General features: G+C 43.4%; 1 protein-coding gene across 1 annotated transcript; it reads right to left on the bottom strand.

The window, feature by feature from the left end:
* Positions 1-18,064: 18,064 nt before the first annotated feature.
* LOC142293599 (MOB kinase activator 3A) lies at positions 18,065-63,052 on the bottom strand. Its single transcript, XM_075337831.1, has 4 exons — positions 62,928-63,052; positions 47,103-47,577; positions 22,902-23,104; positions 18,065-18,548 (listed from the first exon to the last, which is right to left on the bottom strand). The coding sequence occupies exons 2-4, from the start codon at positions 47,518-47,520 to the stop codon at positions 18,519-18,521; spliced, it is 651 nt and encodes a 216-aa protein (XP_075193946.1). The 5' UTR covers positions 47,521-47,577; positions 62,928-63,052; the 3' UTR covers positions 18,065-18,518.
* Between the last annotated feature and the right edge of the window lie 9,037 nt (positions 63,053-72,089).

Raw genomic sequence — 72,089 nt, 5'->3', positions numbered from 1 at the left:
CTGTATTTTTGAGATATATATATCTTCTGACTTTTTAATGTCATCATTAAAAGTTAAATTTTAATGGGTTTTTTCCCTTCTCTGGTTTTTGTTTTCATTTTACCCCTTTACGGCTGCGGTATGGTTGCTTATCAATTTCACTTGCCGTGTTTGGAGGAAAAAGAAGGACCCGTACCAAACCCATCAAGTGGAGAAAAGGTGGCTACTCGTGTCCAATTCACTTTCTATTTGCTGCTATGGTAGGTACAGAAGAGACTGAACCACTGGTACATACATTGCCACCTATCCATCAGACATAATTACCGCCTTTGTATTCTGGTTTGATTTATTACACCAGCCATAAGTCCTAAAATTGAGATTGAAAATACCTAAGTGTTATATATAATAAAGAAATGAGGATTCATTTTTGAACACTTTATGAAATACAGTCTCCACCTATACATAAAGTCATTGATCCAAAAGAAGGCAAAAAACCTGGACACATTCAGCCAATTTGTACCACAGGGGAAAAATTCCTTCTTGACCCGAGAAAAGGCAATTAGTTCAAGAACCCTGGACCAAGGCTATACTAGAATTAACTAACTGAAATATAGGACAGTTATATCATATCAAATACTTTATATGACATTCATAAACTGGCCAACAGAAGAACTAATTACAGCCAGTGGCAGTATAGGACTTGTTTAGGCCTGTTGTTTGAAGACCAGAAATAACATTCGCCATTGCCCCAGACTAGGCTAGATTTTGTACCCCATCACCTTTCCGAACATGTCATCTAGTTTTAAGGGCACATAGAAACCATCAACTTGTATGTAGACCAATCAAGGTCCAGGTTCTATCGGCGCAACGCCCGGATGCCAGAATTCAACATACTGAACATGCAGATGGATAAGGATTCCTTATACATGTGACGTATATCATATGTCAACTTTCCGTATAGGAAAACAGAGAAATGGCAGTAAGATAATGTCATAAAACAGATTCCAGATTTTGATTTGTATAGTCAATGTGTGATGACACATAAGGCATCTAATATAATATACAGATAGTCCTATAATCTAACACTAATCAATATCAAGGCCCTTTCTAGATTCTTCAGTCTTCCTTTCTGGATCCAGGTATACTCCCTAGAAAGAAAGAAAATAAAAAGTGTCAGGCAAAGGAATAGAAATCTGAAGACTAATGAAAAAATGGAAGATAGACTTCAATTAGTTATGTTTATATGTGATCTGAGCACATATGTAAGAACAAATAATGTATAACAAGGTATTATCAGTTCTCAGTGCCCCGGGGGATTGGTTTCCAAGTTGTACTCCTCCCTCATTCGGGCCAAGGCTCATAGCAATCCTCTCCCGGTCTTAGATAAGTGTAAATCAAAGGTTCCTGCTATAGATGATATTATCGGTTGTGATATTCTTGAGTCACATACTCTAGTGTAATCAGCGATAAATAATAAGCTGATTCAGTTATATATTGTCCACCAAAGCTATATTGTGTATCTTTAGGATTCTGGATGCTCAGGAATGGTCGTGGTACAACAATATTTTTTTGAAGACCTTATTCTTAGCACGAAAAGGGATAGTACTAAGATGGATGGATAGGTGCCCCCCTAATAGATCACAATGGATCCGACTAGTCAATACTACTTCGTCCTTGGAACATTTGAATCATAAAAACAGGGGCTGCCCGCAAAACTTTGACAGGGTATGGGGAGGGTGTCTGAACTCTTCGTTGACTGGGGGATCTATACCAGAATTTAAATCACTGCTAACAGACCTGACGGGCTCTTGATTTTTTTTTTTCCACTCGCGTTTACGCTACTGAATTTTCATAGTCCCCCGCGGAAAGTGTGTTTTGTCAGCTTGTTTTTCTCAAAGTTGAAGAAAACTCGAAGTCATGCTTAATTACTTTATAGAAAACTTGTGTACATCCTGTTAGAGTATTAAGATAAATGTGATTTGCAATATGATTTACTTATTGTCAATGTACTATGCTTTAGATTCTGTTCATATTTTTTTGAATCCAAGAACTCTTGTTGTATGTACATCCTTCAATAAATCGAGTTTAAAAAAAAAATAAAAAAAATGATGTATAACAATCCCCCACCTACCAATTTTTCAGATTATAATGACATATTGTAGGGGGGTGGCAAGAGCCCCACAAACCTCCCCAACAACCAGGGCTTTAAACTGGGAGAGATATGCAGGTTACCGGTTATTTAAACAGTATGTTATGTCTGGGGTTGGGGTATAGTTCTGTAGTTCACCACAAGATGGTACAGCACCCCCATAGTTGGTTCTAGAGAAGGGGAAAAAGCCTGAACCCCTGAGGAAGAAAAGGAGAAGTAGTTTAGGAGGGGAGTAGTGAAGAAGACAAGGTAGAAAGTGAATGGATCCTGGGCCAGAGAGGGCGCTTCTGCGGCTAGTGGGCTGGCAAGAAAGACACGGACGCAAAACGTGGGGCCAAGTCATACGGACCATCGCCGTTTAACTAGTGCTAAGGGACTCCTGAAGTGGGGATCAGCCTGGCCAGTACGCCTGAACCTGTAGCGGGAAATACCGGAACCCATGGAAGCCATTTGTACTCTGTCACAGCCGGGTTAAGGAACGTGATGCGAAGATGTGTATTCTGTCTTTTGAAGATTGTGTGCCTCACTTTTGGAGATGAAAGTTCTTAAGAGATGTTGATCTACAATAAAGATGGTGTGTTGGAAGAAAAAACGGTGTCTGACTTTCATTTAGCGGAACTAAAGCCTAACACAGAGGTAAATTAGAATAATTACCACAAAACACCTACAAAGGCTTTCTACGCATTTAAAATGGTTCCTTAGTCTGGGTCAGTAGGCTACATAATCATGGGAAAAACTGCTGACTTGACAGATGTCCAGAAGGCAGTCACTGACACGCTCCACAAGGAGGGTACACCACAAAAGGTCATTGTTAGAGAAGCTGGCTATTCACATAGTGCTGTTTCCAAGCATATTAATGGAAAGCTGAGTAGAAGGAAAAAGTGTGATAGAAACAGGTGCACAAGCAACTGTGTTAACTGCAGCCTTGATAGGACTGTTGAGAAAAGGCCATTCAAAATTTGGGGGAGATTCACAAGGAGTGGACTGCTGTTGGAATCAGTGTTTCAAGAACCACCAAACACACACATATCCAAGACATGGGCTACAATTCCTTAGGACAAGCCACATGTCCAATAGACAAAACCAGAAGAGTCTTACCTGGACCAAGGAGAAAAAGAACTGTTCTGTTGATCAGTGGTCCAAGGTGTTGTTTTCGGATAAAAGTATATTTTGCATTTCATTTGGAAATCAAGGTTCCAGAGTCTGGAGGAAGAGTGGAGAGGCCACAATTCAAGCTGCTTGAGATCTAGTGTGAATTTTCCACAATCAGTGATGGTTTGGGGAGCCATGTCATCTGCTGCTGTAGGTCCCCTGTGTTTTATCAAGACCAAAGTCAGTGCAGCCGTCTACCAGGACATTTTAGAGCACTTCATGCTTCCCCTCTGCTTGACAACCTTTTTGGAGATAGAAATTTCATTTTCCAGCAGGATTCGACACCTGTCCACACTGCCAAAAGTACCAATACTTGGTTTAATAATCACAATATCACTGTGCTTGATTGGCCAGCAAACTCGCATGACCTAAACCCCATAGAAAATCTATATTGTCAAGAGTTAGATGAGAGACACCAGACCCAACAATGCAGACTAGCTGAAGGCTGCTATCAAATAAACCTGGGCTTCCGTAACACCTCAGCAGTAACACAGGCTGATCGCCTCCATGCCACACTGCATTGATGCAGTAATTCATGTAAAAGGACCCCCGACCAAGTATGGAGTGCATTTACTGTACATACTTTTCAGTAGGCCAACATTTCTGAGTTTAGAGAGAAGGGACCGATAAAGCGAGAACCCAACTTGTAAGAAGGCAACTTGAGACAGACGTATCTGGAAGAGAGCCATATCTTGTTTCAGGGCCGGGATGAAGGAGAGTCTAGGTGTCTCTTGTCTGCATGCCTCTTCATACGAATTGAAGACTGCTCCAAGGAGGACATGGTCTCCACCCAGATGTTGGAGAATGTCATAACAAGGGAATCGGAATGTTTAACTATTTGACTCTGTCACCTCAGAAGTTGCTGTTTCACCAGCATCTGTATCAAGCACTGTTTATTAGTGATTAGTGAGACTTGGATCCTATTTTATATATTTTATATATCTCTGTTATTTCAGAGTATACACTTTTATCATTGTGCTTATCCAGTGCTGGTTTTTACCATCTGTCTATGTGTAACAATTGTCAAAATTTTACACCATGCTCTTTATGTGCAGGATGCCTTGTTCATGTTTTTGACCCAGTCTGTTATTTATTCATTTTACTTGTGCCCTATATGTAATTGTCATCTAGTACATCTATATTTTATCTGCCGGCCTGTTTTTGCCGCTGATTCCTTTGTGCCAGTTGCTATTTATTAAACATATTTGCACTTTACTCCTTGTCCTCCAGTCTTTGTTTGATGTTCAGAGTGTGCTCAGACAGGTGCCATGCAGTGGCTTTCCTGCTTCTTTTTCATTGTTTGTTCCTCTTGCATATTAATATATTTAAACAGTAACAGCAGCAGTAGTGAGGACCTGAGAACTAGCAACTAATGTAATGCGATGCCCAGGCACCTCCCATAGGGCAGAGGTGCCTTAAGTACCTTCAACCTCCCAGCTGACCTTGGAGGCACTTCCGGGTTAAGACGCTGGGTCTTTAAGAAAAGGCATGGCTGCGGGCATGCCCTACGGGCAGAGATTGGCATCTGCAAGGAGCACAGATGCTTCGGGAGACAGCAGCATGGGACAGAGACGGGACTGCCACCGCAGGACGCCCGGACAAGTGAGAATACCGACGTGCTCGCCAGGAGAGAGGGGCAGGTCAGTGCAAGGACACCAGTGTGGGCTTCTTCTCTTCTCCTCCAGACTCTGGGACCTTGGTTTCCAAATGAAATGCAAAATTTACTTTCATCTGAAAACATCTTGGACCACTGAGCAAGTCTAGTTCTATTTCTCCTTGACCCAGGTAAGATGCTTCCGGCGTTGTCTATTGGTCGTGAGTGGTTTGATATAAAGAATATGACAGTTGTAGCCCATGTCCTGGATACATCTGTGTGTGGTGGCTCTTGAAGCACTAACTCCAGCCACAGCCCACTCCTTGTGAATCTCCCCCAAATTTTTGAATGGCTTTTTCTTAACAATCCTATCAAAGCTGCAGTTATCCCGATTGCTTGTGCACCTTTTTCTACCACACTTTTTCCTTCCACTCAACTTTCCATTAATATGCTTGGATACAGCACTTTGAATAGCCAGCTCCTCTAGCAATGACCTTTCGTTGCTTAACCTCCTTGTGGAATGTGTCAATGACTGCCTTCTGGACATCTGTCAAGTCTTCCCCTTGATTATGTTGCCTACTGAACCAGACTAAGACTATTTTAAAATACTTAGGAAGACTTTGCAAGTGTTTTCTGTTAATTATTTTAATTTTCTGAGATAATGACTTTTAGGTTTTCATTAGCTGTAAGCCATAATCAATCAGCAACATTAAGAGAAATAGAAATAGATCACTGTTTGTAATGACTCTATACATGTTTCACTTTTTGTATTAACGACTGCGGGCAGTAAAATTATGTCCTAAATGTCAATGTTACTGCCCGCAGTCCTCCGGCGGCAGCATGCCGCGATCGGCGCACATCTCAGCTGATTTTCACAGCTGAGATGTGTGCCTGCTAGGCACGAGCAGAATAGTTATCTGCTCGTGCCGATTAATCTCTTAAATGGCGCTGTCAATACGTGACAGCGCCATTATAAGCGCGATCGCGGTAAACTTTTACTTACCGCCCGATGCCGGAAGTCACGTGACGCGATCACATGACTTCCGATAGTTGTCATGGTAGCACAGGGTCATGTGATGACTCCTGTACTACACATGACTTGCTTTCACTTTCGCTGTGCCAGCGGCACAGCAAAAGAGAAAGAGAGCGTATCTGCTGTTTACAGCTGTGTAGCTGTGATCAGCAGATACTGCAGAGCGATCGGATTGCTGATCGCAATAGCCCCCTAGGGGGGCTAGTAAAATAAAAAAAAAAGTTAAAAAAAAGTTTTAAATTTTTTTAAAAAAAAACCAAAAAAAACCTAAAAGTTCAAATCACCCCCCATTCGCCCCATTGAAAATTAAAGGGTTAAAAAAATAAAAAATATTCACACTTTTGGTATCGCCGCGTTCAGAAACGCCCGATCTATCAAAATATAAAATCAATTAATCTGGTCAGCATACGGCGTAGCAGGAAAAAAATTACAAACGCCAAAACGACGATTTTTTGTCGCCACAACTTTTGCGCAAAATGCAATAAGAGGCGATCAAAACGTAGCATCTGCGCAAAAATAGTACAGTTAAAAACGTCAGCTCGAGACGCAAAAAATAAGCCATCACTGAGCCATAGATCCCGAAAAATGAGAACGCTACGGGTCATGGAATATGACTTAAAACGTGCGCCACTTTTTTCGGACAAACTTCCGATTTTTTTTTAACCCCTTATATAAAAGTAAACCTTTATATGATTGGTGTCTCTGAACTCGCACTGACCTGAGGCATCACACCCACACATCGGTTTTACCATATAGTGAACACAGTGAATAAAATATCTCAAAAACCATAGTGCTATTGCACTTTTTTTGCAATTTTTCTGCATTTGGATTTTTTTGCCGCTTTCCAGTACACTATATGGTAAAACTGATGGTTTTGTTTAAAAGTACAGCTCGTTCCGCAAAAAATGAGCCCTCACATGACCATATTGACTGAAAAATAAAAAAGTTACGTCTCTCAGAAAAAGAATGGCGAAAAAAAAAATGGAAAGCGAAAAATCGGCCGGTCGTGAAGGGATTGAATAACTGAAATAAATTAACTTTTTCTTGATATTCTAATTTATTGAGAAGCACTTGTAAAATAACAACTTTATGATGAGGAAGACTTTAAAATGTTTGAAAAGCTTAGAAGAGAATTCAGTATTCCTAACAACAGGTTCTTTCAATATCTACAACTGAGGCATGGATGAGAATCACAGTGTAAAAATACAACTCTTTCGCCGGTTGAGCATACTCCTTTGCATGATACAGTGGTAGCGGCGGGAGATAGAAGATGCGCGATCTCAATTTATTATATACAGTATATCTACAGGAAGCCAAATATCGAACACAACCCTGCACGGTAAAAGAAAAAATGCAGAGGGACATAGGTCCTATTCCCTTGGAAATATGAGATGATATAGTGCAAAATATTCCATTGCTCTCAGTTAGTGAAGCGAATAGAAACACCCAGCTGTATCTGGCACACAGGTTGTATAGGAATCTGGCATTTTTATATACAATAGTGGTGAAGTCAGACTCTGCATGCTGGAAATGTGGCACTGAAGACACAGACTTGATTCATCTTACATGAAACTGCCCAAGTCTCAGGAGGTATTGGGCGGAAGTAATTGACTTGATCAATTGAACTTATGACTGTCAGATTGACTCAGCACCACTGTCATGTATTCTCGGCTATACATCAGAAATCCCAATTCAAGAAGGTCATAAGCTAGCCATTGCCCATATCCTATACCAGGCGCAGAAAATGATAGCGTCATACTAGAAAAATACCAAAGCTCTTGTCATTGGAGAACAGATCAACAACATGAACAATACGCTTAGATTAGAGATATGTTTACCAGACAGGAAAGGCCTATAAAAAATTTGAGGACTTGTGGGCCCCCTGGCTTGATACACTAAACTTAGCTCCACTGACTCTGACTTGGGCTAGATCATTGTTGGTGGGTCTGACCTGAGGGGATTGTAATCAGGCAGCATACAAGGACAGGGGTGGGGGTAAAAACCCCTTTGGAGGGAGATAGGACAGTACAGGTAGACCGAATCCAGCCCAGGTACTGAGCCTCAGGTGAGCACAGTAACAGTAGTTATTTGTTATAGTCCTGGCATATATATATTGTTGTTGTTACTAGCCATCATGAGGTTCCGTACATTCAGGAACCACAGTACTGATCAAATGTAGTCAGTATCACAAATAAACATTTACATCCAGATATCTTACAGACATGTTCTCTGATTGAAGGTGTGCTCATTCCTTCTGTCTCCATGTAGTGCAGATACCATTATGAAATTTCACGCAGGCAGCTCACCTCTGCACACTTCTCTCATCTCCGTCTTCAGGGGTAACTTTAGGGGGATTTCTGCTGTTCTGGCACTTTGGGTTCTGCAAATGGAGTCTGCAAACTATTCTAGGAATATCTGCGCTCCAAAAATCAACGAATGCTCCTTCCCTCCAGAGTGGCCACGTGGCCAAATAGTGCTATACAGGCACATACTTGTAGTGCTTTTACCAATTTTCCCTTTATGAAAATGTAAAATCTGGGGGTAAAACATTTTAGTGATAGAAATGTAATATATTTTATATATATATATATATATATATATATATATATATATATATATATATATACATACACATACACAGTATATATATATATATATAAAAATATATTTTTTTATATATCAAAATATATATGGAAAAAAAGAATGAAACCAGGGATTCCCAGCTGGTCTCCCATGCCGGTACTTGCCTATCTTCAAACTGGACTGGCAGCACCTCCCAAAGTGAATAGGTGCGTATCTGTTACAATATATGAAAGAAAAAAAAAAAACAGTCGCATTCTGTAATAACACAATAATACACTACCTAATAAATAAATTGGAGGTATTTAGAATATTAGAATGCATTATAATACTAGCCCAGCGCCACTTCACGGCATCCTCCTTTGCTGGGTCCTACTCTACACTGCATCTTTTTTTGGACTTCTTAAAAACCTACACAAGATCAGCAGGTGACCACAAGAGGCTAATGAATATGGCGGGGGTTGGAGTGCAGCGCCAATCAGACAGGGCATCATCACTCCCCATTAAATATAATGTGTGTCTGTTCATGATATATTGCATCATGAAGAGATACCCACCTATTCACATTGGAAGGTGCTGCCAGTCCAGTTTGAAGTCATGCACGTACCGGCATGTGAGACCGGCTGGGAATCCCTGATTTCATTATTTTTTCCTTATATTTAATGTGGAGTGATGCCCTGTCTGACAGGCTCTGCACTCCATACCCCGCCATGTTCATTAGCCTCTTATGGTCACCTGCTGATCTTGTGTAGGATTTTAAGAAGCCCAAAAAAAGATGCAGTGTAGAGCAGGACCCACCTAGTGTATTATTGTGTTATTGCAGAGCGTGAATGTTTTTTCTATTTTTTATAAATGTATATACTGCATATAATTATATATATATATATATATATATATATATATATATATATATACATACACACATACACAGTGCCTTGCGAAAGTATTTAGCCCCCTTGAGTTTTTCAACCGTTTCCCACATTTCAGGCTTCAAACATAAAGATAGAAATTTTAATGTTATGGTTAAGCATCAACAACAGGACAAAATTGTGAAGTTGAACGAAATGTATTGCTTATTTGAAATATACTGAAAATTGGGGTGTGCAATATTCCTCCCCTTTAAGTTAATACTTTGTAGCGCCACCTTTTGCTGCGATTGGGGTATGTGTCTATCAGTTTTGCACATCGAGAGACTGAAGTTCTTGCCCATTCTTCCTTTGCAAACAGCTCAAGCTGAGTGAGGTTGGATGGAGAGCGTTTGTGAACAGCAGTTTTCCAGGACGCCCCATGACAGCACATCAGGAGTTGCACCTTTGACCTCTACAGGGACAGGAACGCAAGAGGTTAAAAGCTCCTCCCCTCCCAATCTCCTCAGTGACTTTTTCAAGTACCACACGAGGATGGGAACAACAGCATGTTTATTTAGACAGCAAGGCATACAAAAATAGTGGAACAACAAGCAAGGAAGGGAGGGAAATAATAGTGCTGTCATGATGGCTCCTGGAAACATCATTGCCGGTAAGTAGTAATTCCTATTTTCAGCTCTTTCCACAGATTCTTGATTGGATTCAGGTCTGGATTGTGACTTGGCCATTCTAACACCTGGATACATTTATTTGTGAACCATTCCATTGTAGATTTTGCTTTATGCTTGGGATCATTGTCTTGTTGGAAGACAAATCTCAGTCACAGTCTCAGGTCTTTTGCAGACTCAAACAGGTTTTCCTCAAGAGTGGTCCTGTATTCGGCTCCATCCATCTTCCCATTAATTTTAACTATCTTCCCTGTTCCTGCTGAAGAAAAGCATGCCAAAACCATGATGCTGCTACCACCATGTTTGACAGTGGGGATGGTACGTTCAGGGTGATAAGCTGTGTTGCTTTTACGCCAAACATATCGTTTGGCATTGTGCCCAAATAGTTCAATTTTGGTTTCATCTGCCCAGAGCACCTTCTTCCACATGTTTGGTGTGTCTCCCAGGTTGTGGCAAACTTTAAACAACACTTTTTATGGATATTTTTGAGAAATGGCTTTCTCCTTGCCACTCTTCCATAAAGACCAGATTTGTGCAGTGTACAACTGATTGTTGTCCTATGGACAGACTCTCCCACTTCAGCTGTAGATCTCTGAAGTTCATCCAGAGTGATCATGGCCTCTTGGCTGCATCTCTGATCAGTCTTCTCCTTGTTTGAGATGAAAGTTTGGATGGATGGCTGGGTCTTGTTAGATTTTCAGTGGTATGATACTCCTTCCATTTCAATATGATCGCTTGCACAGTGCTTCTTGGGATGTTTAAAGTTTTGGAAATCTTTTTGTAACCAAATCTAGCTTTAAACTTCTCCACAACAGTATCACGGACCTGCTTGTTGTGTTCCTTGGTCTTCATGATGCTATCTGCGCTTTACACAGAACACTGAGACTATCACAGAGCAGGTGCATTTATACGGAGACTTGATTACACACAGGTGGCTTATATTTATCTTCATCAGTCATTCAGGGCAACATTGGATCATTCAGAGATCCTCAATGAACTTCTGGAGTGAGTTTACTGCACTGAAACAAAAAAGGGACATTGCACGCCCCACTTTTGAGTTATTTATTTTTTTAAAAAAAGTTTAAAATAAGCAATACATTTCGTTCAGCTTCACAATTGTGTCGCACTTGTTGATTCTTCACCATAACATTAAAATTTGTATCTTTGTTTGTAGCCTGAAATGTGGGAAAAGGTTGAAAAATTCAACGTGGCCGAATACTTTCGCAAGGCACTGTGTGTGTGTGTATCTATAGCTATATACAGTACAGACCAAAAGTTTGGACACATCTTCTCTCTAGAACAACTGTTAAGAGGAGACTTTGTGCAGCAGGCCTTCGTGACAAAATAGCTGCTAGGAAACCACTGCTAAGGACAGACAACAAGCAGAAGAGACTTGTTTGGGCTAAAGAACACAAGGAATGGACATTAGACCAGTGGAAATCTGTGCTTTGGTCTGATGAGTCCAAATTTGAGATCTTTGGATCCAACCACCGTGTCTTTGTAGAAAAGGTGAACGGATGGACTCTACATGGCTGGTTCCCACCGTGAAGCATGGAGGAGGTGCTTTGCTGGTGACACTGTTGGGGATTTATTCAAAATTGAAGGCATGCAGAACCAGCATGCCTACCACAGCATTCCATACGGTTTGCGTTTAGTTGAACCATCATTTATTTTCAACAGGACAATGACCCCAAAACACACCTCCAGGCTGTGTAAGGGCTATTTGACTAAGAAGGAGAGTGATGGGGTGCTACGCCAGATGACCTGGTCTCCATAGTCACCAGACCTGAACCCAATCGAGATGGTTTGGGGGTGAGCTGGACCGCAGAGTGAAGGCAAAAGGGCCAACAAGTGCTAAGCATCTCTGGGAACTCCTTCAAGACTGTTGGAAAACCATTTCCGGTGACTACCTCTTGAAGCTCATGAAGAGAATTCCAAGAGTGTTCAAAGTAGGTAATGAAAGCAAAAGGTGGCTACTTTGAAGAACCTTGACTATAAGACATATTTTCAGTTGTTTCACATTTTTTTTTTAAATATTTCATTCCACATGTTTTAATTCATAGTTTTGATGCCTTCAATGTGAATCTACAATTTTCAGAGTCCTGAAAATAAAGAAAACTCTTTGAATGAGGTGTGTCCAAACTTTTGGTCGGTACTGTATATCTATCTATTTCTCTCTCTATCTATCTATATCATGTGTAAAAAAATCTGTGACTGCTGTTTTGTTAATATGCTCACTGCAATCCTAAATGAATTCATTGAGGTGTGCAATTTGAAAAAAAGGGGTCCTTTATAGGTGTTCTGCTGTTCTGGCACCTCCGTTGCTCTTCAAATGTGTCACGGTGCCCACAATCTACTGTAGTCAAAATTTATATAGCGCGCTTTCACTTTCATAACCTTGCATTTTGCCCAAACAGTAGTTTCCATCCACCAATGGGGTATCATCGCACTCAGGAATAATAGCAAAAATTATTGTAAGGTCCAGTTGATCCTGAAAAAGATATATTTGGGGCTAAAGCAATACTTTCATGAAGAAAAAAAAAAAATCTTCCATTTTCACTGCCCAATATTTTAAAATTCTGTGAAGTAACAGAGTTCAAGATGTTCACCACCCCACTAGATGAATTGGTTGAGTGTTATGACTTAAAAAATGAGGTAATTTGAGTTTTTCTGTTTTTGTCATTCGAGAGCTCTACAAATGTGACATGCCGTCTCATATTTATTTCGTCTAAATTTGCACTCCAAAAATCAAATTGCGCTCCTTCCTTACTGAGCTCTGACGTGCACATAAACAGTAGATTCTGACCCCACTTGGGCGATCACCGTACTCCGGAGATGTTGCACAACAAATTATGTGGTCCAGATTATCCTGTTACCCTTGTGAACATGAGAAATGTTGGGTTAAAGCAATATTTTTGTGGAAACATGTAATCTTTCATTTTCACAGTCCAATGTTAAAACCCCACCCCCAGAAAACTCCACACCCATAAATCAATTCCGTGAAAGGTGCAGTTTCCAAAATGGGGTCACTTATGGGGGTTTCTGCTGTTTTGGCATCTCAGGGCTCTCCAAACGCGACGAGGGATCAACAATTTTTTTCACAATTGCGCTCCAAAAATCAAATACCGGTCCTTCCCTTCTGAGCCTTGCTTTGTGCCCAAATATTAGTTTACAACCACATATAGGGTATCTTTCTACTCAGGAGACATTGGTCAGCAAATTGTACAGTTAATTTTCTCTTCTTAGTCTCATAAAAATGAAAAATATCTTTAAGGGTGCAGTTTTTATAATGAGGTCACTGTAAATTATGTTGGAAAAATTAAAAATGGCTGCTAAAATTTTAACCCTTTTAAAAATTTCTAAAAAAAATTTGTTTAAAAAAAATAAAAAATGATGCTGCTGTATGGTAGACATTTGGCAAATGTTAATCTCATAGATTGTAAACTTACGAGCAGGACCCTCACTCCTCTTGGTATCTGTTAAATTATAGGTTTACTCTTATGTCTATATTGCCTGTACAAGTTCCCTCTGAAATGTAAAGTGCTGTGGAATATGTCGGCACTATGAAAATAAAATGTATTATTATTTTAGTGGTATGACTATTTCTTTTAAGGGCATACAAATTTAAAGTTAAAAAATTGAGAATTTTTCTAAGGCTGGACTCAGACGAGCATATGGCATCCGATGCGACAGCATCGGATGCGATATGCTAATGACTCCCGGCTCAGGCTCTGCTGCAAGCATGAGCCGAGTGTCATGCGACTGTGACCTGATTTTGCAATCAGGTCACAGCTGTGAAGCTGAGGACGGGCGCTGCGGAGGAGAGGAAGGGGTTAATCCCCCCATTTTCCTCCATTGTCAGCCTGTGCGTATATTGCACTGTACTGGGATAACATCAGAGTGCAGTCCGATGTATCTCTCGCACCCCTTCACTTGAATGGGTGCGAGGGATACGGCTCTAGCAGGAAATCGCAGCATGCTGCTGCTTTTCTCGCATCCAGAATCTGACTAACTGCTCTCCCTCATTCACTAACATAGGTCCGATTGCAATGCAAGATTCTCTCGCATTGCACTCGTCCAATTTTCACGCTCGTGTGTGAGTGCACCCTAAATTTGACAAACTTTCAATATTTTCATAATGAAATGCAAATCATGTTGACTTAAATATAACAGAACATTCAGTAAGATGTGTAAAAAAAAAAAAAAACACCTCAGAATTGCCTGGACAAGTTGCAACATTCGGAATTATTAACACAAAGTGACACTGGTCAGATATGTAAAATTTGGCCTGGTCAGGAAGGTGAAAGAAGGCTTCTGCCTTAAGGGGTTAAGATATACAGTACATTTTTAAAAACACTTTGTACAAAACATATTGGTTTGGGGCATTTTGGAGGGTTTTCTTTTTTGATTCAGCCTTTTGGGAAATTTGGTTTCCAAAACACAGCTCATGCTAGGTATGGTGTTTTTTTCAGCTACTTTACAAATATGGGACTTGAAAACCACTAGGGAAAAAAAACCCAAAACATTCTTTTGACAACGCTCGAACGAGTTTTGATGTTGCAGAATTTCTGCCACTATTAGGTAAATTAGTTTACTTTTTTTTTTACGTGTCTGTGTGTTTTTTTTTTCTCTTTCTGATAGGTCATGTTTTAAACAAAGCTGCTTTGTTTTTAAAACTTCCTGGTGTCTGGTTTTAACAAAATAAACACAATATACTGTATTTTTTGGATTATAAGATTTCACTTACTACTTATTGCACTTTTCCTCACAAAAATTTGGGAAGAAAATGAGGGGTGTGTCTTAAAATCCGAATGTAGCTTACTGGGAGGTGGAAAATGGGCACTGTGCGGGGCAAAGTGGTGCAGCGTGTGAGATGCTCTGTCGGCGATGTCATCTTCAAATAATGCCGCCAGGAGTCGTCGCATGCATAGATGGAGCGCTCAGATTTTCATTGAGCCAAGAACTCCATCAGCGCAGGCGCCGATTCCGGGCAGCATTATTTGAAGATCGCACCGCCGACAGAGCATCTGGGACACCGGCTGCACCACCCAGCTCCACACAACCTAGGCAGACAGGTCGGCAACCGCTGCAGCCAGCACAGAGCTGCCAACATTGCCCTACTCCAGCACCCCCTCTGCCTGCTGTGACTCCTGCTCCACCACTGCTGTTGCCCACCTACGGTAAGACACCACCGGAGTATAAGACGGACTACATTTTTTTTGTTTACCTCTAAATTTGGGGTGCGTCTTATAATTTGGTGTGTCTTATAAAACAAAAAATATGGTATACATAACAAAACAAAGCACAGTGGACAGGAGTTTTCTATGAATCCCATACACTTTGCTGGAACTCTAAGGCTATGTTCACAGTAGAAAAATGATTTTTCTTAAGAAATTTCTTGAGAGTGAAGGATTAGCGCACCTGCGTTAAAAAACGCACTAATAACGCAGGTGCGTTTTTGGTGCGTTTTCTTTCATGTTGGTCCCTGCGTTTTTTAATGCCTTTACAGCAATAAAGCACTTTGAAAATGAAAAAAAATAAATAAATAGATAATACAGAGATAGATATATGATAGATAGAGGGATAGATAGATAGATATAGATAATAGATATTTAGGGGAATAGATAGATTATAGAGGGATAGATAGATATAGCTAATAGATAGAGGGATATAGATAGATAATAGATATTTAGGGGTATAGATAGATAATAGATAGCTAGATAATAGATAGATAGACAGATAGATGATAGATCGACAGAAGGATAGATAATATAGAAAGATAGATAATAGATAGATAATATAGAAAGATAATATAGAAAGATAGATAATAGATAGATAATATAATATAGAAAGATAGATAATAGATAGATATAGATAGATAGATATTTAGGGTGTAACGTTGCGCCCTGCAACGTGGGGGTTCCACTCGCTTGCAGCGGTGTGAGGTAGCTTCAGCAACACACGTACACAGTCTCTCATAGAAATTCCGGCAGTTTATTTAAAAACACTCAGCATAAATTGCCCTCAAACATAAACAATAAGTCCATTATGGAAGTTTTAGCAACTTCCCCTCTCTCTGGCTCCTGCCAGCGTACAACTCTAGCCAAGGTTCCTTCCAGCACCCAGGGCCCTCTGCAGACCCCTGTCTGTCTCTCCTCCTGGAGAGATTCGGCCCTACAGCCCTGGCCTGGCTTGGCTGCACTCACCTCAGACTCAATATCAGAGCCTTGTGTTCAGCATCCACACAGGCTGATACACCCAGAGCTCCCGTCTCTGCTCTCACTTGTTTCCAGTCCACACACTGGACGTCTGGAGCTAGTCTCTATCTAGACTGCCCTAGACACACTCCACCTAGGTTCAGAGACAGGATTGCTTTAACCCCTGGAACCACACCCACAGGTGGTAAGGAGTGTGTAATCAGCATCACACACCCTTCCATGGCTCTGCATGTAATGCAATCCTGTGGAACCACAGGTCCCAGCCAACTTCACATTGCAGAGCACCCATGCTTCTGCAAAACATACCGGCCCTTTGTTATACAGCCGGTTGATACGTCACAAGGGGTATAGGTAGATAGATAATATAGATAGATAATAGAGGGATAGATAGATAGATAGAGGGATAGATAGAGGGATAGACAGATAGATGATAGATCGACAGAAGGATAGATAATATAGAAAGATAGATAATATAGAAAGATAGCTAATAGATAGATAATATAGAAAGATAGATAGATAATATAGAAAGATAGATAATAGATATAGATAGATAATAGATAGATATTTAGGGGCATAGATAGATAATATAGATAGATAGATAGAGGGATAGATAGATACCTAGATAGATAATAGAGGGATAGATATTCCAGCTTTATGTTTCCCCCCACACACACTGCACTTCTCGCGGCCGGTAATGTGTTCACATCAGCGGAAGTGAGAAATGTCTTGCAGTCACCTCTGCACCTCTCTCAGGGAGCCGCATTCAGCACTCGCTCACTGACCCGTGGAGAACTGTCACACGCGGCTGGAGCAGGGCTGGAAGCGCCGTGGCACATCGCTGTGGATTACGTCAGAGCTGTGTCTGGGAGGGGTTAATACAGTGGAGAAAGAGGGGCTTTTTGTCTTTTATTCAAAATAAAGGAATTTTCGGTGTGTGTTTCTTTACTTTCACTTTCAGATTAGTGACGGCGTGTCATAGACGCTGCCATCACTAATCTTGGACTTAGCGGCAGCTATTAGTTGCCGTTAACTCCATATTACCTGGATTGCCCCAGCATCACAGCATCTGGAGGAGCCGGTAACACGCCGGGACTGTCGCATAATGGATGTGACAGTCCCGGGGCAGCTGCGGCTGATATTCTCGGCTGCGGGAGGGAGAGGGGGCATTAACCCTGTCCCTCGCTCTCCCCAGCCTGAGAATACCAGGCCGCCGCTGTGCGTTTACCCGGCTGGAAGGTAAATATACAGCGGAGCACACGCTTTTTTTTTCTCTTCTTCTTCCTCTTCCTGTCCTAGTGACATCACTTCCCTGCAAAACGCTGTGCAGGGAAGTACACTATGTCCCGAAAACGCGAAATAACGCGGGAATAACGCAGGTATAACGCAGGAATAACACAGGAATAACGCACATCACTTGCTACCTGCGTTATTCCTGCGCTATTTCATGATTACATTACAGTCAATGGAGTGAAATAACGCAGTTAGCTGCAGAAAAGAAGTAACATGCTCATTCTTTTTCTTAAGAAAATCTACTGAAAGAATTTTCTTAAGAAAAAAACGCAGTGTGCGCACAGCTAATTTTTTTTGCCATAGGTTTTGCTGGGGAATGTCTGCAGAAAGGTTACAAGAATTTCTCAAGAAATTTCTGCAGCAAAAACGGACCAAAAACGCAGGTAAAAAACGCAGTGTGTGAACATAGCCTAATACCCAGTCAAACTCATCAAAAACCCATTGTGGGCACACAGCGTTGGAGTGTTTCACATGATGGAAAAAACAAAACAAAACACAACACAACTTTTACACAAGCAAGACATATATTAGTGTAGAAATACTTTAATTGAATTAAGCAAGGTTAACTTTTACACAGACCAAACATGGAAAGCCTTTAAAATCAGCTGGCAGTGAATGTCATACAAACAGTAAACATGTCATTTAAAATACAAGAACCTGAGATGGTTTGTATACTACAGACCTGTAATTATTGCATTAATGGAAAAGTCTATAGGTAAACAATGTCTAGAATGTCAAGATATAAAAATAAAATCTCAAGAAACAGAAATGTACAACTTTTTAAGAAGGGTGCCTTCAGTTATCACAGCTTGATAGAAGTGTATGCTATCAAAAATAGAATAAAAATACATCACATACAGTGAACTATTCATAGTAAAAACTCAAGAGTTTCTTCTCCCAAGAAACCCTCTGGTGCAGAGGGGCAAATCTCAGCAGTTAAACTTCCACAGGCAACAAGGAGAGGTGGATAAAGAAAAGGGGATCCCGTCTCAGTGGCACATCCTCAATGTCATTTCTTTCTGTCAAAGAATCAAAATTAAAACAAAAACTGAGTATTTAACAATGTAAAAAGCAAAGTTTAGAACAACTAGCTTTATTTATTTTTTATGCCGTTCACGAGCGCCATTAGTGATTAGGCGGCTTTATTCCTCCAGTCAGTACAATTACAGAAATACTAGATTTTTTTTTTTTTTTTTTTTAGGTTTGGGTCCTATCAAGATAAGAACGACATGACAGTTTCCCTTTAAGTCTGTGAATGTCCTGCCTCCTCAGTTTGAAATCTCAGCAGAGGCCTGTCATTCACAGACTTAAGGCAGGTGGAAGGGCAGGGAAGTCAAAAACAGGGCTGAGAAGACCAAGTGTGTAGTCTGGCTGCTGTGCACCCAAATCTAACTAGTAAAAAACTTTAAATGGTGATTACAAACAACAAAATATATTTCTACATATTTTTCCGCACAGCAGACATGTGCAGTTAACAGGCATGGGTGGATTAGAGATCCACTAGCGCCTGTTAACCCCATAGGTTGTGCTGTTAAACTCTGACAGCGCAATCTGACATGCTCCGGAGGGGATGCCGCTAATCCTTACTGCCATCGGCAGCCCTTGGACGCGATTATTTGGCGCCAATGGGTTGCAATGACAGTGCAGGGTCAGCTGATGATCCCTGTCACTGTCATGACTCACTTCCTTTCAATGCTGGCAGAGCGCACTCACGGGAACACAGCATTTCTGCTGTTTAGAGGGATGCTGAAGCATCGCTCTGTACAGCGGAAGAGATTGGATAGTGCAGGCATAAAGTCCCCTAAAATCAATACAAAATGTAAAAAAAAAAAGTTTTTAAAAATATGAAAAAAATAAAAAACCTTAACGTTTAAAATCACCCCCTATTGAAAATAAAACAAATAATTAAAAAAAATACACATTTTTGGCATCACCGCATTCAGAAATGCTGGATCTATCAAAATATAAAATCAATAAATCTGATCAGTAAGGGGCGCAACTAGAAATAAAAAAAAAAAAAAAAAAAAAGCCAGAATAATGTGTTTTTTATTGCCGCAACATAACAGGCAATAAAAAAGAAATTATATTAATCCAAAAATGGTATAATTAAAAACGTCAGCTAAAGACGGAAAAATAAGCCATCACTGAGCCCCAGATCCTGAAAAATGAAAATGTTACTAGTCTTGGAATATGGCGAGAAAAGCACAATTCCTTTTTTACAAACTTCTGCATTTTGTTTTCACCACTTAGATAAAAGTAAAACTATACATGTTTGGTACCTATGAACTCGTACTCACCTGGGGAAATCATAATGCCAGGTCACTTACCATATAAAGAATATAGTAAAATAAAAAAAATTAAATACAATTGTGGAATTGTACTTTTTTTTTTTGCCATTTCACAGCACTCTTGGAATTTTTTCCTATTTTCCAGTACAAAATGTGGCAGAATGGATGATGTCATTCAAAAGTACAATTCACCTTTCAAAAAACAAGCCCTCAAAATCGCTATATTGACAGAAAAATAAAAAAAAGTTATGGCTCTTGGAAGGGAGTAAAAATGAAACCAAAGAAACGGAAAATCGCCGGGTGGTAAAGGGGTTAATCAATGTTAACCTGCTAAACGCAAGTGTCAAACTCTGATATTGGCATTAACAGTCATGTCTAATTTACATTTAAAAATCCTGCTGACAAGTTCTCTGTAAGAGATTAAACCCTTCACGACTGGCCGATTTTTCGTTTTCCGTTTTTTTTTCCCGCCGTTTTTCAGTCAATATGGTCATGTGAGGGCTAATTTGTTGCGGGATGAGCTGTACTTTTAAATGAAACCATAAGTTTAACCATATAGTGTATTGGAAAACGGTAAATAAATTCCAAATGCAGAAACATTGCAAAAAAAGTGCGATAGCACTATCGTTTTTGAGATATTTTATTCACTGTGTTCACTATATGGTAAAACTGATGTGTCGGTGTGATGCCTGAGGTCAGTGCGAGTTCATAGACACCAAACATGTATAGGTTTACTTTTATAAAAAGGGTTATAAAAAATCTGAAGTTTGTCCAAAAAAAGTGGCACATGTTTTACGCCATATTCAGTGACCCGTAGCGTTCTTATTTTTCGGGATCTATGGCTCAGTGCCGGCTTATTTTTTTGCGTCTCGAGCTGACATTTTTAACGGTACCATTTTTGCGCAGATGCTATGTTTTGATCACCTGTTATTGCAGTTTGCGCAAGAGTTGTAGGGAAAAAACCCCCGTAATTTTGTCGTTTGGAATTTTTTTGCCACTACGCCGTTTACTGATCAGATTAATTTATTTTATATTTTGAAAGATCGGGCATTTCTGAACGCGGCGATACCAAATGTGTGTATATTTGATATCTTTTTAACCCTTTAATTTTCAATGGGGGCGAAAGGGGGGGGTAATTTGAACTTTTAGGGTTTTTTTTTAAGTTTTTTAAAACTTTTTTTTATTTTACTAGTCCCCCTAGGGAACTATATTGATTAACAATCCGATCGCTCTGCCACATCTGCTGATCACAGCTATACAGCTGTAAACAGCAGATACGCTCACTTTCTGCTTCACTCGGCTCCGGGCCGAGTGAAACCGAAAGTAATTCATGTGTGGTACAGGAATCATCACATGACTCTGTGCTACCATGGCATACACCAGAAGTCACGTGATCATGTAACGTGACTTCCGGTATCGGGCGGTAAGTAAATGTTTACCGCCGATGCGTTATAATACCGCTGTCGCATATTGACAGCGCCATTTAAGGGGATAAACAGCACGAGCAGATAACTATTCTGCTCGTGCCTCGCAGGCACACATCTCAGCTGTAATAATCAGCTGAGATGTGCGCCAATCGCGACATGCTGCCGGAAGCAGACCGCGGGCAGTAGCACTATGACCGCTAGGACGTAATATTACTGCCCGCGGTCGTTCAGGGGTTAACAGCAGCAAGCAGAGCTAGCTCCATTGATAGAGGAAGATGTGGGCTGTGTAACACAGCTGGCATCTGCCTAGTATGGAACACACTTAGCTCCTGAGCCCAGTCCATATACCTAAGGGTATGGTCATGGAGTTTTAAGAGAATAATACCCACCCTGCATTTAAGGCAGTGAATAATAAAATATCTATATTTCAGAGTTTGTTACAATTACAGAGATCCCAAACTTAAACTTATGGATGTCTAAACAGATCTAAATTATTTCCCGGAAGAAGTATTTCACCAAAACCAATAGGTCGGGGTTTCTCGAAATCTTGCGCCACAGCTTAGGTAAAAATATGCACTTTATTCTGACATTCTGGTGTGTTTTGGTGTTTGTTTGTGCATGTCTCTCACTTTTGTCTCCTACTTACCTTTTGTGATGCCATTTCATGTGTACTTTACACACTGAGTGGCCTTTTATTTACGACCTTTTTTCTGCAGACCCCTTTCTGAGACTTGTATTGCAAACACTATCTCCCCATGTTTTGACTAAAGGGGGCTTTACACGCTACGACATCGCTAATGCGAACTCGTTGGGGTCACGGAATTGGTGACGCACATCCGGCCGCATTAGCGATGCCGTTGCGTGTGACACCGATGAGCGATTTTGCATCGTTGCAAAAACGTGCAAAATCACTCATCGGTGACATGGGGGTCCATTCTCAAAAATCATTACTGCAGCAGTAACGAGGTTGTTCCTTGTTCCTGCGGCAGCACACATCGCTCCGTGTGACGCCGCAGGAACGAGGAAGCTCTCCTTACCTGCCTCCCGGCCGCTATGCGGAAGGAAGGAGGTGGGCGGGATGTTAAGTCCCGCTCAGCTCCGCCCCTCCGCTGCTATTGGGCGGCCGCTCAGTGACGTCGCTGTGACGCCGCACGGACCGCCCCCTTAGAAAGGAGGCAGTTCGCCGGTCACAGCGACGTCGCCGGGCAGGTAAGTATGTGTGACGGGTCTGGGCGATGTTGTGCGGCAAGGGCAGCGATTTGCCCGTGTCGCACAACAGATGGGGGCGAGTACCCACGCTGGCGATATCGGGACCGATATCGCAGTGTGTAAAGCCCGCTTTAGTCTCTCTCATGCAGGCTTTTTTCACTGATGTGTGGAGCGAGGCCGCTACCTACTGCTCCTCTAAGTTCATCTTCATACATCTTTTTATTCATCTTTTCTATGTTTTAAGATTTGATTGTCAATAAAATGTATACATTTATATTGAATTGCCCTTGTACAGAATTTTCTTTCTTTAGTTTATATCCTATTTTCTGTATATGGCTCTCTCCATGTACCAATTATGGCACAAATGATTTTTTCATGTATATTGTGTGTTCTAAGTATTTAAGGATAAAATAAGGTGTATGGTGTTTTTTCCAAACTTAATACTTACAAGTGGCTCAAGTTCCTTGGTGTCAATCAGATTAAACTCTGTGACGAAGTAGTAAAAATGCTTGTAGCAGGTATTTACATGAGCCTCTGCTCCCATTTGTATTATTCTGTCAAAATGATGAATATAAACGTGGACGAATACTCGAAAAAGCCTGGACAACATTTTCTTCACAAGTTGTAGAAAATTCTTTGGAAATGGGGTACCTCAAAGAGAGAAAAGCAAACAGAAAAGAAGATTAGGTTTAAAATAATCATTACTCAGCTTACCCTTAAGGTAAGAATTCAGAGACGGTAGCAGCAGTAACATATACTGGCATGAGAAAAATTAAATACACCCTCTTTGAATTCTATGGTTTTACTTAGCTGGACATAGGATATTAAAAAAAACAAACAACCCCCCCTATCTCCCCATGAGAAAAACACATTAGGTCATTACAAGGTCTTAAAATTTAGTAAATACAACCTCAGGTGAACAACACAATGTACACCGTGTCATTAATTAATCAAATCTAGAAAAGAAATATGGAGTGTAACTAAACTTTGAACTTGTTTTTCAACTTTAGCAGGCACTTTGAATTGGTGGCAGTTTGGGATCAGAGGTACCCACTGGTTGGCTCATTAAAACCCTGAAAAGTGCACAGTTCTGCAGACATGAGCGCACAGTGTGGTGTACATATTAGATATAAAGAATAAGCTTGGCACCAGTGTATGGATTAAAAAAAAAAGCATATACTTTGTAGAGGTATACAGATTTAATAGCAAGCATACCATCGTAGTGGTGCATGGATTTTATAGAAAGCATAGGCTACCAAGCTTATGAAATGTATTGAATCGATACTGCACTCTGTGCTGCTCAACTTAGCCTTTACACACTGTTGATTTGGGTGGGGCGGGGGATCAGAATGCAGACCTCTCCAATCTGTAGGCAGACAAAGGTGAAAAACAACTTTAGGCTATGTGCGCACGTTGCGTAATTGCATGCAGTTACACTGCGATCTGCACCGCAGCGTAACTGCATGCGTCCTGCGTCCCCAGCATAATCTATGGAGATTGTGCAGGAGCCGTGCGCACGTGGCGTCTTAGAGCGCAGCGCTTCGGCTGCTGCCCGAAGAGCGCGTTCTAAGAAGTGACATGTCACTTCTTTCCTGCGCTTTGCCGGCATCCCCCGCCCTGTCTATGGGAGGGGCTGCAGTCAGAGTGCATGGAATCGGCTTTTTTTTATTTCCATTACGGACTGTTTCTGCAGCGATTTGAAGCGCACGTGTGCGGTTCAAATCGCTGCAGAAATTTCTGCAGGGACAGTACGCAATGTGTGCACATAGCCTTAAAGTTTCGTATCTCTTGAAGGCTCTGTGCGCACTGGGAAATGAAATTTCCTTGAGAAAATTCCGCATGCTCTCAAAGATTACCGCACCCGCGGTAAAAAAACGCGGGAAACCGCACCCGAAAACCGCATGCGGTTTGCCGCGGTTTGCTGCGGTTTTACCGCGGTATTATTCGCGGTATTGCCGCGTGCGGGTTGGGATGTGCTTTATTGCATTCAATGCAATAAAGCACATTGAAAAAAAAAAAAAAAAGTCATTTAATTCTGAGATAGTAGATAGATAGATAGATAGAGAAAGAGACAGAAGAATAGATAGAGGGATAGATAGAGGGATAGATAGATGACAGATCGCTGCATTTCCCACGGTCGGCCGTGAGTTCACATTACCGGCCGTGGGAAATGACCGGTAATTACCTCTGCTGTCTGCTGCATTCAGCCTGTGTCTGTGACAGTCGCGGCTGGATGTCAGCAGTGCAGGACGTCGGACCTGTGGATTATGCCGGAGCAGTGTGGATTACGTCGGAGTTTTGTTGCGGGAGGGGTTAATAAAATGGTGAACGAGGCTTGTTGGTTTTATTTAAAATAAAGGATTTTTCGGTGTCTGTGTTTTATTCACTTTACTTATGGGTTGATCATGTCAGCTGTCACATAGACGCTGCCATGATCAAGCCTGGGGTTAATGGCGGTGGTCCCCCATCACCATTAACCCCTTGTTATATTACCCTGACCGCCACTGCTACACGGCGGCAGGAAGAGCCGAGGACACTCCCGGTGCTGCCGCATAATGGATGCGACAGTGCCGGGGCAGCTGCGGCTGATATTCTCGGCTGCGGGAGGTGGGAGGGAGGCGGGGGACATTACCCCTGCCCCTCTCCCTCCCCAGCCTGAGAATACCGGGCCGCCGCTGTGTGCTTACCTCGGCTAGAGGGTGAATATGTAGCGGAGCCCACGTTCTTTTTTTTCTATATTTCCGTTTTCTTTCTATGTGTGTTCTACGTCTGTGATGTGTGTGTGTTTACTCTCTGCACGGCTTCCTCTTCCTGTAATGACATCACTTCCCTGCAAAACCGCAGACAGGCGATGCACATTACTGGAGGTAAACCGCAAAATACCGCAGGGAATAACGCAGGAAAACGCAGTGAACCGCACAGAATTTGCTGCCTGCGTTATTCCCTGCGGGATTTCACGATTACATTGGAGTCAATGGAGTGAAATCCCGCAGCGATGTGCGGAAAAGAAGTGACATGCACTTGTTTTTGCTGCGGGATTCCCGCAGCAAAACATGCAGCTGTCAAATTCCGCCCAGTGCGCACAGGATTTTTTTTCTCCATAGGATTTGCTGGTGATTCACTGCAGAGATGTTATGAACATTTTCTGCAGCGAAACATGCAGCAAATCTGCGAAAAATCCGCGGCAAAATCCGGTAAGTGCGCACATAGCCTAAAGGGGGTTATCCTGGACTTTTCTATTACAGGCCTAAGCAATTATCGGCAGCTAGTTGTTAACTACTTGTCTGGTTTGCTGTGCAATGATCTCTCTTGACGCAGAGAAGTAAAGGCCGATTTACACACTGCTATATCGGTACCGATATCGCCATCGTGCGTACCCGCCCCCATCGGTTGTGCGACACGGGCAAATCTCTGCCCGTGTCGCACAACATCGCCCAGACCCGTCACACTACTTACCTTCCCTGCGACGTCGCTGTGACCGGCGAACTGCCTACTTTCTAAGGGGGCGGTTCGTGCAACGTCACAGCAGCGTCACTGAACCGCCGCCCAATAGAAGCGGAGGGGCGGAGATGAGCGGGACGAACATCCCGCCCACCTCCTTCCTTCCGCATTGTATCCGGGAGGCAGGTAAGGAGAGGTTCCTCGTTCCTGCGGTGTCACATGGAGCGATGTGTGGTGCCGCAGGAACGAGGAACAACTTAGTTACTGCTGCAGTAACGATATTTGAGAATCGACCCCGATGTCGCTATGTCGGCTTCCCTGGATTTTCTATTACCAGTGAAGGTAACACAAAGCAGTGGGGGTTAGCAGTCAGTAGCTGCTTGGGTTACCCTTAGCAATAGAAAATGCAGCAGGAGCCCACGCATTTTTATTTTTTTACCCCTAACCCTAGAGTTAGGGTTATGTGTTTAAGGTTTTTTTTTTATTTTTTAATGAATTAAAAAAAAAAAATAAAAAAAAATAATAGACATGGGCTTCGCCCATCAAGCACCCAAGCATTTTACTGCTCACGCATCCCTACTCCTGTATACACAGCCAGCAGAACAAGGAATCAGATCAGCTGACTCCAGTGTCGGCCAATTACTTGTTCGGTGTCCCCCTGCATCCATTGCAGCATGTGCGGGCTGTGAGGTCAGCGGAGTTCGACCAGCACTGGAGTCAGCTGATCTGAACTCAGCTGAATTTCACAGCCCGTACACGCTGCAATGGATGCAGGGGGACACCAAACAAGTAATCGGCCGGCACTGGAGTCAGCTGATCTGAACTCAGCTGAACTCCTGACCACACAGCCCACACACGGTCACACGTGACCGACAGCAGGAAGTGACTGCTGTTAACCTGCATCCATCGCAGCGTGTGCGAGCTGTGATATCAGGAGTTCAGCTGACTCCAGTGTCGGCCGATAAATTCTGTGTCCCGCTGCATCCATCGCAAGTAGAAGGATTCAATAAAATAATTGCGGTTGCATGCATTGCACATTCAATCCACAGGATCCGGTCATATGCAGTTTGCGGGGTTTTTTGCCTACAGGCAAAAAAAACGCTGATGTGAAAGAAGCCTTACGGACTGCTTCTTGTGTGTTTTCTCCTGCTTCCTGTGACATATCGACAGAGCAGTTCCTTCTCTTCCCCTCTGCTATTGTCACTGCTGAGATCATGGTTTGTTTTTTTTGTTTTTTTTACAGCTCTCTGCTGCCTAACTGCAAAGTATCAGATTAAATACGGATTTGAAAATCCTAGTCTGAAAGATGACTTTGCTTGATAAGATGCAGAATAGGGTATACAGTCCTTTGGGTGAATACATGAGACTGAGTACACCAGGGAGCGTGCACCTGCTCATCATTAAATATTGGGAGGGGTGTTCAATCCCTTACCATTTCTAAGTGGCAAAATAAAAAAGTTTTAACTAGTGATGGGAGCCCTCACAGATAACCGGAACTACAGACGGAACTAACCAGATTAAAAAAAAAAAAAAAAAAATCCGGTATCGGACCGGAAATGATCCAGATTGTCTGGCTGGATGCTAGTCCCCATATAAGTCTATAGTGACCAGAATACGTATATTAAAAATGGGGATAGAAGGGATACAGGGATAGGAGCAAGCGCTTCATACAGAGTCTCCAGCGCAGCTGTAACTGCTCCCGTGGGCTCTCATACACTTTTGCGGCCCCTCATTTACCTTCATTGCATATGTACTGCTTCCCCAGCCCACCAGGGTCTGTGATTGGTTGCAGTCAGATATGCCCCCACCCTGAGTGGCAGCATGTCAGTGAACTGCTTCCAATCACAGATGCTATGTGCGTCTATCATGGTATAAAAAAAGTTTGTTTAAAAGAACTGAGAGTCCTCAGTAGTTGATACCTTTTAATGGCTAACTGAAACATGGTAATAATAGCAAGCTTTTGAGACTACTCAGGTCTCTTCATCAGGCATGGTACAAGAATAACTGGCTAACACGGTACAAAGATATATTTTACCTGTATCATGGTATAATAATAAATAAAAAAATTGGCGTAGAGTCCCCCCATATTATGATACCCAGCATAGATAAAGCATATGGCTACAGACTGCAGCCCCCAGCTGTGCACTTATCTTGGCTGTGTAACACATTATGGGACCTTTTTACCCATTTTCCTTTTGTGAACATGTAAAATATAGGGCTGAAACAACATTTTAGTGGTAAAAATATTTTTTTTTTTTTTTCACTGCCCAATGGTGGTGGTGTCAATATGCTCACTGCACCCCTAACATTAACTCATTGAGAAGTGTAGTTTGTAAAATGGGGTCACTTATGGGGGGTGGGTTCTGCTTTTCTTGCACCTTGGGGGCTCTGCAAACGTGATATGGTACCTGCAACATAATGCAGCAAAATCTGCACTCCGATATGGCGCTTCTTACCTTTGCACTGTGCTTGGAAAGTAGTATTTGAACACATATGGTGTACTCGTAGACTCAGGAGAAACTGCACAACAAATCGTACCACATATTTCCTCCTACTAGTAACCATTTCACGACATATGACGTATATTTATTTTATGTCATGTCCCTTGCTTTGATGCGGACTCCCTCGCAGAGCCCACATCTTTTTTTGCATATGACAGCTGATCTGATCATGTGTATCTAACAGGAGATCTGCCCATGCCTGTTTACCCCATATCCGGGATTTCACTAGTTATGTGTCATTACCAAATATGTGGCTGTACAGTACTCAGGACTTGGAGGGAAGAAGCGCTATTTGTCTTTTGGAGAGCAGATTTTCCTACAATAGTAAGCGGACTCCATTTGCTGAGCTCCAAAGTACCAAAACAGCAGAAAACCCCCAAGTGATCACATTTTTGGAAATTAGACGTTCTCTAACAATTCATTTACAGGTGTAGTGATTGATACTTCATGGGTGATTTGAAGAAACAAACATGCAGTGTTTATTGTGAAGATTCCAATGTATTACCCAATGCATTGTAGTGACCATTATATTATGCCCAGCTTGTGCTTCTGGAAACAGGTACCCCATGAACTAAGTGGGTTCGACTCACTATAGTAATGGCAAACATGAACATGCTAGCTTCTGTTTAGGCAAACTGTAGGGCTCAGGAGGGAGGGGGCAGTTGGATTTGGGGGCGCAGATTTCGCAGAATTTTTTTTTCAGAGAGTGGGGGGCGGATGTTGCTTTTTCAGAGCCTTTGTGCGACCAGTAAAATGGAAGCTCCTATATTTCTGTCAATGGATGACACTCCTGAGTGGGGACATGTTTTTTTGTGCACTGAGATGAAGCTTTTATTGGTAGCATTTGGGGTTCAGAACATTTTGGATCAGTTAACATTTATCCTGTGTTCTGTGCTGAGCACTTATATTAGGTCTTCCATCTACATCTCTGAAATACTTGATTCAGGTGAGACCCCCGATGGATCCGTTCACTAATAAGGCAGCAGAGTTACTCTGTGTCCGTTGTTTCAGAGATGCACAAAGCTGTGGTCAATTACACTTTTGGGCAACAATGAAAACATTGAAAAGACTTATGTTTTAAAACTTTTACACAATTTTAATAGAAATAAAAAGAAAAAAGAAGTTTTTGCATCGCTTTATTCTAAGGGCTATAGCATTTTTATTTCTCTGCTGACAGAGCTGAGTGGGGGGGGGGTTGTTTTTTGTGGGACAAGGTGCAATTTTCAGGGATACCATTTTTACTTACATATGACTTTTTGATCACGTTTATTCTACTATTTGTTGTTTATTTTACAGTGTTCACTGTTGGAGTTAAATAGTGTGATAGTTTTATAGATCAGGTTTTTCCAGACGTGGCAATACTAATTGTGTACTTTTGTTTTTACATAAAATATGCTTATTTAATATCATAACATTTTTTCATTCCTTATTTTTTTTTCTTTAACTTTTTTTACTTAGCCCCTCTATTAGACGTGAACTTTTATTTCTCCGATCACTGTTCTAATACATTGCAATACGAATGCACTGCAATGCATTAGAGCTGTCAGTTTCGCACTCATAACTCGCCTTAGGGGTGCTTCACACACAGCGAGCTCGCTGCCGAGATCGCTGCCGAGTCACGCTTTTTGTGACGCAGCAGTGACCTCATTAGCAATCTCGCTGTGTGTGACACTGAGCAGCGATCTGGCCCCTGCTGCGAGATCGCTGCTCGTTACACACAGCCCTGGTTCGTTTTCTTCAAAGGCGCTCTCCCGCTGTAACACACAGATCGCTGTGTGTGACAGCGAGAGAGCGACAAATGAAGCGAGCAGGAGCCGGCGTCTGGCAGCTGCGGAGGCTGGTAACTAAGATAAACATCGGGTAACCAAGGTGGTTACCCGATATTTACCTTAGTTACCAGCCTCCGCAGCTCTCACGCTGCCTGTGCTGCCGGCTCCGGCTCTCTGCACATGTAGCTGCAGTACACATCGGGTTAATTAACCCGATGTGTACTGTAGCTAGGAGAGCAAGGAGCCAGCGCTAAGCAGTGTGCGCGGCTCCCTGCTCTCTGCACATGTAGCTGCATTACACATCGGGTTAATTAACCCGATGTGTACTGTAGCTAGGAGAGCAAGGAGCCAGCGCTCAGTGTACGCGGCTCCCTGCTCCCTGCACACACAGCTAACCGGTGTGCGCTGGTAACTAATGTAAACATCGGGTAACCATACCCGATGTTTACCTTAGTTACCAGTGTCCGCAGCTTCCAGACGCCGGCTCCATGCAAGCGCAGAGTCGCTTGCACGTCACTGCTGGCTGGGGGCTGTTCACTGGTCGCTGGTGAGATCTGCCTGTTTGACAGCTCACCAGCGACCATGTAGCGATGCAGCAGCGATCCTGACCAGGTCAGATCGCTGGTCGGATCGCTGCTGCATCGCTAAAGTGTGAAGGTACCCTTAGAGACCATGCTTACAGCCACTGTAGCTGACAGACAAAGGTCATTATTTGACCTCCTGCTGTAATAGCAAGCATCAGCAGCCATAAGGCCGAGGCCACATGGGGACTACTGTGATCCTCGCATGACACTTTTCTCACGCTGGCAGCACAGCACAGAACGAGTGTCACTGCGATTGAGGTCCGATCACGCGATGTTTGATCGCATTCCACTCACTCCGATTTTTTTGGCGAATTCTGGATTTTTCAAAAATCCGCAATACAGCAAGTCTCCAGCCATTTCTATGGCATTTGGGGACTGTGTGTGTGCTGTGCCCATGCTGCGTTTTTTTCCGAATTATTCCTGTGGATTTTTCCGCAGGGTCCCATACTTACCTGCCTTGATAGCAGACACCAGAGTCACTTCCTCTAGTGCAGAGGAGCTCGGTGGAGCCAGGAACAGGAGGTGGTGGGCAGCGCCTGCACGAGCTCCGGTCATGTGACAGCCAGAGCTAGTTCAGGCCCGCCCACCTACTCCTGCAATGTGCTGACACTGACAGACATGGCCGGAAAGTGAAGTGCTGCGTGATGGAGGAGAGTATGAGCTCCCCAATCACTCCAGCACTTGTTCTGCATTGAGGAAGCAGTGCCGAAGCCATTGTACTGTATCCTCAATGCAGAATGCCCGCAGCATATCCACAGGACATTCCGCAATAAAACCGCAGCATTAACACAAAGTTGTGCTGCGGTTTTCTGGGAGCTCCTGCGGAATGTCCTGTGGATATATCCGTAGGACACTTTCCCCGTGGGCACATAGCCTGATAGACAGGCCCTTCCCTCTTTTAACATTCTAAATGCTACAAACCCTATTGATAATAGCTGATTGTTTTTGTGAGGTAAAACCTTTCCCTGTCTGTTTTTAAAAAATGTTTTACTTCAAAGAATTGTGATCCTATGCTGTAATGTCTATATACTCTTTTACTTCCTCCCCTGCCCAGGAGATGTCCCTGCATGGTCAGACATGGCCATTACAGAGTACATAGGGGCACATACAGTGGTGTTAAAAAGTGTTTTCCCCCTTCCTGATTTCTTATTCTTTTGCATGTTTGTCACACTTCAGGAAATGACACATGGCGAGTAAAACAGAGCGAGTTGAATGCGATAAAAAATGCATTCCACTCGGACCAATATTACTCTATGGGTCGGTCCCATGTGCAATTTTTTTTTCAGCCCTAATCGGACAGAGAAAACAATCACAGCATGCTGTGGGTGGAATCCGATTCGTTTTCACTCGCAACCATACAAGTCTATAGGTGTTGCACTGCACTGGCATCACACCGAAGTGCAGTGCGATAATCGCATCAGCTGATAATGGAGGAGATGGGTGATTAATCCCTCCCTCTCCTCCGCAGCTGTGCTCCGATCGCATCATAGTATAATGACACTCAGGTCATGCTCGCAGCACAGAGGGAGTGGGTGGTCATTAGCATAATGCATCCGAGGCTTTTGCATCGGAGGCCATACACCAGTCTGACCTTAGCCTAAAATGTTTCATATCACCAAACAAATGTAAAAATATTAGACAAAGATAACACAAACTCAAAATGCAGTTTAAAAATGGTCTTTACTATTAAGGGAAAACAAATCCAAACCTAAAGGGCCCGGTGTGAGAAAGTGATTGCCCTCCTCCCCCCATAAAACATAAATTAACTGCCTTTGGGAAGCGGAGTTCAATATCCCTAACCACAACCAAACCTGATTACTGCCACATCTGTTCTCAATCAAGAAATCACTTAAATATGACCTGCCTGACAAGGTAAAGTACACCAAAAGATCCTCAAAAGCTAGCCATCATGCCACGAGCCAAATAAATTCAGGAACAAATGAGAAACAAAGTAACGGAGATCTCTCAGTCTGGAAAAGGTTATAAAGGCATTTCTAAACCTGGGACTCCAGAGAACCACAGTGAGAGTCATTATCCTTAAATGGTAAAGACATGGAACAGTGGTAAACCTTCCCAGGAGTTGGTGGCTGACCAAAAATTACTGCAAGAGCGCCGCGATGACTCAAAAGAGGTCACAAAAGACCCTACAACAACATCCAAAGAACTGTGGATGTCCTATTACATCTGGCGCAGAAATAACACATAATTTTAGAAAAGGAACATCATACAAATAGTAAAATATAGTGCTGGTAGTGTGATGGTCTGGGGTCGTTTTGTTGCTTTAGGACCTGAAAGACTTGCTGTGGTAAATGGAATCATGAATTCTGCTGTCCATCAAAAATTCCTGAAGGGCAATATCCGGCTATCTATTCATGACCTCAAGCGGAAGCGCACTAGGGTTATGCAGCTGTACAATGCAAGTCCACCTCTTAATGGCTAAAGAAAAACAAAATTAAGATTTTGGACTGGCCTTGTCAAAAGCCTCACCTTAATCAAAATAGAGATGCTGTGGCATGACCTTAAAAAGGTGGTTCATGCTCGGAAATCCTACAATGTGGCTGAATTTCAACAATTTTGTAAAGATGAGTGGGCCAAAATTCCTCAAGAGCGTTGTAAACGACTCATTGCCAGTTATTGCAAACGCTTGATTGCACTTGTTGCTGCTAAAGGCGGCCCAGCCAGTTATTAGGTATAGGGGCAATGACTTTCACACAGGGCCCTGTAGGTTTGGATTTCTTTTTCCCTTAACAAAAACCTTGATTTCTAAACTGCATTTTGTCTTTACTTATGTTATCTTTATCCAATATTTAAAGTTGCTTAAAGATCTGAAACATTTAAATGTGACAAACATGCAATAGAATAAGAAATCAGGAAAGGGGCAAACACTTTCACACACTGTATGTAAGATTCTCAGCACAGCATCATATTTTTTTTAACTCAGCGAATTGTGGAACATATTATTCCAACATCTACTGATTGAAATGAACGGTGTTTGTAGGACAACCCCTTTAAGCAGCGCTCCCAGTGGTGATTGTGTCGGCACAGTTCCAGTGCTCTCATGTGGCCCCCTCTGGAAAATGAATTGCCCGCCGCTGTAATAGACAGATGTAGCATAGCAGAGCTGTAAATGATGAAATCACATTCTAGTTACAGCCTGTAGCACCCAGCAGACAAACTAAAAATACAAGTAACAAAACAAAATGCTAGTTTTCTTTAAAACACAGCTCACATGCTGTCACCCTGTCTATGCAGCAGCCTTATATCTTATTATAACTTTCCCTTTCAGCTCCACTGACACTGGAGGAGCTTTGCTGATGTGGGGGGATGAAGAGAGAATGAAGAAGGGACAGCTGGGCACAGCATATGTATGAGCTCAGCGCCAGAGCAGAGGAGTCACTTTCTCTTCTAGTGATTAGTGTCATGCAAGGAGACAGAACTATGCAGCTCTGCAAGTATCTTTGTTCAGAGCTAGTAGTGATAGTCAACAGAAAGTGTTCCTCCCTATCTCAGACTACTGAGAAAGCATTGCTGGGTATGGGGGAGGAAGACTCCTGTATAAATCAGTCCAAGATTAAACTGCAATGCATGGATTTACAGGCGGGTTTTTCGACCAAAGCATGATAGAAATATATGAAGCTGTCACACTCTGGTCGGGAGACCCGACGGCCAGTCCATGCATTGCACTCTCAATCTCGAACAGATTTATATAGGTGTCTGGATCCACCCTATGCCAGAAAAGAAACAGTAGGTGGGTCATCTGTGCTGCTGATGGAGATCAGTAAGACTGGTCCAGGGTACAAATTAGACTTGATGCCGTTTTATTATCTACGCATTTCAAAGCATTCAGACTTCTTCATCAGGATATAACCACATGCAAAAGGACATCGCCTCACAGGAACCTTACTTTGTATCCAGGACGATTCCTTCATATCTCCATCAGCGGTGCAGATGACCCACCTACCGTTTCTCTGCTGGAATTTCAGCGTTTTTTTAACCAGTTGGACTGCAGCGGCTCAACATTTTAAGCTTTGTCCTTGTACTGTGATACATAACCAGGTGAGCAACTCCCTGCCCCTCATCATTCTTTATCATTGGATTAGACCCTATTGCGTTATTTGTTCCTTAGCTTTTTTCCTGAATGTACCCAATGACACAGGAACATTTTGGCAAGATATTTTTTAATGAAAAGTGTATCTTATAGTCTAAAAAATACCGTCACTTCACTACACAATGAATGTAGATTTAATCACTCCCCAGCACTCTGACAGCCTGCTCTAGAGCATGTGTGTGCAGCATGTTTGTAAGGGACTGTAGAAGTTCACTGTAGCTGCTGCTCCTATAAGCCAGTCTGAGAGCTCATGAACACGTATCTGCTGAATATTCTGCAGGGATGTGACAGCACATGTGCGCTTCAAATCGCTGCAGAAAGACTGCATAATGGATGCAGTTATTTTTGTAGAAAAAAAAAAGGATTTCATGCGCTCCGATGCTGCCCCCATCATAGACAGAGCGGGACCTGTATCCATAGCGCACAGAATAATGGACATGCTGCTTTTATGAACGCACTGATTTGGGTCAAAATTTTAGCACCCAAATCGCTGCATTCATAAAAGCATTGTGCGCACGTGTCAATATACATAGGTTGTGCAGGGGACGCAGGACGCCTGCATTTACGCTTCAGTGCAATACACAGCGTAAATGCATGCAATTACGCAACGTGCGCACGAGCCCTGACAGATTTTATCACCATTTACCTGTGGACTGACCCCATAACTGCAGGGAAATGGCTTTTCTGGACGGGTTCCTTTTAAACCAACTATTCACACAGCAGCATATTGTGGTTATAACTTTGAAGTGACCTATACTTTAGGATAGTAGAACATTTGCGTAGATACAATTTGCATTTGTATAAAAAGCTGCAATTTTCAGATTGAATTTTTAGGTCCATAAAACAAATGGACGTAAGAAACATTTCAGATATGGTACTTTACACAAGCATATTTTTTTCAAATGTCCTTTTTTGGTTAGGAGGATAGAAGACAAATGCTTAGCATCAATTTTTTCAAGTAAATAAAGCCTATTTTCTTTTAGCCATTACTGACATACGTTGCACATATACAGCATATGTCAGGAGCAAATTCACAGGCTGAGCCCGCCTAAGGCTAAGTTCACACAGTGCATCTTTTGTTGCGTTTTTGAGGTCACAAAGATGCACCAAGATGCCTGCACTTCCTTCTCCCAGTAAAGTCTATGAGATTTCTATTTTGCTGTCCACACTGGCCATCTTTTGTTGGCTGCGTTTTTGAAGATGCACTATGTCAATTCTTTTTGCGTTTTTGTCCAGCGTTTTTGAGCCCGTACAGTCAATAGATTTGATTTTAAAACACATGGGGCAAAATGTGGTAAAAACGCGGCAAAAACGCATGCACTTTTTATGCGTTTTTGCTGTGGGTGCGTTTTTTGGGACAAAAATGCTGCATCTTTGTAGTTCCAAAAGATGCACTTAGCATAGCCTAATAGCTATCAGATAACTGCTCTGACAGCCAGGACCTGCCTTTAAGAGCCGTGGGAATTACATGTTGAATGCTGTATCAGTCTTTGACAATGGCATTAACAGTGAGCTGGCGTCTCATAATATGTGCCCATTGGCTGCCCTGCAACGTGATGCCGATGTGTTGTTATGATGGCAGGTCTTTTGAATAACTCCATGCATGAAACGACAAGCTCCACTGAAACCCAGCCCATGGTATTGCTGCAGATCAGTGTTCCTCAATGCTATTCCTCAAGGACCACCAACAGTGCATGTTTTCAGGATTTCCATAGCAATACACAGGTGTTGGCATAATCACCTGTGCAGGTGATTAAAATACCACCTGTGCAATACTAAGGAAGTCTAGAAAATATGCACTGTTGGTGGCTCTTGAGGACTGGAGTTGGGGAACACATATATACTGTATATAAAAAAAATAAAAAAGTGGTACTGTCACGTCCATACATAAAAGTCTGATCTGTCAAAACATGCAAAATTAATCTGATCGGTAAACAAAAAACTTCAAAATTGTGTTTATTTCGGTGGCCAAAATTCTATAAAAAAATGCTATAAAAGATCTTATCCTAAAATGGTATCAATAATAATGATGCCCTCACAGAGTTCCACTGACCGAAAATTGAAAGCATTTAAGATTTTTTATTAATTTTTCTTATTATTTTAGTGGTGAAAAAAAATTGTAATAATAAATATAATAATAATAAAACAAAAAGCTGGATAAGTTTGGTATTGTTGTAATCGTACTTCTGAGGAGAATCCTAATGTTAGGCCATTTTATCATAAAATGTATGTTATAACATAAAAATAAAAAAAAAAAAATAAAGTCAGAATTGCACTTATGCAATTTCACGGTACTTGGATTTTTTTTTCTCATTTTCACATACACCATGTAGTAAAATAAATGGTGTAATTCAAAAGTACAACAAGTCCCACACAAAACCCTTAGGCTATGTTCACACTAGAAAAATGATTTTTCTTAAGAAATTTCTTAAGAGTGCACCTGTGTTAAAAAACGCACCAAAAACGCACCTGCGTTTTTGCCGCGTTTTCGGTGCGTTTTTACCGCTGGTTGCTCCCTGCGTTATTGTGCCAATTATCTATGGCAAAAAACGCAGTTAGCTGCAGAAAAGAAGTGACATGCTCATTCTTTTTCTTAAGAAAATCTACTGAAAGAATTTTCTTAAGAAAAAAACGCAGTGTGTGCACAGCTAATTTTTTTTGCCATAGGTTTTGCTGGGGAATGTCTGCAGAAAGGTTACAAGAATTTCTCAAGAAATTTCTGCAGCAAAAACGGACCCAAAACGTACCCAAAACGCAGGTAAAAAACGCAGTGTGTGAACATAGCCTTATATGGCTATTTGGACGTAAAAAATTCTAAAGTTATGGCTCTTGAAGGAGAGAAAAAACGAAAATGCAAGAACAGAAAATACTTGTCAGAAACAGGTTAAAAACCATTTCACATTAAAAGTGACATTGCGTGGACTATATGTCATTTTGCAATGCATACTCTGTAACATGTATTTTTCGCTTTTTATTCCATTTTATGTGGAAGTATAAGAAAAATATTTTTAGCATTTTATTTTTCCACATTATTCACCATATGAGTTAAATAATATGACATTATTTAAGCTCGAGCAAGTCCGGATAAAGCAATATGAAAGTGTATTTTTGTTTGTTTATTATTCTTTATTGGAGCATTTCAACATTTAAACGCATTATAATAATTACTGAAATCCCAAGTAATTGGTGCTGGCATTTTAGCCCCAGTTACACGGCAAATTCAGGATCATGTCTCCACTGCAGAAATAAGGCGTTAAACACACGTTTGTGTTGCACGTATGGGTAGTAACCGTTTTTTCCATTGACAACACATGCCCATTATAATGTATGGCGCTATTCACACGTTTGATTTTTCACGTACCCTGTTTCAGTGCAAAACAAACGGAGACGTGTCCATTTTTTTTTTCTGGATGACAAGGGCCAATACAAGTCTACGAGTATGAGTCTGTTACAAACACGTACTGCACAGGGATGGCAACAGTGTACAGTCTGTGTTTAACATTGCAGGGTACAGGAGAAGCTTTGATGGCACAGATGGTAAAATCTGATACACTAAACACTGATGACACACTGATCCAAATCACCAATGACACCAGAAAAAAAAAATTTCACGCACATGTTTAAACACAGAGGTGTGACTGAGGCCTACGACTCAGCAGCTCCTGCTTCCTCCTGGCACTCACATTATAATTGGGATGGATTGAGTAAACACTGTAAGGCCAAATGCACACAATGCGTTTTTAGGCTCTGTGCGCACTGGGAAATGAAATTTCCTTGAGAAAATTCCGCATGCTCTCAAAGATTACCGCACCCGCGGTAAAAAAACGCGGGAAACCGCACCCGAAAACCGCATGCGGTTTGCCGCGGTTTTGCCGCGTGCGGGTTGGGATGTGCTTTATTGCATTCAATGCAATAAAGCACATTGAAAAAAAAAAAAAAAAGTCATTTAATTCTGATAGTAGATAGACAGAAGAATAGATAGAGGGATAGATAGATAGATAGATAGATAGATAGATAGATAGATAGATAGAGGACAGATCGTTGCATTTCCCACGGTCGGCAGTGAGTTCACATTACCGGCCGTGGGAAATGACCGGTAATTACCTCTGCTGTCTGCTGCTTTCATTCAGCGCTGTGTGACAGTCGCGGCTGGATGGAAGCAGCGCAGGACCTGTGGATTTACGCCGGAGCGGTGGATTACGCCGGAGCTTTGGTACGGGAGGGGTTAATAAAATGGTGAACGGGGCTTGTTTGTTTTATTTAAAATAAAGGATTTTTCGGTGTCTGTGTTTTTTTCACTTTACTTACGGGTTGATCATGTCAGCTGTCACATAGACGCTGCCATGATCAAGCCTGGGGTTAATGGCGGTGGTCCCCCATCACCATTAACCCCTTGTATTACCTTGCTGCCACTGCTACACGGTGGCAAGAAGAGCAGAGGACACTCCGGTACTGCCGCATAATGCATGAGACAGTGCCGGGGCAGCTGCAGCTGATATTCTCGGCTGCGGGAGGGGGAGTGAGGCGGGGGACATTACCCCTGCCCCTCTCCCTCCCCAGCCTGAGAATACCGGGCCGCCGCTGTGTGCTTACCTCGGCTGGAAGGTAAATATGCAGCGGAGTCCACGTTCTTTTTTTCCTATATTTCTGTTTTCTTTCTATGTGTGTTCTATGTGTCTGTGTCTGTGTGTTCTACGTCTGTGATGTCTGTGTGTGTGTGATGTGTGTGTGTTTACTCTCTGCACGGCTTCCTCTTCCTGTAATGACATCACTTCCCTGCAAAACCGCAGACAGGCGATGCACATTACCGGAGGTAAACCGCGAAATACCGCAGGGAATAACGCAGGAAAACGCAGTGAACCGCACAGAATTTGCTGCCTGCGTTATTCCCTGCGGGATTTCACGATTAACATTGAGTCAATGGAGTGAAATCCCGCAGCGATGTGCGGAAAAGAAGTGACATGCACTTGTTTTTGCTGCGGGATTCCCGCAGCAAAACATGCAGCTGTCAAATTCCGCCTAGTGCGCACACGATTTTTTTTCTCCATAGGATTTGCTGGTGATTCACTGCAGTGATGTTATGAACATTTTCTGCAGCGAAACATGCAGCAAATCCGCGGAAAATCCGCGGCAAAATCCGGTAAGTGCGCACATAGCCTTAGGGTGTTTTTCGTGGTGTTTTTTGGTGCAGTTTTGGTCACCCAACTGCACGCATTTACTTCCCCAGCAAAGTCTATGAGATTTCAGTTTTTCTGTCCGCATCTTTGTGGTGACCAGAAAAATGCAGTGTCACGGACAGAGCCAGGGGGTTACTTGGACGTCCCACTGCTTGGTTGCAACCTTGTCAAATCTGTGACAAAACCGTACCTCGCAGCCCCACCCTGACATCTCTAATACATCGGAGCCACGCGATATGACCTAGTCACTTCAGCCAACATGCGACATTCCATGCCTTTGGCACAATGCAGCACTGTGGGCACAGGCAGGCACACGAAGGGGAACAGAGTAGGCCGCGCAATCTCTGGCGCGGCACCTAGCTTTCCCACAACCCCGACAGGCCGACCGGAACTTTCCACTACACCCAGTGGCACAGAATTCTGCCGGCCCGGTACAATGCTCCAGACTGCCAGGCCTGGTCTGTTAGCAGCACTATATCTGGCCAGAAACCAGCCCCGGTAGAGTGTAAAACTAAGCCGAGCTCACATCTCGGAATCGAGATCAAAGAAACAGCGCAAGATGAATTTTATATATTTAATCGCCTTAAAGGGAACCAATCATCAGGATTTTCGTATATAAGGTAAAGCCAGTGCTATACTTGCACTATCAGGCAGATTATCTACATACAGTAAGTGGTCAGCTCGGATGTTTAGGCTTTCAAATCCAAGAAAGTGAAGTTTAAAAATTCGTCAGCTTTTTGAGTGACAGTTGCACTGGAGCAGATAATATCCGGGCGGGTTACGCACATTGGCGGGTTACGCACATTGATTCCCACCTCCCTGCCACCTGTTCCTCCCTCTCTGGCTCTATGCTAATTTTTCTATTCAGTAAGATGGCGTCGGAGATGACGCATGCACATAGCGCTGATCTACGGCACTATCTTTCTTTCTGGTTTTCTGGCTTGATGCCAGCTGACATTACAAAGCTGTCATCAACCCCTTATATTACCTTTTTTGCCAGCACACCAGGGAAACTGGATCACCTGGGGCGAAGAGCCAGAAATGGGGCAGCTGCTGTCTGCTTCACCTTGGCTGGAAATCCAATTTGGGGGGAACCTCAGGTTTTTATTTTTTTAATTACTTATTTATTTTTTGGCTAAATACAATGCTAAACACCCTTTAGTCTCAGCCTTGAATATGTAGGGGGTGGGACATTATATACAATACAGACCAAAAGTTTGGACACACCTTCTCATTCAAAAAGAGTTTTCTTTATTTTCAAAACTCTGAAAATTGTAGATTCACATTGAAGGCATCAAAACTATGAATTAAAACATGTGGAATGAAATATTTAAAAAAAGCGTGAAAGAACTGAAAATAGGTCTTGTATTCTAGGTTCTTCAAAGTAGCCACCTTTTGCTTTCATTACTACTTTGCACACTCTTGGCATTCTCTTGATGAGCTTCAATAGGTAGTCACCGGAAATGGTTTTCCAACAGTCTTGAAGGAGTTCTCAGAGGTGCTTAGCACTTGTTCCTTTTAACTTCACTCTGCGGTCCAGCTCACCCCAAACCATCTCGATTGGGTTCAGGTCTGGTGACTGTGGAAACCAGGTCATCTGGCATAGCACCCCATCACTCTCCTTCTTAGTCAAATAGCCCTTACACAGCCTGGAGGTGTATTTGGGGTCATTGTCCTGTTGAAAAATAAATTATGTTCCAATTAAACGCAAACCGGATGGAATAGCATGCTGCTGCAAGATGCTGTGGTAGGCATGCTGGTTCTGTATACCTTCAATTTTGAATAAATCCCCAACAGTGTCACCAGCAAAGCACCATCACACCTCCTCCTCCATGCTTCACAGAGGGGGAACCAGCCATGTAGAGTCCATCCGTTCACCTTTTCTACAAAGACATGGTGGTTGGATCCAAAGATCTCAAATTTTGACTCATCATTAGACCAAAGCACAGATTTCCACTGGTCTAATGTACATTCCTTGTGTTCTTTAGCCCAAACAAGTCTCTTCTGTTTGTTGCCGGTCCTTAGCAGTGGTTTCCTAGCAGCTGTTTTACCATGAAGGCCTGCTGCACAAAGTCTCCTCTTAACAGTTGTTCTAGACATGAGAAGGTGTGTCCAAACTTTTGGTCTGTGCTGTATAAGTTTGACCTATTTATCTATATATATCTAGCTTTTTAGGCTGCGTGCCCATGATCAGGGTTTGCCATGCTTTGGATGCAGCATGTTATCGTTGTGTCCAAAACTCTGCATTGTAACTCTGAATGCATTGTACAGTGGATAGGATTTTTAGAAATACCCTACGGTATTAACTGCATTCGCCTAAGCATATAATATAATAATATTGATTAATTTATATAGCGCTATTAATTCCACAGCACTTTACAAACATTGGCAACACTGTCCCCATTGGGGCTCAATATCTATATTCCCTATCAGTATGTTTTTTTGGAGTATGGGAGGAAACCGGAGAACCCGGAGGAAACCCATGCAAACATGAGGAGAACATACAAACTGCTTGCTGATGTTGTCCATGGTGGGAATTGAACCCAGGACCCCAGCTCTGCAAGTCTGCATAAAAACTCTTTTATTAAGATGCACATTGTATCATATAAAAACACATTGGGTACAGTTTAGTATAAAAAAAAACTAAAGGACAGGTTCCCTTTAAGGTCAAAATTGGATTCTTCCTTAAGGGGTTAAATTAGGAAAATACAACCTCAGATGACAAGACAAATTACACCGTGGCCTTGTTTAAACAAAAAAATTCAAACTGCAAAAGCAGTGTGAAAATTGAAGTACACCCCTACTGCTTACAACAGTAATTAAGAGGGTATCAGCCAGGTGCTGTTGTTCAAATGCCCTTGGTTAATTTTTCATCAACAAGTATAACCACCTCATTGGGTGCACTTACTTTTTCAGAATTTTGCCTTTATTTTGTACTATCATACAATTTAACCCATTATTGACCCCGGACATACGGGGTACTTTCCTCACCTAGGACGTACCCAGTACATTCTGGGGATCATGTGGGCACAAGAGCAGTGTCCACGCGATCACAGCTGGGAATCTGCTTACCCGACAACTAAGGTGCCCCCTAGATGTCGCGATCAATATCAATTGCAGCATTTAGAGGACTGGGAGAGGGATCGAGCTCTGTCTCCCCGCCGCAAAAAATACCATACTAAAGTCACCACTATCATGAAGTACAATATGTCACAAAAAAAAAAAATCTCAGAATCACTAGGATCTGTTGAAGCGTTCCAGAGTTAACCTCAAAGTGACACTGGTCAGAAAATTTAGACACTATGTGGTGCTCTGAAGGGATGGAATATTTGGATTTTCAAGTCAAGATTTTGGTGGATTTCTTTTTTTTGGGGGGGGGATCCATAGCACTTTTCCAGAGCTTTTGTGCTACCAGTAACATGGAAGACTCCTTGATTTCTGTTAACAGATGACAGACTTGAGTGGGGACTGATTTTTGTGGGTTGAGTTGAATCTTAATTTGTGAAAATTTGGGTACAGAACATTTTGGATTTGTCCACATTTATCCTGTGCTCTATGCTGAGCACTTACATCGGGGTCTTCATCTACATCTCCGAAATACATGATTCATATGAAATGCCAGACGGATCCATTCACTATAATGAGGCAGCAGGTTTACGCCGGACTCCATTTGGCCTCTCTTCAACGGTGCCAATCCTTTCAAAAGGTGCACAAAACTGTTGACTGCACTTTTGTGAATGCTTAAAAGACGAGTAAAAAGATGGACACCTTTCGATCACAGGCCACATAGGAGTTCAAAGAGTCTCCAACTCTATCTGCTTCATTACAATAAATTTTCGTCAAAATTACGGTTTTTTTATCACTTTCTATTCCGCTTTTTGTGAGGCAGAATCAAGAACAAACAGCAATTCCGAAATTGTTTTTTTTTTTTTTCCTACGCCATTCACAGTGTCATAAAAGTCATGACCGCTTTATTCTTTGGCTCAGTAGGATTACAGCTATACTACATTTATATATTTTTTTATGTTTTGCAGCTTTTACATCTTAAAAACATTTTTTTTTTCTTGTTTTTTTGCGGGACAAAATTAGGTTTTCCATGATAGCATTTTATTTACATATGACTTTTGATCACATTTTATTAAACTTTCATATGAACTGTATGACTAAAAGACAGTTTTTGCTATGTTTTTTTATTTTTCACAAGGTTCACCAAAGGAGTTAAATAGCGTTACAGTTTTATAGACTGGGTTGTTCTCGATGCAGTGATATTAAAAGGGAATCTGTCGCCAGGTTTTTGTCACCTAATCTGAGAGCAGCATAGGGGCTGAGATCCTGATTCCAATGATGTGTCACTTACTGGGCTGCTAAGTGTAGTTTTTATAAAATCACTGTTTATCATTACAGGACTACTTCGCCTGCTGCCAGGTAGTCCAGCATATTCATGAGCTCTCTACAATTGCTAGATCTGCAGCAGAGAAGACATTGATTTTATGGAAAGTACAGGAAACAGTTCAGAAGTGACATCGCTGGAATCACGGTCTCCGTCTGCTCATCATTATTATTGTTATTATTATTATAGCGCCATTTATTCCATGGCGCTTTACAAGTGAAAATTGTATACATAAAAACTAGTACAACAATCATTAACAGTACAAAACAGACTGGTATACGAGGAAAGAGGACCCGGTCTGCAAGGGCTCACAGTCTACAGGGGATGGGTGAGGATACAGTAGGTGAGGACAGAGCTGGTTGCGCAGTGGTGTACTGGACTGAGGGCTATTGTAGGTTGTAGGCTTGTCGGAAGAGATGGGTCTTCAGGTTCCTCTTCAAGCTTTCCACAGTAGGAGAAAATCTGATGTGCTGGGGTAGAGCGTTCCAGAGTATGGGGGAGGCACGGGAAAAATAGTGTATGCGATTGTGGGAAGAGGAAATACGAGAAGAGTAGAGAAGGAGATCTTGTGAGGATCGGAGGTTGCGTGCAGGTAAGTACCAGGAGACTAGGTCACAGATGTAAGGAGGAGACAGGTTGTGGATGGCTTTGTATGTCATGGTTAATGTTTTGAACTGGAGTCTTTGGGCAATGGTAAGCCAGTGAAGGGATTGGCAGAGTGGTAAGGATGGGGAATAGCGAGGGGAGAGGTGGATTAAGCGGGAAACCAGAGTTTAGGATAGATTGGAGGGATGCAAGAGTATTGGAAGGGAGGCCAGAGAGCAGGATGTTGCAGTAGTCGAGGCGGGAGATGATGAGGGCATGTACTAATGCCAACCACCAAAAAAGAAGGAAAACTGGGCACTGTTTTTTCACACTGAACGAATGTTCACAATACGAAATCCACTGGTTGAAACGTATGGGCAACTCGCTGCCTTGTTACACCTGTTCAGGTATTCAGTGTGAGCCTAAGTATGGGTCTACTCTCCGGAGTGCACTACAAAGTTGCAGAGCCATGAATTTCCAAAAATGAAGAAATCAGGCACTCACCGGTTTGTAGCAAAATCAAAAGACTGATTTATTCAGGCAAAATGGGAGGGTGCCGGGATTACGTGCACACGGACAACGGCTGTTTCGTACGGATTACTGATGCTTCCACGTGTCCAAGGTCACTGTGGAAGCATCATGGAAGCATTGGTAATCGGTGCGAAACGGACGTTGTCCGTGTGCACATAATCCCGGTACACTCCACCTATGCCTGAATAAATCAGTCTTTTGATTTTGCTACAAACCGGTGAGTACCCGATTTCTTCATTTTTGGAATTTCACGGGCATGTACTAATGTTTTTGCTGATTCTTGGTTAAGGAAAAGGAATCATGCTGCTCTCACATGGGGTAGCAAAAACCTGCTCACAGATTCCCTTTATATGTACTTTTTTGTATATTTTTCTTTTTACAGAATTAAACATATTCATTGGTATAATATAATTTTTTTTTTTTACTCTTTATTTGATTTTTCACTTTTTTACTTAGCTAGTATGTATTGTAATACACCTGCGTTGCAATACATATCTGTCAGTGAGACATTGACAGAAGACTTTATGGCGGCTTTGCACGTTACAACATCGCACGTGCAATGTCGGTGGGGTCAAATCGAAAGTGACGCACTTCCGGCGTCACTTTCGAGATCGTAGTGTGTAAATGCTAGATGATACGATTAACGAGCGCAAAAGCGTCGTTATCGTATCATCGTTGCAGGCTCCGACTTTTTCATAATTATGCTGCAGCGAGAGGTACGATGTAGTTCCTCTCTCCTGCGGCTGCACACATCGCTGTGTAAAACGCCCCAGGAGCGAGGAACATCAGCTTACCTGCCGCCGGCGGCTATGCGGAAGGAAGGAGGTGGGCGGGATGTTTACGTCCTGCTCATCTCCGCCCCTCCGCCACTATTGGCCGCCTGCCGTGTGACGTCGCCATGACGCCGCACGACCCGCCCCCTTAGGAAGGAGGCGGGTCGCCCTCCAGAGCGACGGTCGCAGGGCAGGTGAGTGCATGTGAAGCTGGCGTAGCGATAATTTTCGCTACGCCAGCTATCACAAGATATCGTACCTGCGACGGGGGCGGGGACTATTGCGTGCGACATCGGCTTGCGATGTCGCAACGTGCAAAGGCCGCCTTAGACCATGCTCCTGAGGCAAAAGCCCCAGCATCTCACAGATCCAGCAAAATTGATGGGAATTATAAAAGCCTCAGGCCCAATGTGCTTTTTTTTTTTTCTTTTAATTACTACATAAACGGATTTGCGATGTGTGTTTGAATTCTGCAACATGTAAATTTCTTTTGCGAATACAGGTTTCTTTTGCAAATACTACATCTGGGCATCCGCCTGCAAAAAGCGTATACACCCGAAAATGATGCGAGAGAGCACACGCTTGCTCTTTCTGCTCCATTATACTCAATGGCCCTGTCGGCGCATACGTCCGAAACACATTTTGTGGGGGGAGGGGCGGGATTTCAGACGTATGCCCCGACGGAGCCACTGAAACGCAATGTGAAAGGACTATCTTTTCATTTGCAACAAACCTAGAAATAAATTCAGAAATATAGAATGATGCTTTTGATGCATATTATGAGACTTACCGACATTTGTAGGGAAAATATCTTCATTATTTATCTGAACTTCTATCCAATCCATTAATAAATTCATGTATTTTGGAGCAGAAAGTGCAGTGGGTTTTCGATATCTATTTTCATCTTGCCACCGGTACTCATACTTGGGACCTCCAGACATAATAGGGCACGATTGCTCTGTGCAGCTGTCGCTGATTGTACCATAGATCAGATTGATGCGATTGAAAAAATCTACAACATGAACTGCCACCCAGTCATTCTGGTCCTCCTCATGTGGTAGCTGGACAGCCAACTTTAGATCCAGTCCTGCATTGAGGGATGCTTGAGCTTTCTTATGCAGTTCAAATCGCTGAGTGCCTGGCTCAAATTTTCTTTTAGGACGAAATGTTCTGTCCTTATTAAAAACTTGCTTTAGGGGATTTGCCATTTGAAAATCAGTATAACTGATAGCCTTTTTATGGAGCAGAAGTGTACGGTTGTAATACTGGGGAAAGATAACACAAAAATAATAATCATTTTTATAGCAACAACATATTATGCAGCCCTTTACTATTCAGAGGGAACATGTACACTATAAAATATAAAACACAATATAGAATAACACTAGGTTCAACAAGTACAAGAGGAGTGAGGGCCCTGCTCGCAAGCTTATAATCTATCAGCATTTTATTTTTCCCAATTGTGTCCCCCTATTCCCTCATAGCGGTGACTAGTAAAAATAAAAAATAAAATGTTTGTCGTGTATGGACCAGCCATCAATAATTACTGTATTATGGGCATTCAAGTAATGCTGCATTAACAAGTCATCAGCCAGTATCTGTACAAGTACAAATACAACATGCTATTGAGTGAATGTAGGGCTTAGGGGTGCTTCACACACACAGCGAGCTCGCTGCCGAGATCGCTGCTGAGTCACGCTTTTTGTGACGCAGCAGTGACCTCATTAGCGATCTCGCTGTGTGTGACAATGAGCAGCGATCTGGCCCCTGCTGCGAGATCGCTGCTCGTTACACACAGCCCTGGTTCGTTTTCTTCAAAGCCGCTCTCCCGCTGTGACACACAGATCGCTGTGTGTGACAGCGAGAGAGCGACAAATGAAGCAAGCAGGGAGCAGGAGCCGGCATCTGACAGCTGAGCTAAGCTGTATCCAAGATAAACATCGGGTAACCAAGGTGGTTACCCGATATTTACCTTAGTTACGAGCCTCTGCAGCTCTCACGCTGCCTGTGCTGCCGGCTCCGGCTCTCTGCACATGTAGCTGCTGTACACATCGGGTTAATTAACCCGATGTGTACAGCAGCTAGGAGAGCAAGGAGCCAGCGCTAAGCAGTGTGCGCGGCTCCCTGCTCTCTGCACATGTAGCTGCATTACACATCGGGTTAATTAACCCGATGTGTACTGTAGCTATGGTAGGAGAGCAAGGAGCCAGCGCTCAGTGTGCGCGGCTCCCTGCTCCCTGCACACACAGCTGTGCGCTGGTAACTAATGTAAACATCGGGTAACCATACCCGATGTTTACCTTAGTTACCAGTCTCCGCAGCTTCCAGACGGCAGCTCCGTGCAAGCGCAGCGTCGCTTGCACGTCGCTGCTGGCTGGGGGCTGTTCACTGGTCGCTGGTGAGATCTGCCTGTTTGACAGCTCACCAGCGACCATGTAGCGATGCAGCAGCGATCCTGACCAGGTCAGATCGCTGGTCGGATCGCTGCTGCATCGCTAAGTGTGAAGGTACCCTTAGAAACAGATGATAGGAGGCAGGGCTGTGGAGTAGGTGACCATTTTGGTGGAGTTGGAGTTGATATAAAATGGACCAACTCCTAAAATACATATATGAGTAATAAATTGGGTACAGCAGTTCAATGCAGTACGTTATGAATATTTTTTCATAAGAATTTGGGAAAGTTATGAAATGTAAATGTTGTATTCCTGATCAAAGGATCTAGGCTTTTAGTTGAGATGAATCTGTGCTGCACTTTAGTTAAAATGATGTAAGTAGTGATGTTACCATTTTACTACAATAAATTTATCACAAACATGACTCATGTACAGTTGAAACCAGACATTTACATACATTATCTAAAAAGACACATCTGCATGTATTTTCTCACTAACATGAAATCAGAATAAACCTTTCCCATTTTAGGTCAATTAGGAACCAAAATTATTTATAGTTGCCAAATGCCAGTCAAAACAATTACTGAACAGCCTCAACTAAATGGTGCTAACAGTTATGCTATGTATTGGTAAGGAATCCTACAGTACAATCTAAGGCTATGTGCCCACGCTGCGGATTTTGCGCGGATTTTGCCGTGGATTTGCCGCGGATTTTCCGAAAATCTGCAGCAGCGGCATTTCCAAGCCATTTCAATGGCATTTTGGAAATGCTGTGTCCATGCTGCGGATTTTTCCGCGGCGGATTTGCCGCGGATTTTGATCCGGAAAAATCTGCAGCATGTCAATTATTGTTGCGGATTTTGGTGCGGATTTTGGGTATAGAATGGGGGGAAAAAAAAAAAAAATTCCGCATCAAAATCCACGGCAAATTCGCGGTAAATCCGCGGCAAAAATAAGGTGCGGATTTGCCGTGAAAGTCGCGGATTTTCATGCAGAAAAATCCGCAGGTACATTCTACCGTGGACACATAGCCTTAGGAAGATGGGAGACTAAAAGACTGTAGTCTTCTGCATTATACGCGGCAACAGCAGTGCAGTAAGTTCAATAGGCACAGCAGATCGAACATGATTTCAGTAAAATCAGGTGGCAGATTCTGCTCAACTTTTAAGTTTTCAAAAACTAAAGCAAAATGGCATTTTTGTTTTTAAATGAACCAGTCACATGCAAAAACTGTATTAACCTGCAGATATGGGGGTTAATCTGCAGGCTAACAGCATTTGAAACCTGCCCAGCGTCTGCACATTGAACCCCGCTGCCAGAAGGAAATTAATTTTAATTCTCCTGATAGGTTTCAGTCACATGGTGGCACCAGTGCGAGTTCAATCATCTCTCTGTGTGGTGTATTGAGAGCAGCAGATGTAAACATGCCCCCCACACTTAATGTCAGCCTCGTCCAATGCCGAGCGGCAGTCAGTATTGAGAATATGGTTACAGCTGGCGCTCTCCAAACACAGAGCGGGGACTGAACCCAAGACACCCTTATGACTGAAATCCGAATGCTACCGGGAGGAATAAAATTAATTTCCTCCTGGCAGCGGGGATTAATGTACAGGTGCCAGGCAGGTTTCAAAACACTATTAACCCGCATATTTGCAGATTAGCAGCGTTTTTACAAGTAATATGCTCCCTTAAACTGAGAGTGTTATCACTAGGACAGCATCATTGCTGCCACTAACTAGCTCGTGCCATGTTATCCAACTCTGCCACCTCTTGTGATTAGTACCTCAGTGTCTATAGATATTGTACGCTGAAAGCCTGGTAAGGGTGGGCAGCTTTTTCATCAATGCTACATGGCTAAATCTAAAATCTCTGTCAGAACCGTTGCACCCACTAGTCTAAATGGTACATAGTTTGATTCAGGGTCTCTGTGCCAACATTACCATGCTCCCAGATGAAATAGCAAAAACCAGTTGACAGATTCCCTTTAATGCTCCAACAAATTACTGAAAGCAGCAGCATTTAAGTGGCACATTCTCTGTGAAACAATTCCATTTCTCACAATGTGAGAAGTAGAGATAACTGGCCCATTGAACCATGTCCAAATATGGTGCTAACAGTAAAGCCTCTAGAATAAGCACTGACAGTCCGATAATAAAGGAACCTCAAAGCTGATACAGGCTTGCCGAACCACAGACAGTATGTATCAGACCGTGGCTGTGTGATTCCAGCCATTTATGTCCAACTCTGAAACGCTGCGGTGTTTATGAACACGAAATCGTTTAATAGTTCTGGGTGATTAAGGCACACTGGAGACAGGTCAGACAGGTGGGTCACCGGCAATTCCTCCCTGCTGGCTGCCCTGGAGTGACAGGTCTCTCCCTGCGTGTGTGCATAGGGGGAAACCCATCACTCTAGGTGCGAGGGATTGAAGAAGCCGCACAAAAATAGTATTTTCTGAAATAATACTTCTACAGTACCACATGCTACACCAGAGAGGAAGCATGAGATTAGCAAGGTAAATATGTGGTTCAAGAATTGATGCAGGAAAGAAAGCTATGTAAAACTGCCCACCCTATGGGATTTCTGTGAGGTTGATGAACATGTAGAGCCACAAAGTAAAAAAGAAGGCAGACAGTGTAATGTGTCAGGGGAACTCCTGCTAGTAGGGTTGCGTCTTCTCTATACTCTTGGCGTGGCATCACCACCGAGGTCATGCAGATTGATAGACAGGGTCTAGCTGATTAACCCAGGGAAGGTGCGCTGAGAACAGTCAGATTTTCATTAGATTAGCAGGCACATGCACAGCGCAGAGAAAAGAAGTCTGCAATTGATATGAACACCCAGCATTGGGTATCAGTGTCACTTGCAGACTTTTCTGCCTGCACTGCTCATGTACCCACTTATCTAATGAAAATCTGTGAGTAGGCATCATAGTTTGTGTCTCTGTGTGTGTGTCCTGCTTTCCTATTTTTCAAAAGTTGAGTTATCATATATGCATTAGACGTTTGTTGTGGTGACAGCTAACACATTTGAACTACATTTTTCTACTGTACCTATCAAAGTATGTACACCCACACACATGTACAGTACATATAATATTGAGAGCACGTGCGCACACACACACACACACGTGTTTATAGATGAACTTAAAAAGGGAACCTGTCACCAGGATTTTCCCCTATAAGCTGTGGCCAACACCAGTAAGCCTTATATAGAGCATTCTAGAATACTGTATATACGTACGTGCCTAGGCCGCTCTGTATAACACTTTTTTTTTATTATACTCACCTGCAGGGTGGTTGGCTCCTATGGGCATCGCTGGTCTCGGTCCGGGCCCTGCTATCTTCCTTTTATCGCTGTCCTCCTTCCCCGCTCCATGTGGATGACGCGTCTTACATCATTCAAACAGGGGCCACCATTGCACTCCTGCGCATGCACACTTTGATCTGCCCTGCTGACTGCAGAGCAAAGTAGTGTAATGCACATGTGCAGGTAACGGTCAAAGACCGCCCATTTCCCTTATTTCTCATGGAAATAACTAAAATGATACCAGAGCAGGAACCTGCAGTTTAGAAAACTACAGACTCAGAGCGAGAATTCAGAGGTTGTTACACTGGGCTCAAGTAGAACAGGATGAGAAACAAGAACTGTTGAACACTGTAGTTTAGAACAAAACTCAAGTCAGTCTCAGAATATGCCTCTGTGTTAGAACAAACACCATACCTCCCAACCGTCCCGGATACAGCGGGACTATCACGCTTTGCATTGTTTGTCCCTTTGCCACGGGCGGGAGGGCCGTATCCCGGGCTCCGCCCACCCACTCTCTCCCCGCCTCGCTGCTTTTCCCTCCTACCATCCTAACACGTGACGTGAGTATAACAGAGCGGAGCGCGCTGCCCAAAACTAGTCTCTGTCTGCTCTGTGCTGCTGCTAAGGTATGAAAGCTGAATCTCCCCAGCGCTGATCCCCCCCCCCCCCACTGGCCGGACCGTGAGATCCTCAAGCTGTTTCTATGACTCACTGTGTCCTTATCTATCGTGTGTGCCTGCCCTGCAGCATTGAGAATCAAACAGTGTTTGCTTCTCAATGCTGCAGGCACACCACGGTAGATCAGGACATTGGGGAGAGGACACAGTGTGTACTTACCACTCACTTGTGTCCTCTCCTGCAGGTGCACAGCACTGGCCGGTAATATGCAAAGATAGAAGCATTGCCAATGCTTCTATCAGCTACCGACCACTGATCCCCTGCCTGGCAGAGCTGCTGTTCACACATCAGTTTTTTCCCAATCAGGCACAATCTGCTTTGTGCCTGATGCAACAGATCCGTCTCAGATTGTGAAAAAACTGATGCGACGGATCAGTTTTTTTTTTTTTATGCTGAGAGAGACCCCACACACACACACACGCAGGAACTACCTCGCACGCATCATCACCGCACACGCAGGCACTACCCAGCACACATCATCACCGCACACGCCGGCACTACCCAGCACGCATCATCACCGCACACGCAGGCACTACCCAGCACGCATCATCACCGCACACCCCTGCACTACCACATGCATCATCACCGCACACGCCGGCACTACCCAGCACGCATCATCACCGCACACGCAGGCATTACCCAGCACGCATCATCATCGCACACAACCCGGCATTACCTCAGTGACGTCACCGCTGACAGCGCGACTCCCTTCAGTTGCTGCGTGGAGCTGATAGAGAGAGGCGGTGTTCTACTGCCGTTCCTGTCAGCTTCATGTAGCAGAGCTGAGAGCGTCGCGGGACCTCTGTGGATTACGTCGGACCTGGAGGGGTATTTGCTGATTTTAATAAAATGGTGAAAGAGGGTGTTTTTTTGTCTTTTATTCCAAATAAAGAATTTTTTTGGGTGTATGTGTTTATTTACTTTCACTTACAGGTTAATCATTGGGGGTGTCTCAGACGCCTGCCACGATTAACCCCTTATTACCCCGATTGCCACCGCACCAGGGCAATTCGGGAAGAGCCGGGTAGAGTCCCGGGACTGTCGCATCTAATGGATGCGGCAATTCCGGGCGGCTGCTGGCTGATATTTTTAGGCTGGGGGTCTCCCCATAACGTAGAGCTCCCCATCCTGAGAATACCAGCCTTCAGCCGTGTGGCTTTATCTTGGCTGGTATCAATATTGGGGGGGAACCGCACGCCGTTTTTCTTGTAATTATTTATTTATTTTACTGCACAATATAGACCCGCCCACCGGCGGCTGTGATTGGTTGCAGTGAGACAGCTGTCACTCAGCGTGGGGGCGTGTCTGCCTGCAACTAATAATAGGCGCCGGTGTGCGGGGAAAGCAGGGAATACGAGATTGAATAATGAGCGGCCGGCATTTTCAAATCAGGAGAAGCCGTCGGAGCAGTGTGACAGCCGTGCAGCCCTGCGCCGGTGATCGGTGAGTGGGTGAGAGTGAGTGAATGAGTCAGTGAGTCAGTCAGTGAGTGAGAGAGTTTGAGAGAGAGTGAGTGATTGATTGATTTTCTGACAAGCAATGAATTTATATGACTTCTGGGCATGCTCAGAAGTAAAAACCGGATACGGTACATGCTTCCGGCATTTGAAGCATGACACCGTATCTGGCTTGCATAGACTTTCATTATGCACCATGCTGCACCCGGCGCTAGGCATTTTTTTGCCGCTGGCAAAAAACGTTCCTCTCTGCATCCTGTGCGGCCGCCGGAGTGACGATTTTTGCCGCATCAGGCAAAAACCGGATCAAACGCAACTACATGCGGCGCTAATAAAAGTCTATGAGGAAAAACCACACCCGGCGGCAAAAAAAAACCCAGATTCGTTTTTCCCGCAAGGCGCCGGATTGTGCCGCACAGCAAAAACCTCATGTGTGAACATACCCTTAGCTGCACACCCTGTTCAGCTCTCCTCCTAGGTCCTAGCTGCCTGCACACCCTGTTCAGCCCTGCTCCTGGGTCCTAGCTGCCTGCACACCCTGTTCAGCCCTCCTCCTGGGTCCTAGCTGCCTGCACACCCTGTTCAGCTCTCCTCCTGGGTCCTAGCTGCCTGCACACCCTGTTCAGCTCTTCTCCTAGGTCCTAGCTGCCTGCACACCCTGTTCAGCTCTTCTCCTAGGTCCTAGCTGCCTGCACACCCTGTTCAGCCCTCCTCCTGGGTCCTAGCTGCCTGCACACCCTGTGCAGCTCTCCTCCTGGGTCCTAGCTGCCTGCACACCCTGTGCAGCTCTCCTCCTGGGTCCTAGCTGCCTGCACACCCTGTGCAGCTCTCCTCCTGGGTCCTAGCTGCCTGCACACCCTGTTCAGCTCTCCTCCTGGGTCCTAGCAGCCTGCACACCCTGTTCAGCTCTCCTCCTGGGTCCTAGCTGCCTGCACACCCTGTTCAGCCCTCCTCCTGGGTCCTAGCTGCCTGCATACCCTGTTCAGCCTTCCTCCTGGGTCCTAGCTGCCTGCACACCCTGTTCAGCTCTCCTCCTGGGTCCTAGCCGCCTGCACACCCTGTAGTTAACTCCCTGCCTGTTCTGCACATTGCTGATCTGTGGTGGCTCAGAGCGATCACGGACAGCTTCTGCAGTTTCAGTTTGCTGGATGGGTGTAGATGGGGAGTGGATATGGGTGTGGCCGTTTGTAAAATGGGTGTGGTTAGGGGCGTGGCCTAAAAATTGCCGCGTTGCGCGCCGCAAACTTTGTCCCTCTTTCCCTTCTTTAAAAGTTGGGAGGTATGCAAACACTGTTAGATTTTGGTATGAGCGAAATGATGCTAAGGATCACAGTTTATGCATGAAAGGCCTTAGGCCAAACTCAAGCTGCAGTGTGCACCAATTGCCTAAAGTGTGGCAAAATGAAATGGGTTGATCTGAAGGAAATAGCCATGGAGCTGAAATAGAAAGAAAAGAGATAATTTGTCCCCTATACAGCCAAGAAGGGAAAAAGGGAGGGGACGAGGGGAACACTGCCTCAAGGAGGAGATAGAGTACAGCAATGTAGAATATTGGTCCTGTGGGCAGAGGGCATTTTTCTGCCAAAAGTCCCATAAAGTCAACAGCTACTGTTCCAGAATGCTGTATATAAGTGCCCAGGCCGCTCTGTAGAAAAATACCTTTATAATGCTCACTTAGGGGGCGGTTCGGTCCAATGGGTGTCACTGGTCTCGATTTGGCGCCTCCTCCATCTTGTGCGATTGTAGTCCTGCTCAGCCTTGTGTGGATTATGTAACACCACCAATACAGGTGCCATTGGTGGTGTCCTCATTTAATACACATTCATGGCTTATCCGATAGCTATGCCATAAATCTACATGATGGGAATACCCCATTAATTATATTAACTTCCTGACAATATTCGCCGAACATGTACAGTGCGAAATAGTAGCAGGTGTATGGGGCTGTGTTAAAGCCAAGACCTGCCTCTAACCCGCAATTTTTAGCGTGTTAAATGCCCCTGTCAAACTGTGACAGGGCATTGACAGCGCGCCGGCATGGGGACGCGCTGTTCTATGCGCCTATTAGCGCATCTGTAATATGGTCACGGGGCGCCGATGGCTTGCTATGATAGCAAGGGGTCTGCTGAAGACCTCTGTGCTTATCATTATAGAGCTCCTTTGAAAACTTGCCTGTGGTTCAAAGAAGACTGTGTTTTTTCTATATACTACAATACTGTGGTATTGCTGTATATAGCACAAACGATAAAAAAAATTGCAGGTTCATGTCTCCTAATGGGACTAATAAATACAGTGAAAGTAAAAAAAAAAAAAGTTTTTCAAAAATTACAGAAAACAAAAAAAAAAGTTTAAATCACCCCACTAAAAATAAAGATTAAAAAAAATGTATCTAATATTGCTGAGTTCAGAAAAATACAATCTATCTAAAAATAATTAGCCTGAATGGTAAACACCATAAACAGAAAAAAATTCAAGAACACCAACACTGCATTTTTTTGGTTGAGGTAACAAGTGATCAAAATGTCATATCTGTCCCAAAATGGTAGCAATACAAACATTGCCTTATCCCGCAATAAAGAAGCTATCACACGGCTTGTTTTCTACTAAAAATGGAAATGTTGCGGATCTCGGAAAATAGAGACCACCCCCCCTTTTTTTTAAAAAAAAAAACTTACAATTTTTTTTTAATTATTAAAAAATCTGAATGTCTGCTATTGCCGTAAAGCTACTGATGTAGAGAGCCATATTGCCAGGTCAGTTTTTCCACATGCTGTATGCCGTAATAAACAATTCCCAAAAACCAAATCCATTTTTTTTCCTACAATTTCACCACACTTGTTTTTTTTTTTTTTTCCTGTTTTTAATACACTATGTTGTAAAAAAATACAAACATTTCAAAGTACAACTCGCCTTGCAAAAACACAAGCCCATACATGAACAGAAAAAAAAAGAAGTTATGGGTCTGGGAAGAAAGGGGGAAAAAAAACCAAAACATCAAAAACTAAAATTTTGTGTGTTGGGGGGTTGTGAAGGGGGTTATTAAGGCTGTCCGCTACCTCAACCCATTTTTAAATAAAAATAGCAGACACTCGCCTCCCACACTCATGCCATTCCAGGAATGATGTCACCAAGTCTGCTAAGGGTTGCGTGACATTGTCATACGACGTGAGCCCTGCTGCATAAAGTGGCTGCTAATAAACTGCTGCGGTATAATTTCTTTTCGATGACTCTCAGACAAGAGTAAGGGCTCATGCGCACGTAACTGCAGAATATTCTGCAGCGATTTGACAGAACATGTGCGCGTCAAATCGCTGCAGAAAAACTGCATAATGTTTTTGTTAAAAAAAGCAGATTCCATGCACTCGTGATGCTGCCCCCACCATAGACAGAGTGGGAGCTGCATCCAGAACGCACAAATAATTGACATGCTCATTTTATGAACGCACGGATTTGGGTCAAACTTTTAGCACCCAAATCGCTGCGTTCATAAAAGCATTGTGCGCACGTATCAAGCACAATCTACATAGATTGTGCAGGGAATGCAGAACGCATGCATTTACGCTGCAGTGCTATAAGCAGAGTAAATGCATGTGAGTACGCAACATGCGCATGAGCCCTAAGATGTCACAACACGGCAGCCCAACATCAGCTGCTGATTCGCTGCGGAGCTCACATGGCATAAATGTCTCGCAAGCTTGAGAGCCAACATTGTGGAACGGCACCGGTTTATGAAAGCATATAATATTTTTTTTTATTTGGCAAGGGGTACTACTTCAGTTATAAAGGGCTTGTCCAGGTATTGAACAACCCCTTTAAACATAAATTACATTCATATCATGAGCATGTCATAAATGACTGAGATGTGTCAAGACTGACATTTTGGAAGCATGATACTTAATGAATTTGGTGTATGTTTTAGCTGCCGTGTGCCACACCAAGAAATATAGGACAGTCAGGTGATGGAGTATATTTCTGTCATAATTTACGCCACCTTTGCAGCATAAATTAAAGGCGTCCTCTACTAAAGGACACCCAGCTTAATCAATGCAGGACCCTAATAAAATAAAAACAATGTATCCTCACCACCTGCAGCAGCGACACTCCAGCCATACTGGAGGCTGACGTGACTTGTTGTGTCACATGCTGGCTGCAGCCAATAAGTGGTGCTCATCAAATGCGGCTTATTAATATTCCATCAGGGCAGACTTTCGCTCTGATGAAATAGTAAGGCTATATGATAGAGTTTTTGTTGCATTTTTTTGGTGCAGTTTTGTTGTCAGAAAGTTCTCACTTTTGACTTCCCAGCAAACTTTATGAGAATTCAGATTTACTGTGCGCACATTCGTTTTTTTTGTCTACAGTGTATGGCTATCTCCGCATGCTGCATCTTTGTGGTGACCACAGAGATACACATTTTTGGCCCAGGAAAAACGCTACATCTGAAGCTCACAGCAAGCGCCATAGAACACGACTGCCTGCTGTGAGCTCAACTTAATTCGCTGCGTGGAGCTCACAGCAGTCAGTCATGTTCTATGGTGCTCGTTGTGAGCTTCAGATGTAGCAGTGGTGGAAGCGTCGTGGGACCTAGTGTGGATTACATTACGTCGGACCTGCAGGAGTGATTCTGGAGTTAATAAAGGGGTGAAAGAGGGGGCTTTTTTGTCTTTTATTTCAAATAAAAGGATTTTGTCGGTGTTTGTGTTTATTTACTTTCACTTACAGATTAGTGATTGGGGGGTCTCAGATGCCTGCCAGTAATAATCTAGGCATTGTGGCTACTGTGAGCTTCCATTAACTCCCTCATTACCCTGACTTCCACCGCACTAGGGCAATCGGGAAGAGCCTGGTAAAGTGCCAGAGCTGTCGCATCGAATGTATGTGGTATTTCCGGACAGCTGTTGGTTGATATTTTTAACAATCAAAAAGACTGCTGGAACACCATGGTAAATGTGAACAGGGTGCTAGCCAAAATATACAAAATCTATATGAAGTGAAAGCTGCACACCAAATTCAGAGAAATATGAACAAGCATAACTGCTTTACAATACATAAGGAATGAAAAATACACTTAGCCATATAAAAAATTGAAATGTGACATTGCATGAATGCTGAGGATTATTTTGAAAAGAAAAAAAAAAAAAAAAAAAGATATTTAGCTAATGTATTGATCAATTCATTACTGCCCCCATAACTGTCTGAGAACCCAGTCCCGCCCTTTAGCTATGGTTATACAACTTCCTAAATGGCCAGGTCCCTTGCTTCCCATACACAAGCAGGTTTCAACCGCACACAAAGGTAAATTTGGTTAGGTACCCATACACACAAGCAGGTTTCAACCGCACATAGAGGTAACATTTGGTTAAAGACCCATACACACAAGCAGGTTTTAACCGCATAGAGAGGTAACATTTGGTTGGTGACCCCATAAATAAGAGATTACCGTGAAGTGGTTATGGGGCAGTAATGAATTGATCAATACATTAGCTAAATATTTCTTTTTTTTAAAATAATCCTCAGCATTCACGCAATTTCACATTTCAATTTTTTCAAATTTTCATATGGCTATTTGTATTTTTCATTCCTTATGTACTATACAGCAGTTATGGTTGATATTTTCAGGCTGCGGGGCACCCAATAACCATGAGTATGCTGAGCCTGAAAATATCAGCACCCAGCTGTCAGGCTTTATCTGTGCTGGTATCATAATATGGAGGATCCTACACCAATTTTTTTAAAGTTTATTTTACTATACAATATAGACCTGCCCACCAGCATCTATAATTGGAAGCCTCTAGCACACTGTCACTCAGCAGGGGTGGGGGGGCTCATCTGACTGCAACTAATCACAGTCGCTGGTGGAAGCAGTGAATATATATGAGCCTAATGAGTGGCCCAGGAAGAAGAATGAGAGGCTGCAGGAGCAGTTTGACAGCTGCCCCGTTGACTCGGTAAGTATGAACCGCTTGCTGCTACCCCTTTGCGCCGGTTTCTGGTCCCCATATACTTTATATGGGGACTGGCATCTGGCCAGATACCAGGGATCAATCCCCCACCGACCCCAAGTCAGCGAGGGATTGATATGCCAGTACTCCGAAAAGCAAGGACAAAACGCAAAAAGAACTGACATGCTGCATCTTTGTGCAACAAAGATGTAGCCAAAAATAATGTGCGCACAACAAAAATGAAATCTCATAGACTTTGCTGGGTAAGGAAATGCATGCAATTTTGGGACCAAAACTGCACCCAAAAAATGCTGAAAAATGCAGCAAAATACACAGCATGCGCACAAGGCCTATTTGTCACAAACTTCTGACAAAAAAATTCAGCATGTTCTACCTTCTTGAGCTTTTGTCACACTTTCTACGGAAAAACACATGAAATCAGAATTGACAAAAACGCACCATCATTACAAGCGTGGTTTTTTTTCACATTTCCAGGCACTCTGGGACAAGGTGCAGTTTTGGTTGCAGTTTTTGTGACAACAAAACTGCAGTGTGCGCATATAGCATATGTGACAAGTCACTGCATACTCTGGGAATAGCGGCACAGCTGCGTGAAGTGAGCATACAACAATTTATTCTAATTAGGGTCCTGAATAGATTAGGCTAGGGTTATCTGGTAGTTGAGAACCTCTAAGATAAATATCGTGACCACTACAAACTTTTGGTAGCAACAACCTGCGCACCTAATTGATTATCTGGATCGTGTGTATGTGATGGCACTAAGGCCGGGTACACATATCCAGCTTTTCGCCAGTTTGACGGATGCGGCGCACGCCAGTACAGTGTATACAGTACACTGGCAGCGCAACAACAAGCGCCGGTCACATGTTGTCATGTGACCGGAGCATGTGACCCGGAAGTTGCGGCGCTGCCATTGTACTGTATCATACTGCACTGGCGTTCGCCGCATCTGTCAAACCGGCGAAAAGCCGGATATGTGTACCCGGCCTAAGAAGATAAGAATTCCAAAGAAGAAATGAGATCACAACACTCTCTGGGAAAATCCAAGCTGTTCTTTATTCAAACCATGAAGTGGAGTAAAACAGCGGTAAGAGAGGCGGGTGCCAGCTCCCTCAGTCCTCAGTCTTCTTTGGAATTCTTGGATCCTTACCTCATCTCCACAAGCACCCAGGAACCATCGCAGTGGATGGCTGGTGGGGTCACACATAGCGAAGCTATAAATGCAAACAGTTGCACACTGAAAAAGCCAAAAATGTATAAGGGAAAATATGGCACTGCATTACTGCAAAAGAGAGATATTTAGTTTATGTATTGGCCAATGCATGTAAGCCCGGAAACCAAACAGCAAGGTATATCTCTGTATTCCGGGAACCTAACTTAAATGCCACTATCTAGGTTAAAAACATCCATTTTGGATGGATGTTTTTAACCTAGATAGTGGCATTTAAGTTAGGTTCCCGGAATACAGAGATATACCTTGCCGTTGGTTCCGGGCTTACATGCATTGAACAATACATAAACTAAATATCTCTCTTTTGCAGTAATGCAGTGCCATATTTTCCCTAGTACATGTTTGGCTTTTTCAGGTGTGAAACTGTATGCATTTATAGTTACTATGTTTTTTTAGTTAGCACACGTTCACATTTGTTGGATGTGTGGGTCAGTTTTTTGATATTACACATAGCGAAGCAGCAGCGATCACGACCAGCGATCTGACCTTATGAGGATCGCTGCTGCGTCGTTACATGGTCACTGGTGAGCTGTCAAACAGGCAGATCTTACCAGCGACCTGCCCCCAGCCACGCGTGGAAGCATAACTAAGGTGAATATCGGGTAACCAAGGAAAGCATTTCTCTTAGTTACCCGATATTTACCTTAGTTACTAGCGACCGCCGCTCTCACGCTGCCAGTGCTGGCTCCCTGTTCCCTGCACTCCTAGCTAGAGTACACATCGGGTTAATTACCCGATGTGTACTCCACCTATGTGTGCAGGGGGCAGGGAGCCAGCACTGGCAGCGTGAGAGCGGAGGATGCTAGTAACTAAGGTAAATATCGGGTAACCAAGGAAAGGGCTTCTTGGTTACCCGATGTTTACCCTAGTTACAGCTTACCGCAGCTGCCAGACGCCGTCTCCCTGCTCGCTTCAGTTCGTCGCTCTCTCGCTGTCACACACAGCGATGTGTGCTTCACAGCGGGAGAGCAACGTCCAAAAAAATGAAGCAGGACATTCAGCAACGACCAGCGACCTCACAGCAGGGGCCAGGTCGTTACTGGATGTCACACACAGCGACGGGACGTCGCTGCTACATCACAGAAAATGGTGACTTAGCAGCGACGTCGTTGTCGTTGCTATGCGTGATACCACCTTTAGTCTCTCTCCTCCCGGGCACCAGCACAAGGTACACGACGGTAGTGCACACCCATACTTCTTTTATAGCACTAAGAAGATCATCCTCGGCTAGCTAACCCCAATCAAGGTGGGGGGGGGGCGCGCAGCCAAACCCCAGCCACAAGGGAGGGGCAGGTGGCCAATCCACAGCCACACAACCTCAGAGGAGAGAGAGCACATCATAAGTGGGAGTGTTGCCGACGGACACCTCCTATGGGAGACACTAGCTCCCCGCAAAGTACACTCAGAGATCCTATTAGGAATTTCCTAAGCCCCCCTCAGAACACTGGCGCAGCCGCACTGACTGACGTACTGTACGGACGTGCGTGAAAGGAAACAGCTTCCGTAACAAAACTAGCTTGAACTCTCCTCCTTCCTTCCCGCCTTTTGTAGCTCGCTCGCAGAACAGCTAGATATGAGCATTACCTCAGCCAGAAGCAGGGCGCGACGCCTCCACTGTGCAGTCCGCTTATAGAGAAAGTAAACTTCCAGCTGCCAGTCCCTTCGTGTCTCCCTCAGCAGGCAGCGCGTCACGAGGAGGGTCCAGCAGCAGCTTCCGCTCGGAATGCGGCTGTGTGACACGTGACTTCACCCCGCCTAATTCTCCTCAGTCAGTGGACGGCTGGCCTGCTCCGGGACATTACCTCAGGATTTCACCACTGCCGTGTACTGCGCTCTGAAGTCAGCTTCTTATCCGGGGCTGAAGTTGGTTTCGTACTCTATTTTCTTTTTTTTTTTTTAGTTCAGGTTTAACATACAAAATGACAATAATAGTTACAGTGCAGTGCATGATAAACCGGGCACATTTATGGCCATCAAAGTGGGCGTTCTTAAGGCCACTTTCACACTTGCGTTGAACGGCATCCGTCACAATGCGTTGTGTGATGCATGTGACGGATGCGTTGTAAATAGTGTGATATAAAGGCAACGGATTCCTGTGAAATAACGCCTTGCGTTAAGCCGAGCGAGAGAGCCCCCATAATCACTGCACACACCCCGGCACTACCGCACCCATTATCACTGCACCCACCCCGGCGCTACCGCACTCATCATCATCACCACACACATCCCGGCACTACCGCACTCATCATCATCACCACACACATCCCGGCACTACCGCTCCCATCATCACCGCACACACGCAAGCACTACTGCACTCATCATCCCCGCACACATGCAAGCACTACTGCACTCATCATCCCCGCACACACCCCGGCACTACCGCTCCCATCATCACCGCACACACGCAAGCACTACTGCACTCATCATCCCCGCACACATGCAAGCACTACTGCACTCATCATCCCCGCACACATGCAAGCACTATTGCACTCATCATCCCCGCACACACGCTGGCACTACCGCACTCCTCATCACCGCACACACGCAAGCACTATTGCACTCCTCATCCCCGCACACACACAGGCACTACCGCACAAATCATCATCACCGCGCACACCCCGGCACTACTGCACCCATCATCACCGCACATACATCGGCACTACCGCACTCATCATCGCATATACACCGGCACTACCACTCCTATCATCACCACACACACTACCTCAGTGACGTCCTCGCTGACAGCGCGACTCACTTCAGTTGCTGCCTGGAGCTGACGGAGAGCAGCGGTGTTCTACAGCCACTCCTGTCAGCTTCATGTAACATAGCTGGATGCGTCGCAGGACCTAGTGTGGATTACACTGGACCTGGAGGGGTATTTGGGGATTAATAAAGTGGTGAAAGAGGTTTTTTTTATCTTTTATTGCAAATAAAGTATTTTTTCGTGTGTATGTGTTTATTTTTTTTCACTTACAGGTTAATCATTTTGCGTGTCTCATAGACGCCTGCCATGATTAACCTAGGAATTAGTGGCAGTTATGGGCTGCTGCCATTAACTCCTTATTACCTCGATTGCCACCGCACCAGGGCAATTCGGGACTGTTGTGTCTAATGGATGCGGCAATTCTGGGCGGCTGCTGGCTGATATTGTTAGGCTGGGGGCTCCCCATAACGTGGGGCTCCCCATTCTGAGAGTATCAGCCTTTAGCCGTGTGACTTTACCTTGGCTGGTATCAAAATTAGTGGGGACCCCCCCCCTTTTTTTTTTTCATTTATTTTACTGCACGATATAGACCCGCCCATCGGCGGCTGTGATTGGTTGCAGTGAGACAGCTGTCAGTGTGGGGGCGGGTCTGACTGCAACCAATCATAGGCGCCGGTGGGCGGGAGAAGCAGTGAATACTAGATGGAATAATGAGCAGCCGGCATTTTCAAAAGAGGAAAATCCGCCGGAGCTTTGTGACAACTGTGCGGCGTTGCGCCCGTGATCGGTGAGTATGAGAGAGGGGATGAGAGGGGGGAGAGAGACCAGGAGTGATTTTAAACGATTTAGATCGTTCTGCTGGACATGCTCAGCATGCTCAGTAGAACGTGACGAAATCCGTCAGCGGATTCCGCCGCTTAGCGGCAGATTCCGCCACCATAGACAATCATTAGACACCTTGGCGGATTCCAACGGAATCCATCAAGGTGCGTTATTTTAACGACCCAAAAAACGCTACATGTAGCGTTTTCTCCGCTGGACACTGCGTCAAAATAACGATGCAGCGTCATCCAGCGGATGAAACGCAGACACTTGCCTTACGGTGCGTCGTCAATACAAGTCTATGGAGAATAGCGCAGTGCATTAACGGACTGCGCTATTCTCCATATTGGTGGATTACGCTGAACGCAAGTGTGAAAGCGGCCTAAAAGGGATAAAGGAATTTGGGCCACTGATGTCACACTGCAGACACACACAGAATGTGATGCCCCACATCTAACCCAGGTCCCTCCAGCTCGAATGGTTTCTGGCCACCAAAGCTCGCACCAAAGTGGACAAATAGCCAATTCTCCCAGATGTCAACAAGAACTCCCGATTTCGGCACTGTATCTCATGGGGTCAGGTGAGATTGATTTCACAATGGTCTCCCCTAACCCTGTGATGTCAGTGCCACGCAGCTGTGGCGTCACAGAGGTCAGGTGAATGAACTCACTTGTCTCAGTAACATCACCTCACCTGCAGGCGCACACACATTGCTGTGTGCACCCCTGTGGTGACCTGGGCTGACCTCATGAGGTCTTCTCAGGTCACTACAGGGAAGCACACAAAGCAGTTTGTATGGCTGCTGGCACAATCAATGGGGGACATTATGTTTTCTATTGAATGTGCAAGTGAGTATGGGATCGACGTGGGCACACCAGATTTGGATTAAGACAGACCTTGATTAGGGCTTTGACAGGGAATTAAATTGGTAAAGAGGGCATCTTTTGTGTTTATTTAATTTCTCTTTTTATGTCTTTTCAGGTTCGACTGGAGAATGTATTGGAGAAAGCGGAGAAAGAAGTCTTTAAATTTGCCTCATATTATATCATATCCCATAGCCCAGGAATCACCAACACCAGAGCAATTTGCACATAAAAAACTTTAATTGGTTGGGTCAGGCATATAAGTTTCACATGGGATATAAAAACATCATAGAGAATGAAGAGGTTAACTGACACAGAAAGGCGAGCAAAAAAATCCCCATGTGGGGCTGCATGGAACTGACAGGGTAAATACAAAGGTACATTCCCAGCAGGGCCAGTGTAGGTGCCCTAGCAGTAAGCCAAAAACAGGTTCAAGACATCAGAACAAAGTGATAGGTAAAAAAGAACCATAGGCACACTACCCAAAGCACATAACCCAGCGGGGAATCCACCGAATGTACATACTCACATGCAGGCGCACATGGTGAACAGTCCCAACACGTGTTTCCTGATGACTTCCTCGGGGGACCGTGGACAAAGGAGGGAAATGGTCGGTTTTATACACTAGTCTATATTAAATCATTTGCAGCACCTGTTGCGGCGTCAGTACACTGAGACACGCTGAGCTAGCGTGGGCGGCTACTCCAGCGTCACCTGGGCTAGGGAAAACCCCTTTGATGACGTCAGTATTACCCAGGAGACGCTTCAGGGAGAGCCGCGCACGCTGCGCATGCGCAGAGCCGCAATCATAGAAATAGAGCTGCAAATGCCATGTCTACTCCTGGCAGGAGAAAGGGCAAATCGCATTGAACATAATAAGGAATACAGAGCACTCTAAGGGGACGAACCTGCATACAATAACATCATAGTAACATCCAAAGTGATGTTCACTGAAAACACTTCACTGTTTATACATTAAAGCAATATCAAATATAACAGCATATTATTCAATACAGCAGAGTATAGTAAACGATCGCATATGGATGACTTGAGTATATTGTGTTCCTTCCCAGCTCCCATTCCAGATGCAGATGGACCACCAGGTTAGTGACATGGAAAAAACATGCACCAGGAGCATAAAAGAAAAAACTGTAGAAAAAGAAAGACACAACAAAGGGTCCAGTTAAAAAATGTTAAAAACCATTATGTACAAAGCAGATTCGAATTACAGAGAACCCGCGGCCAAAAAGCATGGGATCCCCTCTATTTTTCATAACCAGCCAAGATACAGCAGACAGCTGAGGGTTGCAGGGAGCAGCTGCTGCCGTTCCTGTGCTAGATATGAAAAATGGGGGGACCTCATCATTTCTTTTACCAAAAACGAATTAAAAAAACAGCTGGCCAAGCTAGCTATCACTCTGTCAAGCTGTTCTGTTATATCTTTCTATATATATTATATGTTCTTATTTATTCTATTTTTTCTATCTATTCTAGCCATCAATTATCCTATCATATTTTGTTTCTCCTTTAAAAATACATAAAAAATGCATTGACCACAAATTCATCAAAAACGCATGTATTTTTTAATGCATGTTTGAGCCAAGGATGCTTTTCTGTGAGCACAGATTGAAAAGATGCACTCAGAAAAAGATGCTCGTACACGTATGGCCTAAGGTCTCATCCACACACTGCATCTTACCTAGTTTTTGGCGCGTGTTTGATGCATATTTGTAGTCACAAAGATGCACCTAAATATATGCATTTCCTTCCCCCAGCAAAGTCTGAGATTTCTATTTTGCTATCTGAACAGTACATCTTTTTTTGGCTGCGTTTTTGAAGATGCTGCCAAGATGCAGCATGTCAATTCTTTTTGCTTGTTTGATAACATTTTTGAGCTCTTCCAGGCAATAAATTTCACTTAAAAAACGCATTGGAGAAAAACGCGGTAAAACGCTTGAGTTTTTTGGATGCATTTTTGCCGCAAGTGCGTTTTTTGGGCCAAAACTGCATCTTTGTGGTGACCATATTACCCACATTATGTGCGCACTGGGTTTTTAAGGGTTTAAACCCTTTACCCCTGGGCAATTTTTTTACTTTCGTTTTTTCTTCCCTTTATTCCAAGGGCCCTACCTTTTTTATTTACCGTCTATATCGTGGAACGTGTTGTACTTTTGAATGACACAATTTATTCTCCAAGTAGTGTACTGGAAAACGTGAAAATTCCAAGTACAGTGAAATTGCAAATAAAGATCAATTCCACAATTGTTGTTTTTTATTTAACGTGTTGTTCACTATATGGTAAAACTGGCCTGGTAGTATGATTGCCCAGGTCAGTTCGAGTACGTAGATCCCAAACATGTATAGTTGTTTTGTTATTTAAATGGCAATAAAATTCATAAGATTATGAAAAAAAAAAAAAAATTGCTGCTTTGTCACTATTTTACGAGACCCGTAGCGTTCTCATTTTTCAGGCTCTGGGGCTGTGTCATGGCTTATTTTTTGCGTCTTGAGCTGACGTTTTTAATGATACCATTTTGGGTAGATACAATGTTTTGATCACCTATTATTGCATTTTATTGCAACATTGCAGCAACCAAGAAAAATGAAATTTTGGCGTTTTGAATTTTTTTGTTGCACAGTTTATCAATCGATTTAATTTATGTTATAGTTTGATAAATCGAACATTTCTGAACACAGCGATACCAAATATGTGTTGTATGTTGTTTTTTTTTTTAATTGTTTTATTTTCAATGGGGCAAAATGGCGGTTATTTGAAAGGGTTTTGTTTTTTTTCCTCACATATTTGTAAAACTTTTTTTTTTACTTTTGATTGTTTTCTTTGAACCGCGCTATCATGGGTATAACACGAAAACCAAGAGAAGGAATGCCTAGACTGGCCTTCAGACTAGAGATACTACTCTGCCCCTACACTCACAGGTATGCCTGATGGTGGTGAGGTCTGGACTGTTAACATACCCCTGTCCATGTGTAGCCCTAGTCTAGTACCCCTTCTCCCCCACCCCAAGGGAGGTCCAGGACAGGAAAAATGAATTCCACAAAAACCAACAGACGGGAAAACTAAAACTCACTACATGCACACAAAGGGGAGAAGATAATAAATATTCAGGGATAAAAAATATTCAGGGAGTAAATAAACTAACGACAAAGATATGTCCACCGCACACCCAATAACATACAACTGTTCACCAATAACTGGATCACCACACAGAAGGACTGGTATTGCTGGAGCAAAGCTAGAGCTATAATTAGCATGTAAGGCTAAGTTCCACCATTTTTATGTTAGAGGCGGCTGTAATAGGACATCAGCAACCTGTGACCCCAGAAGCAATTCACCAGCCATCAGGAATTAACTCCTGTTTATGTGCGCACTTTGCTTTTTTACCTGCTTTTTCGCTGCTTTTTCAACTGCAGCGTTTTAATGCCAAAATGCATGCATTCTGCTTTTCAAGCAAAGTCTATGGGAATATGGGATTTCTTGTGCGCACTATGCTGTTCAAAACGCTGTGTTTTTGTGGCAGAAATTTGGGCAAAAACTCTGCTTTAGACTATGTGCTCACTTTGCGTCGAGGTACTTGCAATTCAAAACGCAAATGGCAAAAACAATTGACATGCTGCTTCTTTAAAAAGCAGAGTTTTTGCCCAAATTTCTGCAACAAAAAAGCAGCATTTTGAACACCATAGTGCGCACAAGAAATCCCAAATTCCCATAGACTTTGCTTGAAAAGCAGAACGCATGCCTTTTGCCATTAAAACGCTGCAGTTGAAAAAGCAGCGAAAAAGCAGGCAAAAAAGCAAAGTGCGGACACAGCATTAAACGCTGCAGTTGAAAAAGCAGCAGAAAAGCAGGTAAAAAAGCAAAATGCGCACATAGCCTTAGAACAGTGACCACTAATCAGCCGATGCCCAACTCGGGCTGAGCAACTAAGAAGCATCAGGTTGCCTTCCAGACTCTGCAATGTGAACAGAGTCTGAAGTCGCCATGACACCTAGTGACTGAGGAGCAGAACACCGCATGACAGTACGCCTCTCTCTATGAGGTTCCTTTGTACCCTCATGATTCACTAGCCCTGGTTTTTCAAGATGGCAGAGATGAAAAGCCCTAACCAGACATTCTGTATGGATATCTGATGCTGGCACCCAAGTCCTATCCTCAGGACCATAACCTTGCCAGTGCACCAGATACTGCGGACAGCGACGAACAACCCAGGAGTCAACAATTCTAGACACCACAAACTCCAGAAAATGGACCATCAAAATCGGGGGTGTAGGGGCAGGAATAAGATTTCCCGAACCCACAAATTTCTTCAGAAGAGACTTATGAAATACATTGTGAATTTTGTAAACAGTAGGTAACGAAAGATGGAAGGCCAGCGGGTTGATGACAGCAGAAATTCTAAATGGACAGCTGAATTGAGGTCCCTCAACTAAAGTGAAGGTAATTTAAGTTTGATGTTTTTAGTGGACAACCACACCAAATCAGCCACACCCAGGTCCCAACAATTGTCCACCATCAGCCACACATTTATACCTAGTACCCATGCTAAGCACGTGCTGCTGAACTTTTCTCCATGTAGACATTAAAGCTGACCCTACCTAGTCCTCTTCAAGTAATCTAGAAGGGTGACCTTTACACAACATACAGAATTGAGGACGTAGACCATAGACACAGAAAAAAGAAGATACACCAAAGAACTCTTGATGGTGGTTATTAATAGCTAACTCCACTAAGGGAAGGAATGCAGACTAGAGTTGAGCGAGTACTTAACTATTCGTACTTGCTATACTCATAACAAATACTGTCTAATACTTGTAAGAAAAAGAGGGGGGGAGTAAATACCCCTCACCTGTTATAGAGGAGACCTTGGAATTGAACCGTGCACGAACGTTCAAAAGTCGGCCAACGACATAGAGAAAATCCAGAAATAGTCCAGCACAAGATCCAAAAAAATAAAATGTAGAAACCTTTATTCCAAATGGTTAAAAAAGTCCATCATAATGAAATTCTTGCATATTTGTTCCAAATAGCATGTGCAATGCAAGTCAATGGGGAAAAACTATCAATGTAACAAGTAACTCGAATTCCACACTATTCGCTACTTGCACAAATAGTACAGCATTCAGGTTACTCATTACATTGCGAGTTTTTCCCCATTGACTTGCATTGCACACGCTATTCGGAACAAATGCGCAAGTATTAGACAGCATTCATTATGAGTATAGTGAGTACGAATAGTTAGGTACTTGCTCAACTCTAATGCAGACCACTCCTCCTGGTTGTTGGTGGCAAAGCATCGCAAATACTGCTCCAAATTCTGATACATACACTCAGTTTGCCCATTTGATTGTGGATGGAAAGCTGAAGAATGAGACAATTTAATCCCCAAGCGGGAGCAGAACGCTCTCCAACAATTTGCCATAAATTGAATACCCCTATTGGATATAATGTCAGATGGGACTCCATGGAGTCTGAAAATCTCCTGTATAAACACCTTAGATAACGTCTTGGCATTAGGCAGAGATGGTAAAGCAACAACATTTGTCATTTTGGAAAACCTGTCCACCACAACCAAAATCACTGTGTTGCCAGCAAAAGGCAGCAGAATAGTAATAAAATCTATGAAAATATCTGTCCACAGTTTAGTAGCTACACTTAATGGTAGTAGATACCCAGACGGACAAGAGTGTAAAGGCTTAGAACGTACGCAGGTGGTACAAGTGGACACATAGGAGACCATATCCCCCCAGATTTTGAGCCACTAGAAACTAAGCAACAGGAGATCCAGTGTGCCCTTGTGATACCAATGTGATATGACTGAAGAATGAGTGTGATTAGATAGGAATCCTAATCAAAAGATAGTGATCACAGGTCTTATTGATCCATCCAAACTCAGTATCAGAGAAATGTCCTCTGGTTGACCCGATTTCACCATGATGAAGAGTACCTGTTAGTAGGTCTTGAACAAACCACTATTATGAGGAAGGAACGCTTACAATTCAACATATGTAGGAAACCAGTGGTTTAGTAACATGTGTAGGAAACTAGCGATGTAAAATTCACGGCTCATTGCAACATATGCAGGAAACCAGTGGTCAGCCAGCAACATGTGTAAGAAACTACTGGTGCCCACAGCAGCGTGTAGTTAGGTTACATGACCATGACTCAGCAATCACATGCTGGTCACCAATTGCAATACTCAGTGCACACTACGACCACAATGTACAAAGTTTGGTAAAAAAAAATACAGGGCTCGCTCAGTGAGACAGGGACATTTCCAGGGCGCTCAAGTGGACGCACTGCGCCTGTGATGCAGAGGCCGGGTTGTCTTCCTTCTCACT

Source organism: Anomaloglossus baeobatrachus, chromosome 1, assembly GCF_048569485.1.
Source record: "Anomaloglossus baeobatrachus isolate aAnoBae1 chromosome 1, aAnoBae1.hap1, whole genome shotgun sequence".
In the NCBI taxonomy this organism is placed as follows: Eukaryota; Metazoa; Chordata; class Amphibia; order Anura; family Aromobatidae; genus Anomaloglossus; species Anomaloglossus baeobatrachus.
This window is presented reverse-complemented; position numbering and strand designations above follow the sequence as displayed.

Excerpts from the sequence above, each read along its gene's own strand:
- LOC142293599 (XM_075337831.1), bottom strand. The coding sequence starts at position 47,520 with ATGGCAAATCCCCTAAAGCAAGTTTTTAATAAGGACAGAACATTTCGT. Across the intron at positions 23,105-47,102 it reads TATTTTCCCTACAAATGTCG|GTACCCCATTTCCAAAGAAT; the intron begins GTAAGTCTCATA and ends TCTCTCTTTGAG. Across the intron at positions 18,549-22,901 it reads CCAAGGAACTTGAGCCACTT|AAAGAAATGACATTGAGGAT; the intron begins GTAAGTATTAAG and ends ATTCTTTGACAG.